We start from the raw sequence: 72,089 nt of genomic DNA, 5'->3' as shown, positions 1-72,089 counted from the left end.
CCCGGGAAGATTACACACCTGGAAAAATCTTCGAAAAGGCAAAGATCACGATCTTGGTGGGCTTCAAAGTACACATTGACAGAACAACTTAACCGCAAGCACCAAACACTGCTACTATTGAAAAGGTGGAGACAGGGGGAGTGAACATCACTACATTGCTGAAAAAATGGGGACAGTCATAATATTGGCAATCCAAGACTTTGGAATAAAAAATAACTGATAGAATAGGAATAGGAATAGGAATAGGAATAGGAATAGGAATAGGAATAGGAATAGGAATGGAGTGGAGGAGTGGAGTGGAGTGGAGTGGAGTGGAGTGGAGTGGAGTGGAGTGGAGTAGAGTAGAGTAGAGTAGAGTAGAGTAGAGTAGAGTAGAGTAGAGTAGAGTAGAGTAGAGTAGAGTCAAACAGAGCAGAACAGAATGATGGGATGGGATGGGATGGGATGGGATGGAATAGAATAGAATATAGGAAATAGGAAATAGAAAAAGAATAGAATGTAGAATAGAATAGAATAGAATAGAGCAGAGTTTAAAGACAGGTAAGGACGATGGGTGGGTGGGTGGGCCCTCTGGAGCACCGTACTGGAACTGTATCCGGTATTCCGGGCAGGAGTATCGGGGCGTACTGCCTGCAACCCATCACTGGAATAAATACTGATGTTTGTGATCCTCCCCCTCCCCCTCCTCCCCCTCCTCCTCCTCCTCCCCCCCTCCTCCTCCATTCATGGCACAAATGCCACAACTGGGCACCTTATTATGATTACAGTACTACCAGATAGCTCTAAGTGCATCTACGATAGTTGCCAGACAATTAGGATTCAATAGCTACTAGCTGATGTAAGGTTGTAAGCTATAATCTGTAGGCTGATGCAATGAGGATGATTCAGCAATACATGTATCACTTTTTAAAGACTCTGATGGGTCCACATAAGTCACTCTTTAAGAGGTGTCTATACAGTATATATGTGATCATTAGAGGGCATTCCTCTCTCTCGTCATGTATTTCATTTCTCTCCTTGTGTCCATAGCTGAGTGGTAAGGGATTTATCTACCGTGTATATGTCTGTATATATTTGTATATAAACCACTATTAATTTTCTACAGGCTCTGTGTGCTGTGTTGTGCTCCTGGGTTTATTTCGTGATAATCGTCATGCTGCCCAAACTCTGGCAATAGTTAAAGATAACATGATAGAATATACTCTGTCCCGAGTAATGGAACTTTTTCCAAGTGGTGAATTAAAACGTTCTTCATTTTTATTATATTCAAGTGCTGTTCCAATCTTACAGGGTGGCATCTATTGTACAAAAACAACACCAATGTCTCAACTATGAATCTCAAAGTGTTGAAAATGTTGATTTACATTCTAGCTTATCGAAACGCAGCTGAGGTCATTCAGTACGGAGTCAAGAACAACACCACGTTCCTTGAGTGTACACCTAAATCTCCCCAAGCTTCTATCAAATGGCTTTTCCAAAAGGACAATGACCGAAGGAAAGAGGTGAGTGCAGTGGTGGGATTCAGCCGGTTCAGGCCAGTTCGGGCAAACTGGTTGTTTAATTGCTGGCTGGCCATGCCCCTTCCTACACCATCCCTTCCAGGAGTCCTCAGGTGGCCTGTTTTTGCTTCCAGAAGCCTGCAGGGAGACCTAATAGGCCCAAAATGGGGCATAGGGAGTTGTGAAACCCTCCATGGCCCATTTTTGCTCCCAGGAACCTGCAAAGAGGCCTACTAGGCCCAAAACGGGGCACAGGGGGTGGCACACACCCCCGCACTCTGTTTTTACAGCCAGGGGGTGTGAGAGGCAGCCTTCATCCTCCTGCCAGGGAGTACAGGAGGCTGAATGCTGCCTCTCACACCCCCTGGCCATGCCCATCATAGCCACGCCCACTCAGCCAGTCATTAAGGCAGAGACCCGATTCAAATGTTAAATCATTTGAATCCCACCACTGGTTGAGTGACCTTATTGAAAAGCAACAAGATACAATGTGTTATCATCAGGACTGGTTCAGCAGATCATAAACCTGTTTTTTGTTTTTTTCAAGATACACAAAACAACAGTGCGTTCTTTAACTCGCCAAGAATGCTCGCAATCGAGATGCCAGAATTAAAATTATTTTCACTGCTTCAAAGTGTCTTGAGTGAAATAAGAATCCGATGGCATGAAGCATCAGACATGATCCAGCAATTTCTTTATGGACAGTGTCTGTAGGAGAGAACCAGGCTAAATCTGATGGAGGGATTCATTTAGTGAAGTAGAATGAATCTTTTTTTAAATTATTATTATTTATAAACTAGCTGATAACCCGGCATTTTCTAAGTATTTATTTATAGGGGGAAAACGTCCGGACCAAATGTAATTTCTAATGTTGGATTTTCTCCCTTACTAGAGGGAGCCCCCTTGTGGAGGACTGTGAAGCCATTACCATGGCAACTCTACTGTGCTGTACAGTAGAAGCCATTTTACGGCAGTACGGTAAAAGCCATTTTAAGGCACAACAGACTGTATCTTAACGGAATGCATACACCGAGGGGTTTTAGGGATGTTTTACCCCCACTATATTTGTTTCCAGAGAGTGTACCAAGTTTGGTTGAAATTGATTGAGGCGCTCCAGAGTTATGCTAATACACACACACACACATACACACACACACACACACACACACACACACACACACACACACACACACACACACACTGTTTCTATGTGGACAAAAATATACTTTTATATTACTGATTATCAGCATCTGAATAACACCCGGATCACAAATGTGAAAGGGAGCACTAAGTGCACTGCTTTCATTAATTTAAATTTGTTTGTTTATATCTTAGATTAATAATTTATGGTAAGAGTTGAATTAAATTAAATGCTTCTTCAAACTGTACAGTCGAGGGGCCATCAGCGCAGGAAAACCAAAAGGAAACAAAAATTTAAAAAATCCAGTTTTTTTCTATTATAACAATGTCCGATGAAGAAAACCAAACAATTGGTTAATAATTTATTTATTAGTTTGATGGACTAAGTGGTGCATTAATAATTTATTTATTTTTTGGGGGGGGGAAACTGTTAATAAGTCAGATGATTCGATAGCAAGATAGATTAACCCAATGACCAAAAACTTTAACTTTTAACTTTAACTTTTAATAAATTTATATGCTGCCGAATCCCGTAGGACTCCGGGCGGCTTACAGAAACAAGTTAAAATAAGGAGTTAAAAATAAAAAGAAACAATTTAAAAAGAAACAATGTAAAAAAAAACGCACCATACACTCAATCTGGGTGGGGCTGGACCTCATTCATGAAGTCAACAGCCCCAGGTCTGCCGAAATAGCCAGGTTTTAGTGGCTTTTCGGAAGGCCGAGAGAGTGGGAAGGGTCCAGATCTCTACAGGTAGGTTGTTCCACAGTGTCGGAGCAGCTACAGAGAAGGCCCCCCTCTGAGGAGCCACCAACCGGCATTGTCCGGTCGACGGCACCCGGAGAAGGCCCAGCCTGTGAGTTCTTATCGGCCGTTGGGAGGTATGTGGCAGGAGGCGGCCTCTAAAAAGTAACATTTTGGACACAAGTCTCTTAAACTTTTGAACATAATATATTTTGGACTGTCCCTAGGTGAAACTCAGTGAAAGGATCCTAGCCACGCAGCAAGGTCTTCTCATCCGTTTGGTGCAGGAAGCTGACCGTGGGACGTACCACTGCATTGCCACGGAAAACGGCTTCAAGCAAACCATAGCCAAGGTGAACTTCAAGGTTTTGGATTCCGACACCGTGGCCTTCATGACGGACAAGTGGTCTCCGTGGACCTGGGCCAGTTCGCTCCACGCTTTGCAGTTCCACCCCAAGGACCTGGCTGGATCTTTCAGCCACTCCGAACTCCAGATGATTAATCAATATTGCAAAGACACGCGGCAGTTGGGTCAACAGGCTGACGGTTCCTCCAAGATGAGAGGGGACTACAACAAACTAAAGGCTCTTCTCAACAGCCGGAAAAGCAGGAACCGTAGGAACCAGTGGCCCGGATCGTAAGGGCCAAGATCCATCCATAAACTTCTTCTTCATCACCACTGCCATCTTGTACCCTCACTCAAGGAATTCATTTCTAATCAGGTGGTTTTCTTTCCCGGCTGAGAGTAGAGCGAAACAGTGACCAAGCTTGCTTGACAGAAGTTCAAGGACACTCGGGACACTCAAACTCTCTAAGCTGAAATCAGACCAATAAGACCAAGTCCGAAGAGATGTCCATCGTGACGTAACCTAGTGATCCCGTCTTGCTTCTGCTCTCTAAGCCTTCAGAGAGGGTGTTGTGCCATGTTTCCAGGTCATCTTTGTTGACCTGATGACGAAGCACTGAACGCCCAGCTTGGAATCATGGAAGTTTGGAAGGAAAGAGTGGTTAGGACAAAAAGTAACTTGAAGTGGTCTCCATCTACATGTATGGCTTTGTGTGTGTCTGTATGTGATTCTCTGTTTACGGTACGTTGTGTTGACAAATGAGCTCTTGTGGATGCACAGATTCCAAAGTCAATTTCTCATATTAATGTCACGGGAGGATTGTGCCGGTTAGGAATTATGGGGTTTGTGGTTACATCACGGCTAAAGGAGCCTCAGACTGGGGAAGGCTAATCTCACCACCGTTGTGGCATTTACCGTATTCGGTTAGCTGAGATCAAAAATATTCCACTTCCGTTGTGTATTTATATAAAATGGAACCTTAAAAATGATGCATATATGCAGTCCAAAACTACAGATAGTTCTTGACTTACAACAGTTCATTTAGGGACAGTTCAAAGTTACAACGGCAATGAAAAAAATGACTTATGACAGTTTTTCACAGTTAACAACATTTGCAGCATTTTTATAATCATCTGATCAAAATTCAGATACTTGGCAACTGGTTCCTATTTATGACGGTTGCAGTGTCCTGGGGTCACATGATCCCCTTTTGTGACCTTCTGACAAGCAAAGTCAAGGAGGAAACCAGATTCATTTAACAACCGGGCTGTTAACTTATCCACTGCAGGGATTCACTTAACAACGATGGCGAGAAAGTCCGTAAAATGGGGCAAAGCTCACTTAACACATGTCTCACTCAATGGCGTAAATTTTGGGCTCCATTGCTGTTGTAAGTCAATGACTACCTGTATTAAACCCCGGGGATCAAGTGAAGGAGAAATGTGGCGTGAGGATAAATATTCGTGGGAAGTTCCAATAATTTATTTTATGAATCATCTCACCTGTAATACAATAGTACACACAGAACCCACAAGACAATGAGCTACCTATATGTTGACAGATTGACAGTAGTGATTCGATCTAATTAGGAATTTGAAAATGTCTTAAACTGAACCTGAAAAAAGTTAATGAAATACCCAATTTCAACCCTCATGTAGTGTAGCCGACATAATGATGGGAAAGCTATTGGTAGAGTGTGTACACACACACACACACACACACACACACACACACACACACACAAATACAGATGACTGAATGCAGAGGTAGTATTCAGCCGGTTCGCACCAGTTCATACGAACTAATAGCGGAAATTTGGGCTGGTTCGCAAAACTGGTTGCGACCTCTGGCTGGCCATGCCCCCAATTGCTCCCTGTTTGCCACTGGTAAGGCCGCATGGAAGGCCGGCAAGCATGCTGGGGCCACCCGACCGTGGGGAAGGGAGCTAGCAGCCTACTCCCATCCCCGTGGCCGTGCCATCCTTGCCTTCCGCGTGGCCTTCCCAGTCCTGATTTCTTGCCTTCCAAGGTTGGGTCACACATTCAGCCGGTGAAGGGGGAGACACCGTTTCCAGGGCAGCCCAGCCAGCGGGTGGGCGGGGGAGACACAGGCACTACACTGGGGCTGAGAGAGGCAGTGGCAGTGCTCCAGGAGTGTGGATGGATGTCCCAGGGTTGCACGTGTGGTGCACATCTGCCCACCCTCCGGAGCACCGCCACAGCTCGCTTTCTTCCTTCTGCCGCTATGCTGCCAGCCTGCATGCCATTATATTGATAGCATTGGCTGACATCCTGTGTAGTGATATAATCCATTCGGGACATATGTTCATAACGCATGAATAAAAGATAGACCTGTATCTTCAGTGGTACCAACCATGAGGTCTTCTCCATTCACTTTGTTTCTATTTCTCGCACTGCAAAGCAAGTCAGAAAGGACATTCATCTCAAGAGGTTTTTGGAATCTTCCTGCTTGTTCAGGAATGCTGTGGTAGATAGCAATAGCAATAGCAGTTAGACTTATATACCGCTTCATAGGGCTTCAGCCCTCTCTAAGCGGTTTACAGACTCAGCATATCGCCCCCCAACAATCTGGGTCCTCATTTCACCCACCTCGGAAGGATGGAAGGCTGAGTCAACCTTGAGCCGGTGAGATTAGAACCGCCGAACTGCAGATAACAGTCAGCTGAAGTGGCCTGCAGTACTGCACCCTAACCACTGCGCCACCTCGGCTCTTCCAAGCAAAGTATCCCATTTTCCATGCTCCATGGGAGTTGGCCAAGAGTGAAGTTCAAGGGGGAAGCGCAGCTGGCACCAATGTCACCAGTTCCCTCCAATGATCGATCAAATGTTGATAGCGACGAAAGATCTGTGCTTTTCAACTCTTATCTTTTTCTGATTTAGCCTCATGTTCAGCTTAATTCAAATCAACTTCTTTTGAGGACGGTGCAACGATAGGGCTGTTTCGAATAATACATGCCTTTGATCAGTTTTTACCTAATCTGTGTGTACAACATTCCTTATTTACGGGTTTTTGACTTTTCAATAGGACAATTGCATTGCAGAATTCAAAGAAGTACCGTTAATGATGGCGACCCCATAAGGCAGAATATTCACTGGAGGAGCGCGAGTCAAATAGGAAGAGTGACGCGGTGGCCTAGAGGTGGCGCTCTCGCCCCACAATCAGGAAGGTGTGAGTTCAATCCTGGATAGAGGAAGATATTTCTCTCTCTGGACACACTGAGAGAATATCTGCTGCAGTGGTAGGTTGCAGGCGGTACGGCCTGGTATGGGCATACCGGAGCCTGCCCAGAGCACCGGATACCATTCCGGTACGGTGCTCCAGAGGGCTCACCCAACCGCCTGAGCTCCTTACTGGTCTTTTATGTCTTCAGTGCTTCTGCACACATGCACGGCGCATACAGTGCCTGCGCGACGCTCCGCTGAGCAGCTGGAGCATCGCAGAGGCTCACAGAGGCACTAAGACACATGTGTGTGCAGGAGCTGCCCACATTCATGTGCACGCCACTGGGCCCGTTCCAACTGTACCAGTGGAATGGGATCCGGAACCCACCACTAATCTGCTGAACAAAACTCCGCATTGGCAACAGGAAAGACATCTGGCCAGTAAAACTCTCTCTTAGATCCATTGAATTGAATGAATTTATAGGCCGCCCAATCCCGAAGGACTCCGGGCGACTTACAACAAATAAATTTTAAAAAATGGAAAGTTAAAAAACGAGGAAACACAGATTAAAAAACCACATCATGCACCCAGTCTAATCGGGGCTGTACCTCAGTCATGAGGTCAACAGCCCCAGGCCTGCCGGAATAGCCAGGTTTTAATAGCCTTTCAGAAGGCCATGAGAGTGGGTAGGGTCCGGATCTCTGGGGGTAGTTCGTTCCATAGGGTCGGAGCGGCTACAGAGAAGGCCCTCCTCCGGGGAGCCACCAGCCGACATTGTCTGGCTGACGGCACCCGGAGAAGGCCCTTCAGTTGTCCAGACTCCACCCCACAAGGGATTATGGGGTGATTAAATGACGAGGATGATGATGAAGCATGAGTCAAATAGGAACATTTTTTTTTTAAAAAAAAAGCTAATTCAGCCACTCGATTCCTTGTTTCTACTCTGGTTTGAAAAGTTCAGAGTCAACCAGTTCCCCCCCCCCCCCATGAGGCTTACTCAAGAAGCATCTATGCCAAGTGGCCTCCGATATCCCTTTGGTTGTGCGTGAATTGTACCTAAGCCATGTGGCTTTTTCAAGAACATTTCATGCAAAAGGAGAAGCAGCAAGCAAATCCATGGCGGTTGATCCTCCACCCTGGATTCAGTGCCTGCTTTCTCCAGGACATTTCCCAAACAGATGTTCCACTTCCCACACGAATAACTCCCCAGTTCTCCTATGTACTGCATCACCAGTTGTTTGCAATTTGCATTAACAGGCGTACTTCAAGACGGGGCTCTTGCGTGAGTCTTTCTTAAAACGCTCCACCTCGTTTCTTCTAACGTCGCGGAGTTTTCAACCTCCACTAGAGTAAAATCAGTCCTCGTAAGCATATGTTTCAGTTTCAGGAAGCAAACTCCTGGTCCTTAAAAAAAACAACCCTTTTATTAATTTACTGTGAATTCTGCTCATTCACATCCAGCAAAGTCTTTCAAAGGAGGATTCACAGTCACAGACCTTATCTGGCTTGGAGAGCTGACAGGCCGATATCTGCAAAACTTGGCAAGGAGTCTCGGAGAGTCACGAACCAATTAAGCGAACTACCGTAATTGTCCCTTGCAAATTCCCCTCCCCTTTCACTCCTCTTTTATTTCCTCTGGGAGGGGCAATTTACTCTCTGCCTTACTCCCAAGTTGACCCCTGTTTTTTTGCTGTTCCCTTCATCTGGCAACTCTGTGCATGCACCTCGTACCATGAAAATAAATGCCATCTTCAGTGTACGTTACACATTAAAAAAACCCACCTCCTTCACATTCTATACAATTGAACTGAAAACCCCTGATATTGCATTAATATTGCACAAGACAGTAGAATTCAAAATAGTTATTGCCCTGGGATAGAAGCTGTTTTTCAGAGTATTTGTCCTTGTCTTTATTACTCTGTACCGTCTGCCAGATGGTAATAGTTCAAAAAAAAAAAGGTTCCCAGGATGAGATAGATCTTTAAGGATGTTTTGAACTTTCTTAAAGTAACGGGAGCTCTAAAGCTCTTCCAAAGAGGGGAGAGGACAACCCAGGATCCTCTGGGCAATGGTGTTGACCCTCTGGAGCACTGTCCTAACCACCACTGTGCAATTGGCAAACCAGACACAGGTGCAGTAAGTTAAAATGCTCTCTATGGTGCAGCGGTAGAAGATCACCAGCAGTTTTTCTCTCAGTTGTTGTTTCCTGAGAAGTCTCAGGTAGTATAATCCAGGTGTCGACAACCTTAAACACTCAAAGAGCCACAAAGGTCCTAACCGGAAGCCTCGCGTTCAATTCTGGAGCTGACAGGAAGTCCAGTTTCCCTACCATAGAATCTCCTCCTAGCATGGCATCCTTTTTCCTCTGCCAACCACAAGTCCGGTTCCCCCCAGCATAGAGTCTCCTCCTAGCACGGCATCCTTTTTCCTCTATCTGTCCTAACTGAAAGCTCTATCAATTGTGGGGTCAACTGGCCACAGGGAGCCACAGCAGAGGGATGAAAGAACCACATGCGGCTCCAGAGCCACAGGTTGCTGACTTGCGATATAATCTCTGCTGGGCAACATGAGTAGCCCAAGTCAGCTCCTCTTTTATGACACCACCCAGAAACTTAAAACTTGCCGCTTGCTCCCCTCGGTCTCCATTGATAACCAAGGGCTGGATTTCTGATCTATTCCTAGTCTACTTTGCCTTCATTTTTTAATCTTTCTTGCCATGACTTCTAGTTATGGAAGGTGGTGTTTCTGCTTTTCTTAACCCTACTCCAACTGATCATAAAGAAAAGAATAAATCTGCCAACTGTTCACCAGTTCTCCGTCATGCTTCTCGGTGACGTTTAATGAAGTGTCGAGGCGGGGCCTCCACGCAAACGTTTGGGAGCAAAGCTCAATGTTCAGCGCAGTGTCGAGATATTTCCGTAAGCAAAATCAATCTGGAGAGGGAGCTGCACTGTAGCATGGCTTATTTAATTTCAAGGCATGGCATTCATCCCTCTTCAAAGCTACTGCTAGTAAATTTTATTCAAGCGTGACCTTCAAAAGAGGAAGATTGATCGCCAAGTGGAATCCATAATTGTTCTCAAACTCCTGGCTGATCCTAGAACTGGAAGTCATGCTGGAAGTGAGTTAAAGATTCTGATTTGTGAACAGGGATGATGATTGGAGTGGTGCAGTGGCCAAGCTCTCGCCTTACAATCAGAAGGCTGTGAGATCAATCCTAGGTAGAGGCAGAGATTTCTCTCTCTGGGCACGTTGAGATTACATCTGCTGAACAAAACTCTGCGTTGAGGACAGGAAGGGCATCCGGCCATTAAACACTCTGCTAGCACCATTCAGTTGCCCAGACTCCACCCCACAAGGGATTTGGGGGTCATTCAAACAAGATGTTTATGACAAAATCTAGAGCAGTGTTTCTCAACCTTGGCTACTTGAAGATGTCTGGACTTCAACTCCCAGAATTCCCCAGCCAGCATTCACTGGCTGGGGAATTCTGGGAGTTGAAGTCCAGACATCTTCAAGTGGCCAAGGTTGAGAAACACTGATCTAGAGAGTTGTTTGGGGAAAATTCCAGCAATTGTAAGGTCTATTAAAACCCAACTCAAGATGAATTCTTGGTGGCCTCTTGTGCTCTGGATGGTTCAACAAACTTGATACGTTCTGCTTTTCGTGGGGAAAGGAAGCATTTACCACCTGTCTCTTGTTAGTGTAATATATCAGTCTGGTATCAAGCTGTTTCCTCTGATCTTGCCAGGGTTAGCTTTCACAGTCACTTAACAGAAAATTGCTTTCCGTATATCGTAAATTCTTTCTACCCACCATGAGAACACAAGTAAAGAAGCCAAGAATTAGGTATAGTGGGGGAAAGAGAGAATGAATTATGTGGAGTCCGAGTCATGAAATTAGAACAGTCTTCTCCAGATGTTCTGGCTTGCAAACCCCTGGAATTCTCCAAACGGTCATCAGGGGTGCAAGAACTTAAATCCAACACGCCTTCTGGCTACTTTTGAGTAATTTCAAATTGTCATTGGCAAGGAGGGTTATAGATCAGTTCTCAAAATGGTCTTATGTAGTAGCATGAGACCGACATTAAGAAATCATGATACTAATAGAGCCTTCACAGACTAAAGCAACCTCGTGTTCTGATTTGATCTTCCCATGTAAGATATTTCTCAACATGGCAATTTCCAGCTGTCATCTCTCCCTCCCCCCCTCTCTCCCTCTCTTTCTCTCCTATCTATCTATCATCTATGTTCATCCATCTATCTGTATCACCTATCATCTATTATTATTTATTTATATTATCTGTCTTTTATCTATCATCTGTCTGTGTCTATCTTTTCTCACTATCCATCCGTCTATCCATCCGTCTATCCATCTATCTACCATCTGTCATCTATTATATATATATACACACACACACATTGTGTCACAATCCCTGGTATGCCCAAATATGGGAGGAAGCATACTGCTTCCTTTCTCTGTCTATCGGCTCATCACAAGAGATCATTCAGAGAGAAAGCCATTATTTTTACTGTTGCCTTTGTTACATTTGCACAAATGCAACACACACACACACACATCTATCTATCTATCTATCTATCTATCTATCTATCTATCTATCTATCTATCTATCTATCTATCTATCATCATCATCTACAGTATATCTAACATCTATCTATTAATCTATATCTATCATCTCTATCTATCATCTACATCTATCATCTATATCTATAATCTACATCTATATCTATCTATCTATCATCTATATCTATCTATCATCTATATCTTTCTATCATCTACAATATATCTATCATCTATCTATTAATCTATATCTAACATATCTATCTATCTATCTTTCATCTACATCTATCATTAATATCTATATTGATAATCAACATCTATCTATCATCTATCTATCTATCTATCTATCTATCTATCTATCTATCTATCTATTTATCTATCTAGCTATCTAGCTATCTATCTAATCTATCTATCTATCTATCTCCTCTTTCTTCTATCTATCTATCATCCATCCATCCATCCATCTATCTATCTATCATCTATCTATATCTCCATCTCCATATCTATCTATCTATCTATCTATCTATCTATCTATCTATTTATCTATCTATCTATCTATCTAATCTATTAACCATCACCTGTCTATCATCTATCGATCATCTGCCTGTCTGTCTATCTCTTTTCTCCCTTCTACCTCTCTTCTATAGGTCATCTCTCTAATGATCATCTATCTATCCATCTAGCTATCTAGCCCGCCATCATCTATCTCTTTCTGTTCACTCACCTTCCTCTAAATCATAAAAGTGAATCAATCCCAGACTAGCATTGAGCTTTCGAAGAGTGGGGTACCCAAAGTTTGGAGGGGGAAATCACGATAGCTAGACTTTGACCATTTCCCCGGTAGTACATTAAGAGAAATAAATGTTCTGATGTTAGACATTAATATTTAGATCCTTTAAAAATGAAAGTTGGAATTGTTTTTTCTTTAAAAAAAAAACAAACTTGTGGAATGGGAAGTGACCAGAGTGATTGATAGAAGATGGAGTAGACTTGTGTTCTTGAATTTGGATCCAACCTCAAAGTTCACTGGGTCATCCTTATCCAGTCTTCATCCATGACTGTTCCATCAGACCATCGTTCTAGGTGTGGTGTTTTCCGTATATGTTGGCCTTCAGTTCCATAACTCCAACCAGCAGATTTCTCCAGCTAGAACGATGGGCAACATCTGGAGAACCTCATTTTGTCAAAACCCAGAATTTGTTTTTAAAAAAATTCTGCCCATTAAAAAAAAAAAACATCCTCATTTTGATACCCCAAAGATTTATGTTGTAGTATTGGTTGTTAAGTTTGTTTGTATTTAATATCTTCCTATTTTGAGGATACCGAATAATGTATATAATTCTTTTTTTAAAAAAAACGAAAAAAACACATCTTTTAAACCTGGATTTGCCAAATGTAAAGATGGTCAACTCTATCTATCTATCTATCTATCTATCTATCTATCTATCTATCTATCTATCTATCTATCTATCTATCTATCTAATCTATCTATCTATCTATCTATCTATCTATCTATCTATCTATCTATCTATCTATCTATCTATCTATCTATCTATCTATCTATCTATCTATCTATCTTTCCATCCCTGTGTATTAAATCTGTTTTGTGACCGCTTTTGTCATTTGTAAAGTTGGATGAAAGTTTTTTTCTTCAACGCTGCTTTCTTTGTGGTGGTCAGTCCTGTAAATACATGTATCCCATCTTTACAAATTGAAATTGAAAATCATTTCTCTTTTGCCAGATACGAATGTGTATAGGTTTAGCACGATGAAGCCCATGAAGGTGAATATGTGGTAGATTTTGAATTAAAAATAAAATAACAGCATAGTGATATTTAATTGGGTATCCCAACTTATTATTTGCCTGAAAAAATAAAAAATAAAGGGTATTGAAATCATTTTCTCCTTTTAGTTGGTTGGATCATTTTTGTATGCATTGTCTACGGGGGTCAATCTGTAAAGATATGTAACCCAAAGGTGCTTTTTTCAAAAGGCAACTGGTCCTTGGTTGTCCTTCCAGATGTTTTGCTTCTCATCCAAAAGCTTCTTCAATCAGAATAGGGCTGGAAGGGACCTTGGAGGTCTTCTAGTCCATCCCCCTGCTCTGGCAGGAGGCTCTATACCATTTCAGACAAGTGGCTGTCCAGTCTCTTCTTTAAAACCTCCAGCGATGAAGCACCCACCACAACTGAAGGCAACTTCTGCTCCACTGGTTAATTGTCCTCACTGTTAGGAACTTAATTCCCAGTTGCTTCTCTCCTTCCTTAGTTCCCATGCATTCTTTCTTGCGCTGCCTTCTGGTGCTTTGGAAAATAAGTTGACCCCTTTGTGGCAGCCTCTCAAATACTGCGAGACTGCTATCATGTTAGCAATAGCACTTAGACTTATATATCGCTTCGTAGTGCTTTTTACAGCCCTCTCTAAGCGGTTTACAGAGTCAGCCTCTTGCCCCCAACAATCTAGGTCCTCATTTTACCCACCTCAGAAGGATGGAAGGCTGAGTCAACCTTGAGCCAGTCAGGAACGAACTCCTGGCAATTGGCAGAATTAGCCTACAATGCTGCATTCTAACCATGGTCCGTCCGTCCTTCCTTCCTTCCTTCCTTCCTTCCCTCCCTCCCTCCCTCCCTCCCTCCCTCCCTCCCTCCCTCCCTCCTTCCTTCCTTCCTTCCTTCCTTCCTTCCTTCCTTCCCCACTTAGCAATAGCACTTATATACCGCTTCACAGTGCTTAACAGCCCTCTCTAAGCAGTTTTACAGAGTCAGCCTCTTGCCCCCAACAATCTGGGTCCTCATTTTACCCACCTAGGAAGGATGGAAGGCTGAGTCAACCTTGAGCCCGGTGAGATTTGTGTGTGTGTTTGTGTGTGTGTGTGTGTGTGTGTGTGTGTGTGTGTGTGTGTGTGTTCCAGCATAACTCTGGAATGCCTGGGCCATTAAGGAGAGTGAGTGTGGTGTCCTAGAATGCCAATTATTTTTGGTTTTTTAGCAAAAGCCTCTTGTTTGAAGATGCTCTCCTGAGCATAAGCAGAGATGCTGAATCAATTCCAGGACATCCCATGTAGTGTGTGTGTGTGTGTGTGTGTGTGTGAGAGAGAGAGAGAGAGAGAGAGAGAGGGAGAGGGAGAGGGAGAGGGAGAGGGAGAGGGAGAGGGAGAGAGAGAGAGAGAGAGAACTGTATTGTGAATACCGTGTTCACAATAACATTGCCTTGCATGCCAAATGGAGAATTTACAAAGCTATCAATGCATGATAACAAACAGATATTTATCAGGCTTGGCTATCATAGCCCCATAGATGTAGCTGGAACCTCTTCACCTGTTGTTGTTTTTAAAGCCAGCTAGGAATTGCAGCCAAATAAGAATTCCCAATAGCAGAAAATTCTCAATTCTGGCAAGCTTGAATACCCTTCCAACAACCGTATTTCAGGGCAATCCGATTCTAACGATGACTATCTCTGTGACTGAACTCCTGACGCATTCCTCCATATTTCACTATATTGGCTTTTTATAAAAATGCCCCTGTTGCAGATCAAAATTCTCTGTCTTGTCCAAGTGATCTGGATTCATTTTATCTGCAGTCGTTACTATCTAAGTAATGCCAATTTATTTTTCTGAATAAATTGGTGAGTTTTGCTTGTATGTATGCATAGTATGTATGTATGTATGTATGTATGTATGTATGTATGTATGTATGTATGTATGTATGTATGTTCGTTCCAGCATAACTCTGGAGAGCCTCGAGCAATTTCAGCCAAGCTTGGTACACAGATACCTTGACCTCTGGAAACAAATACTGTGGGGGCGGGAGACACGCCTGGAGGGGTGTCTCTCTGTGTGTGTGTGTTCTAGCATAACTCTGGAATGCCTGGGCCATTAAGGAGACAGAGTGGGATGTCCTAGCGTGGCAATTGTTTGTGATGTCAGTTCCTTAGCGGCTTCCTCAGGAAAGCCAGTCATGACGTTTGCCCTCTAGTGGACCAACGCGGAAGCTCCTGATGGATTTGGGGCAAAGTGCTAGGATTGTAGGCAAGGTAGGAAAGAGGAGTGCATGGGAGGGGGAGGGGAGAGGGCAGGGATGATGGGCATGGGAGTAGGGTGAAGAAAGGCCCCAACTGGTTAAAAGAGGTTCTACCAGTGGACCCAGAAAGCAGGCCACACCTACAGAAGAGGTTCCAATTTTTTTTAAAACCCACCACTGGGGTGTGTGTGTGTGTGTGTGTGTGTGTGTGTGTGTGTGTGTGTGTTTGAGTGTCTGCCACCCTTTTAGGGGAAATATCCTTTTAATATTCCCTAAAACATCTCATTTTCCTAGGAAGCAGCCTGCAGTACTGCAATCTAACCACTGCATCACCACAGCTCTTGGGTAGCTACGAATATTCTTAGTAGATGCCTGGGAAACTTATAATCTGGGTATAGTAGCTCTTTTTATTGAGAATTAATGCTAAAGATACCCCAGAATCACCTCACAATCTCCATTACTGTATTTTTTTCCCTTTCTTTCTAAGATACAGCTGTGAGAAACCAAGGTTAACAAGGAAGGAAGGAAGGGATGATTTCTCCACAGGAAATCGATTCAGGGGACAGTTAAATTTGTCCTTTTTTTTTCCTTCCAATATATTTTTATTATTTTTACATTTATAACAATGCAGTACTGTGAAGTCGAAGTGGCCATACATTCACATTATATACAGCTAGTCTCAACCATTAACTATTAGCCTGCTTAATACATTGTCTATCCTTCTGTCCAATCACAATATATACAATTTGTTCCAGTCTTGGCACCTTTTCTTATATTAATCATAAAATCTGTTCCAGACTTCAAAATATTCTGATTCTCCAATTCTATTCTATTCTGAATTCAATTCAATTCTATTCTATTCTGAATTCAACTCAATTCTATTCTATTCTGAATTCTATTCTATTCTATTTATTCTGAATTCTATTCTATTCTGAATTCTATTCTATTCTATTCTTCTTTTTGAATATTTTTATTATTATTTTTACATTTAAAACAATGCAGCGATAGTCAAAGTGACCATACATATATCACATTGTATACAGCTAGTCTCAACCATTAACTATTAGCCTACTTAATACACTGTCTATCCTTCTGTCCAATCACAATATATGCAGTTTGTTCCAGTCTTGACACCTGGTCTTATACCAGTCATAAAATCTGTTCCAGACTTCAAAATATTCTGATTCCCCTTTATTTTTAAGTTCAAGAGTGAGCCTATTCTGCTTCCGCACAGGCCAACACTTTTCTGATTATATCTAGCTCTGGTGGTGTGTTTTCTTTTTTCCAGTATTGTGCATAAGTTATGCGTGCCGCAGTTAGTACATGTATAATTAAATAAAGTGTATCTTTCTTAAACCCCTCCGGTATTAGGCCTAGGAGAAAAAAATTCAGTTTAAACAAGATTTGGTCTCCCACCATTTGTTCTAACCATGATTGAATCATTTTCCAAGATTTTTTTTTTTTGCCTCATTGCACGTCCACCACATATGATAAAAAGTGCCTGGTGGTTTTTTTTTAATCTTTATAAGATGTTCTACAGATGGCATCTCCCCCCCAAGCACAGCTCTCCAAAACGTAGATTTGTCCTTCTTGATTTCTCTTCAGTTGCATACCATTTGTAAGTCTCGTGCCAGTTACTCGTACCCATTTTGGACCAAGAGGCCACCCCGCTCATCTTAAAAGTTTCTCACAGAGGACCATCTGTTTCCCACCCAAGGTCAGCTTCCCTATTAGCAGCTGCTCAGCCGTGGAAATGGTGTGGGCAGGGCTTAGCGAATCCCGTTGTGCAGCTGTTGCCCTTGTGAAATGGACTTTTGCCAGTCCTTGGTCTTGACCACCCAAAGAAGATTCAACAGTGAAGGACATGAAGGACTTTGGACAGACACGTAGGTTGGTCCTAGGCATTGAATTTGGCCAGAAACTGCATTTAACAAATGGCAACAGCTGGGTTCTCACAACTCACTGATCCCAAACTAAACAAGCCACAGTGTGTTTGAAGGCACCGCGTTAACAAATGACGCATTCTTTGGGCCTTGGGTTTCATCTGGGGGTCTTTCAACTGAAGTGGAACACCCTCATCCAAGACATCATTAATGAGAACGTCCCTCAAGGGGAAGGCCTCTACATTGGCTTAAACCTCCGTGTCTATACTAACCAACATTGTCATACATTATATGGGTTCCAGGCCCTGTTTGGATGATGCAATCTAAGTTACTAGAAACATATGATCCACTCGCAGGTCACCACAACCGGTTCGTCCAAACTGGTCTGAACCAGCTGAATTCCACCACGACTCTTTTTCCAAGGCTGGATCTTCAGCTTGCCATCATCAACGGAGTACGGTAAGCAATATAGCAATAGCAATAGCAGTTAGACTTATATACCGCTTCATAGGGCTTTCAGCCCTCTCTAAGCGGTTTACAGAGTCAGCATATCGCCCCCAACAACAATCCGGGTCCTCATTTTACCCACCTCGGAAGGATGGAAGGCTGAGTCAACCCTGAGCCGGTGTGATTTGAACAGCCGAACTGCAGAACTGCAGTCAGCTGAAGTAGCCTGCAGTGCTGCATTTAACCACTGGGCCACCTCGGCTCTATCAAAAGCTCGCTTGAATTTACTGGTTAAACTAAAGAACCATAGTTTTCCAGGGTCCCTAGCCCCATTAATTAAAGCTAAGGTTGCCCCCCTATGCTCTTGTATGGAGAAGAGGTTTGGGGTATATACTCAACAGTCCCAGCATTTGAGAGGTATTTTGGTTGTGTATCTAAGAACATCTGCTGCAGCAGTTAGAGCTGAATAGAATTGAATAGAATTGAATAGAATTGAATAGAATTGAATAGAATTGAATAGAATTGAATAGAATTGAATAGAATTGAATTGAATAGAATTGAATAGAATTGAATAGAATTGAATAGAATTGAATAGAAGTAGGGTAGGGTAGAGTAGGGTAGGGTAGGGTAGAGTAGGGTAGGGTTGGGTTGGGTAGGGTAGGGTAGGGTAGAGTAGAGTAACCAATTGCGTTGTATTTATTTTGTACAATGACAATAAAGATTATACTTACTTACTTAGGGTAGAATAGAATAGAAAGAATAGAGTAGAGTAAAGTAGAGTAGAGTAGAGTAGAGTAGAATAGAACAGAACAGAATTGAACTTTTATTGGCCAAGTGTGATTGGACACACAAGAATTTTGTCTTTGGTGCCTATGCTCTCAATGTACATAAAAGAAAAGATACATTCATCACGAATCGTAAGATGCAACACTTAATGATAATGAATCGGGAATTCATTCAATTCATGCACACTCATGGCCATGTTCACATGCACGCTTAAAAAGGACTGCCCCTCCCCCTCCTCCGGGCTGCCAACCCAGAAAATATCGTAAAATATTGACATCCATTTCATATTTTAACTTTACAGGGTGGAAAACTATGAGGAATTGTCCACCAACCTTCAAAGAACCATTTCCTCAACCCATGGCCCCCCAGTTAACGATTTCATGGAGTTGGAGTGCTATCTTTGCAGATATCTATACCAGATTTCACATGCACATTTTCTATCGTATTGCGATGGGCCTCTAAAGAGCATTTCCCATCCATGCGAGTTTTTGTTTCAACTATACTGAGAATAAGTTTAGTTTTGGACTGGTTTCTAGAACACCGGTGTGCTTTGAACTGATTCGAAGGCCATCTGAATCCACTGATATTCCAGATCCAATGCTTGATCCAGGAATCTGGTTCTTCGATTACTGCTGGAAGTCAACCAGACAGCTATAATGGTTTCTCAATTGAACACAGAACAACAGCATAGCTTCTCTGCCCTTCCATGCTCATTTCATTGCCAGTATATTTGTTAGTTTGGAAAGCTAATCCAGGGAAAAGCCATTCACCTTGCTGGTTTTGAATTTTGCTGTCAGCAACACAAAATGGCTCTTCCAAAATGAATTAATCGGCTTGATAATGTGGGTGAGCAGAGAAAGCTAATGTACATTGAGCAGAAATGGGTTTCATGCAGCCAATTCTGAAGCCAGCCAACAAAATCCTTGGCTATTGTACAAGTCATGTCATGAGAAGGATTTCAAGCTGATGCCAAGAATTGTAGCAGTGTGTGTATGTGAGTGAGTGAGTGCGGGCACAAGCACCACTTGGACAAAACACACAACATTAGTTATGATTAACTGAGCTGATCCTTGTTGACAATATATCCATATAAGGTTGACACCTATTTCTTGCATTGTGTACAATTCTTGGAGGATAAGGAGGATGAAGAGGAGTTTAATCACTGGAAATAAGGATGGACATAATGTCTGTATTTAAACGAAGTGTTGTGGCATGCCACGTGCCAGTGGATATGGCGGCAGACTCAGATAGTGAGGAGGTTGGGGAGGAACCTGGGCCAGTCCCGGAATCTGGGGAAGGCTCGGATGAGGGCTCTGTGTCGGAGGCAGAGAGGGGGACAGGGCCATCTGACAGTTATCAGCTGCCTTCGGAGTCAGACATCAGTGGGGCAGAAGAACAGCTGGAGCCTGTTCCCAGTGTGCACATGCGCGGAGCTGCCAGGAGAAGGGAGCAGCTAAAGAACAGGGGTCGACTTGGAAGTAAGGCCACAGTTGGGCGGTGAATGGCCCCTCCCATAGGGAATAAAGAGGAGCGAAAGGGGAGTGGAGTTTGCAGGAGTTCAATTCATTAGGGTGAAGATCTGATGCAAATAAATCCTGGCCATAACCATGTTGATGTAAAAACCCATAAGGGGTCCCATATTATTGTGGTGGCCTCCTCCTTCCAAAATAATCAGTCTGTATTAATAATACCCAATAGTGCTGCCACTTAGACTTATATACCGCTTCAGTCTGACTCTGTAAACCGCTTAGAGAGGGCCTCGAAGCACTGTAAAGCGACATATAAGTCTAAGTGCTGATGCTATTCAGATGAAACTGCTCATTCAAAGAGTGAGCACGTATATTTGCAACACATCTGCTATCTTCAGCTTTCCTCTTCTGAATTTGGCAAGTACAGATCAATGTTCACTAACTTCCTAGACCGTTGCACCAAGAAGTCAGCTGACCCTTCCAAGTCCTTGGACTTCAGCCCCCAATCAACTTAATTTACATAGCAGAGGGCAAAATAAAATTTTAAAAAAAATCAAAAGCACCTTATGGCATACATGCACACAATTACAGTGGGGGATAAATTAATTTCACTTGCACATGATGTGTGTGTGTGTGTGAAAGAAGGAGCGCTTCACAGGGTAGATCTTGGTAACCCGGTGTGAACATTTCCAAAGAAGCCACTGAGTTTTACGCTTCCACGGAAAGGTGTGGCAGGAGAAACAAGCAGGAGTAACTCAGCTGTCCAAACATACCACCTCGTAGGGAAAAGAGAGTAAATACTGCTTACAAGGCTATGAAAGGTTGGGGGAAGACATTTCTTCTCTCTTTTATACATTATTCTAGATGAATTGTCAGTGGGTTTCTTTTCTTTCTTTTTCTCTTTTTCATTCCCTCTTTCTTTCTTTGTAAAATGAAGACCCAAATTGTTGGGGGCAATATGCTGCCTCTGTAAACCACTTAGAGAGGGCTGTAAAAGCATGGAAAATCAGTCTGTAATTCTAAGTGCTATCGCTATTTCTTTCCTTCTCTTCTTCCTTCCTTCCTCCCTTCTTCCTTCTCTTTCTCTCTCTCTCTCTCCCTCCCTCCCTCCCTCTCCCTCCCTCCCTCCCTCCCTCTCTCTCTCTCTCTTAATTTGCTACAGGAAGATTCTGTTTTCTGTTAGTGCTATCTGATTCCTTCTAAGAAGAGCTTTCTGAGCATGGCTTATGGAAAGCAGAGATGAACTCAAAATGCCAGATGTTAAACCCAGCAGAATCACATTTTCTCTCTCTTCGGATGATTCACAGAGTTGTCCTTAGAGAGAAAATACTAATAGATTGATCTATGAGCAGCAGGCAACAATATTCTCCTTTTAGACAGCAAAACAGCCATCCATTGACAATGAAAGGATTCTGGATAAAGCAATTCTGGATAAAAGAGGGACCTTGGACGAGAACTTAAACATGAGCCAGCAGTCAAAAAAGCCAATACAATCCTTGGTTGTATAAACAGAGGCATGGAATCAAAATCACGTGAAGTATTCATAAAGACAAAGGCTCCCCTCACACATATGTACTAGCCGTTCCTGACTCTAGGGGGCAGTGCTCATCTCCGTTTCAAAGCAGAAAAGCCAGCGCTGTCCGAAGACATCTCCGTGGTCATGTGGCCGGCATGATTCAATGCCAAAGGCGCACGGAACGCTGTTACCTTCCCACCAAAGGTGGTCCCTATTTTTCTACTTGCATTTTTGACATGCTTCCGAACTGCTAGGTTGGCAGAAGCTGGGACAAGCTGGGACAAGTAAACAAGACCTGCTCAATTGGGCTTTTGAGCACATGCGCTAAAATTAAATCCTCCCCCGAAAATAAGCCCTCCCTGAAAATATTGCAACACAGCAGTAGCCATGAGGTGACCACGCTCGCCGCCTCCTGCAAATCAAAAATAATAAGATCTCCCAAGCCTTATTTTGAGGTGTCAAAAGAATATAAGACCCTGTCTTATTTTCGGGGAAATACGGTACTATAATTTTGACTTTTGCTTTCTGGTAAAAATAATTTCCACTCTGGTTGAAAATGCAGCATTGCCACCTGCTGGGAAATACCTGAACTGCACCAGATCTTGCCACCCAGTCGGTCTGAAAGCTAAACAAAACAACTGAATTCATCTTTCTTTTTAAATAAAAAAAGGCCAAAATATCTGTTTTCATTTGAAGAATATACCTTTCCAATGATGAGGCACACAGAATTGAACTGAACTGCATTCAACCTTCAGCTGAAGAATCCCTTAAGGTTTCCCAGCTTCCCGTTCTCCAAATGTATGAAGTGAAAACTTGAGGGTTTAACTATAAAAAGTCCCTCGGTTAACAACAAAACTTCTGAATAATGGGTACAGATAATCCTCGACTTGCAGCAGTTCATTTAATGACTGCTCAAAGTTACAACGGAACTGAAAAAAAAAGACTTATGGCACTTAGAACCATTTCAGCATCCCTATGGTTACATGATCAAAATTCAGATTCTTGGCAACCTGGCTCACATTTATGACCGTCGTAGTGACCCGAGGTCACGTGACCCGAGGTCACGTGACACCCTCTTTTGCGGCCTTCTGACAAGCAAAGTCAACAGGGAAGACAGATTCACTTAATGACAAGGTTATTAATTTACCCACTGCAGTCATTCACTTAACAAATGCAGGAAGAAAAATCGTAAAACTCCCTTAACCAATTTCTCACTTAACAAACATACATTTGGAGTTCGATTGTGGTCATAAGTTGAGGACTGCCTGCCAACTGCAATGGCAACCTCTGGAGAGGTTTCCGGATGTCCTTGAACATCTACATCAAATGTTTCATAGCTGGCATTTTGCACCCACAACATTGGCCAAAATGTAGATCTGTTAAATGGTTAGGTTAGGTTAGGTTTATTGGTTTTGTATGCCGCCCACTCCCGAAGGACTCCGGGCAGCTCACAATAAACAGGGGAGGGAATAAATAAGACAATACAAACAATTTAAAAATCCACAACAGTCACAATTAAGACGGGGCTGGGTGCTTTAACAGCCCCCAGCCTGCTGGAACAGCCAGGACTTAGTAGCTTTACGGAAGGCCGGGAGGGTAGTAAGGGTCCGGATCTCTACGGGGAGATCGTTCCAGAGGGCCGGAGCAGCAACAGAGAAGGCTCTCCCCCGGGGGGTGGCCAGCCAGCATTGGCTGGCAGATGGAAACCGGAGAAGCCTGTGCGATCGAATTGGTCTTTGGGAGGTAATTGGCAGGAGGCGGTCTCTCAGGTACCCAGGTCCGATGCCATGTAGGGCTTTATAAGTAACAACTAGCACCTTGAAGCGAGTCCGGAGACCAATGGGCAGCCAATGCAGCTCGCGGAGGATAGGTGTAACGTGGGTGTACCTAGGTGCACCCACAATCGCTCGCGCGGCTGCGTTCTGGACTAGCTGAAGTCTTCGAACACTTTTCAAGGGCAGCCCCATGTAAAGTGCATTACAGTAGTAATGTTGGAACTGCAATCAACTGTTGGTTTCATACTATCATATGTGGTGGAGTTGCCCAAAAGCTAAAAAATATTGGATGAAAATGCATATTTGGTTGGGAAAAAAAATGATAAAGCAGCATATAGACTTGAAACCAGAGACATTTTTGTTGTACATCCTACTGGAAAAATACGATAAAAGGACCAATTATCTGGTTTTAAGTATACTAACTGCAGCCAGAATTGTATTTGCACAACAATGGGAAAAGGATGAGATTCCGTCAGATGAGATAGTAATTAAAAAAAAACATTGGACAGACATTGGTGAGCTCCCGTAACTTGTCCCAGCTTCTGCCAACATAGCAGCTCGAAAGCACTGAAAAAGTGCAAGTAGATAAATAGGAACCACCTTTGGTGGGAAGCTTTCTGTGAGCCTTCGGGCGTTGAGTCATGCCGGCCACATGACCACCAAGACGTCTTCGGACAGCGCTGGCTCTTCGGCTTTGAAACAGAGATGAGCACCGCCCCCTAGAGTCAGGAACAACTAGCACATGTGCGTGAGGGAAACCTTTTTAACGCTTATTATTAAGGATAAAAAAGGACTGAATATTTTGTGATGTGGGATGTATTTTTTCAATGGTTAGACAATAGAAACAGAAGTTAGAAAGGGGAAGACATAAAAAGAGGAAATGTTATTGTGGAGAGAATTAAAAGATGATGAAGTTATGTGTTATTGCTATTATATTATTATATAGTTATATTATTAATATTATTGTGATGAATATAACAACGAATACGTGGATTATGACTGTTCAAATAACTATACCCAGATCACACACTGTTTGACGGAAATGGAAAATAATATAAATAAAACAAACGAAAATGAAATGTTTAGGATGTCCTTGGAAAAATGGGCAGTTCACCAATTTTATCTGTTGGAATATTTTTTGTGCAGATTCATTTTTCTGTTTGTTTTTTTTAATTGATTGACGCTGGTTTTATTTTAATGTTGAACGCCAACCAGAATCCGGTGGAGCCAAATTAATTCATCCGGATTCAAAATTCTGCTTTTTCTATTACTTATTTGGGATCCTTCTTCCTGCAAGCACAGACGGCGATGAGGAATCCCAGGAACATCACGGAGCCAAGGGTTATGAGCACGATTTGGACAATGTTCAGCAACTTGATCTTGTTGGTCACGTTTGATCGGAAAAATTCTGCTTTCTCATCATCGATAATAGCCGTCTGGAGAAAAGGAGGGAAAAAATGCAGCATCATTCCAGCAGAAGAATACTTCTTCAATAAAATAGGAATAGGAATAGAATAGAATAGAATAGAATAGAATAGAATAGAATAGAATACAAATAGAATACAAATAGAATAGAATAGAATAGAACAGAGTAGAGTAGAGTAGAGAAGAGTAGAATAGAATAGAATAGAATAGAATAGAATAGAAAGAATAGAATAGAATAGAATAGAATAGAAATAGAAATAGAAATAGAATACAAATAGAAATAGAATACAAATAGAATAGAATACAAATAGAATACAAATAGAATAGAATAGAACAGAGTAGAGAAGAGAAGAGAAGAGTAGAATAGAATAGAATAGAAAGAATAGAATAGAATAGAATAGAATAGAATAGAATAGAAATAGAATAGAATAGAATAGAGTAGAAATAGAATACAAATAGAATACAAATGGAATAGAATAGAATAGAACAGAGTAGAGAAGAGAAGAGTAGAATAGAATAGAATAGAAAGAATAGAATAGAATAGAAATAGAATACAAATAGAATAGAATAGAATAGAATAGAGTAGAATACAAATAGAATACAAATAGAATACAAATAGAATAGAATAGAACAGAACAGAACAGAACAGAACAGAACAGAACAGAGTAGAGTAGAGTAGAGTAGAGTAGAGTAGAGTAGAGTAGAGTAGAATAGAATAGAATAGAATAGAATAGAATAACAAAGATGAAAGGGACCTTGGAGGTCTTCTGGTCCAACCCCCTGCTTAGGCAGAAAAGTCTACATCGCTTCAGATTTGTCTAAAGTGACAACATCTTCTTAAAATCTTCCAGTGTTGGAGCATTGACAACTTCTGGAGGCAACTTCTGTTCCACTGATTAATTGTCCTCACTGTCAGGAAATTTCTCCTCTGTTCTAAGTTGCTTCTCTCCTTGATTAGTTTCCACCCATTGCTTCTTGTCCTGCCCTCAAGTGCCTTGGAGAATAGTTTGACTCCCTCTTCTTTGGGGCAGCCCCTGAGATATCGGAGCACTGCTATCATGTCTCCCTTGGTCCTTCTTTTCATTAAACTAGACAGACCCAGTTCCTGCAACCGTTCTTCCTATGTTTTTGTCTCCAGTCCCCTAATCATCTTCGTTGCTCTTCTCTGCACTCTTTCCGGAGTCTCCACATCTTTTCTACATCGTGGCGACCAAAACTGGATGCAGTATTCCAAGTGTGGCCTTCCCAAGGCCTTATAAAGTGGTATTAACCCTTGACGTGATCTTGATTTTATCCCTCTGTTGATGCAACCTAGAACTGTGTTGGCTTCTTTGGCAGCTGCTGCCCACGGCTGGCTCCTATTTAAATGGTTGTCCACTAGGAATCCCAAGATCCCTCTCACAGTTACTACTATTGAGCAAGGCACCACCTATACGGTACCTGTGCATTTTGTTTTTCTTGGCTAAATGTAGAACCTGACTCTTTTCACCATTGAATTTCATTTTGTTAGCTAGTGCCCAATGTTCAAGTGTGTCTTCTGTATCTTAAGCCTATCTTCTGGATAGTTGGCCATTCCTGCCAGCTCGGTGTCATCTGCTGATCATATACAGATGATCATATAAAAACAGGGGTATCAAACTCAAGGCCCATGGGGTGCTTAGAAGGTGGCCCGTGGGGCCGGCCTGGAAACAGCGAAGGACCCACCCATGGTCTGCGGTGCCTCTGCCAGTGTGTGGCCCACACGAGCTCCGTTTTCACTAGCAGAGGGTTGCAAGAAGCTGGCGCAGCCGAAAACGTAACTCAGGAGCCCGTTTTCACTGGCACAGGCGCCCCCAACCCAAGTGACGTTGAACTGGCCCCTCCCAAGGTCAAACGCAACCCTGATGTGTCCTTCACTGAAATCATGTCTGACACCCCAGATATAGAATCTCCTTTCTGGAGATTCCCCATTTTTAGTTGGTTCAATCCACGGGGATCCCAGATTGGTCACGCCTACAAGGAAGGATGGCAGCAATTGAGAAATAAACCTACTAACCTCATTCAGCCATAAAACAGGAAAGAAAAAATTATTCTTGATGTTTTTTAGTGCTCTGCGGGAAACAAAAATAAGGAAAAAAGCAACATTAGAACATTAGTTTAGGCCTCCTGTTTTCTGAGAGAAATGTTTCATAGATGGCATTTGCCCCCAAGCGCAATTGGCACAAAATGTATCCAAATCTATCCCCCAAATGTTGGAGATGTAGCCACATGTCTGGAATATTCTACCATAAGTGAAGAAGAAAGAGGTAAGGGAAGGTGGGTGGAAGGGAGAGAAAAAGAAGAAGAGGAGGGAGGAAGAGAAAGAAAGAGAAGGAGAGAAGGGAGGAAGGAGAAGAAAAAGGGTAGGAGTAGGGAAGAGGTAAGGGAAGGAAGAAGGGGATGGAGAGGAGGAAGGAAGGAAGGAGAGAAGGAAGGGAGGGAGAAAAGAAAAGAAAGAGAAAACAAGATGGTGTCTTTAGCAGGTGCGAAGGATGGTAAACAAAGCATTTCAAACTATACCTTATAACCTTTCAAATGGAATAATAATAATATAAGAATGGCAAAGAAAAAGAATAATTATGCGAATGTATATCTATAACTGTATGTAAGAGAATAAATGACAGTAAAAATATAAAGCATAATATAGGTAAATAATATTTGGTCATAAGTAGCTAAGTTTAAATAAATAAAGAAATGTACATAAAAATGGATAACAAATAAGGAGATTATGAACGCAAGATAGAAATGTATAGTAGGGAAAACACTAACTGCAAAGAAACCGATTCGGAACTGCGGTATGATATACGATGGAACTTATTGTTCCTATGTTGTTTTTAAGTTATGTGTTTGTTTTTGTTGATGTGCTTATGTGTTTAAAATAAAAATTTATTAAATCCATAAGTGGTGGATGTGCCCCATCAACAAGGAAATACTGGTGCAAAATTCAGAAATGGTTGGAAGAAATTACAGAACAAAAGATAGAATCGAAATCGGAAGCGTTCTTATTAGAAATATTAGATCCTCAATGCATAATATTACACATACTCACTGCAGCTGGGATTGCTTTAAAAAAACAAATCTGGAAACAAATCAATACCCCCGCAGATGAACAAACAATCCGCTTTATCCCAATAGAAAAGAATAACCCTCAAGACTTACGTGATTTTCGAGTTTTGTTTCGCAAATAAATTAATCTGAAGCCTTTTGGCAAAGTGCAAGGTAAATCCTGTGGTCTAAAGCAAAACAGAAACAGTGAATATTGTGGGTGGGTGGGGAATATTTAAATGTTAGCGGCATTGAAGAGAAAAAACAAATAATGCATTCAGATGCTCAGTTTGGAAAGGTTTTAACCAGCATTGGACAAGCCTGACCTTCAATAGCCAGGAAGTCTGTCACAGTTCCGGCAGTGTGGTTAGTATTATGAAATAAATCCAGGAGCAAAACACAGCACACAACACACAACACATAGCACACAGCACGCAGCACGCAGCACACAGCACACAGCACACAGCACACAGCACACAGCACACAGCACACAGCACACAGCACACAGCACACAGAGCTTTTATACAATTAATAGTGGTTTATATACAAATATATACAGACATATACATAGTAGATACATTCCTTACCATTCAGCTACAGACACAAGGAGAGAAATAAGATACACGATGAGAGAGAAACCCTCTCTAATGGCCACCTGTTGTGGCCCAGCAGGAGCCGTTGGAGCTGCCATCGGACTCCGACAGCGAGGGGCCCTATGAGTCAGCTTTGGAGGATGTGGAGGGTTCCAACTCGGAGCAGGGCTCAGAGAGTCTGGTTGGCCACCAGGAGGCACCTGAGCCTTGGACCAGTGGGGAGGAGACAAGGGAGTGTGATCCAGACGTCAGCAGTGGGGAGGAACCAAGGGAGTTGTTTCTAGATGCCTGGCACTGGAGAGCTAATAGGCGTCAGGAACAATTGAGCAAGTACAGGAGGTAATTGCACTCAACTGGTGGTCATTAGGCTCCTCTCCAGACTATAAAAGGACTGCTTGTGCACACGCCCCTTTTGCAGAAGTCAACGCAGGAACTAATGTCGGAGAACATTATTGTGAGCTTGGCAGGCTGGATTGCTGCCAAGCCTTATCTGTGCTGGATTGGTGCCAAGCCTTATCTGTGTCGGTTTGCTGCCAAGGACCTGTCTGTCTGTTCATTAAATGCCGTAACTTATCTTTGGCTCAGAGAGTGTGTTGGTGTGGGACGAGGGGGGTCAGAACAGCCACCTATATATAAACACCTCTTAAAAAGGTAAATGACGTGTGGACCCCTCAGAGTCTTAAAGAGGCGATATCATATATTGCTGAATCATTCTCATTGCACCAGCTTACAGTTTTGCAGCATACCACCTTACATCAGCTGGCAGCTCTTAAATCCTCATTACCTGACAAAGCGATAGCCGTCTTGCTTGTTTCAATGGTTTTCTTGCAGTTAATTTAAACCGGATATTCATCCATTTTGAAATGGATGTTTGCTTTTAAGGTCGCTGCTGACTTTTGAAATGTGCTTAGAACCATCATCATTCGAGTGGCTGAATTTGCTTTTTTTTTAATGTTCCTATTTGACTCATGCTTCATCATCATCCTGGTCATTTAATAACCTCATAATCTCTTGTGGGGTGGAGTCTGGGCAACTGGATGGAGCTGGGTGTTTATTGGCCGGATGCCCTTCCTGTTGCCAATGCAGAGTTTTGTTCAGCCGATATATTCTCATTGTGCCCAGAGCGAGAAATATCTGCCTCTACCAAAGATCGAACCCACAACCTCCTGATTGTGAGGCGAGAGCTCCCCCTCTAGGCCACTGCAACATTCTTTTAATGTACTTAGACTAAGCAGCAAAATTTCAACTCGTAAACCTTTCTTGAAGTACAGGTTGATGGGCCCTTGGAAAATCTACATCCCACCTTCAGACCAAATGAACTACTAGGAGGAAACAATCCCGCTTCACTGAACAAACTCCAAAATTAACTTTCTAGATGCCCGGCACTGGAGAGCTAATAGGCGTAAGGAACAATTACGCAATTACAGGAGATAATTGCACTCAACTGGTGGTCATTAGGCTCCTCTCCAGACTATAAAAGGACTGCTTGTGCACACGCCCCTTTTGCAGAAGTCAACTTTCACGACAGAGAAGGCCTGGCTATGGATCTAATTTGCAGTCACTTACTGGTTCTACATCCAGAAAGGTTTTGTGTTCTTCCACATCGGGCTTCAACCCCTCAACAAAGTTAAAAAGTTCCTCACTCGCTTGCAGGAAATGGGGCAACGTAATGTAGACTGGTTTACCTATAGAAATAAAAAGGAAAATGAAGACAGTTGACAGGTTGGGTTGTGAAGTTCCATTCTAGTAGCAAAGATCATGGAGATGATCTTTGGGACAGTAGCAAGCCATGGTTGAACGTATTCCCCAAGTACAAGCACTAGTAAGCTTGGCAGATTGGAGATCATCTAAATCAAAACTTCAAACTGCATTACTCACATTCAGGAAACGATTGGAGTGGACTTGTTCACTACAGCTGTCACAATAACTGGAAGTGAAAGTCATAAGGAATAGAATCCTTACATAGAATAACAGAGTTGGAAGGGACCTTGGAGGTCTTCTAGTTCAACCCCCTGCCTAGGCAGGAAACCCTACACCACTTCAGACAAAAAGTTATCCAACATTTTCTTGAAAACTTCCATTGTTGGAGCATTCACAACTTCTGGAGGCAAGTTGTTCCACTCGTTAATTGTTCTAACTGTCAGGAAATTTCTCCTTAGTTCTCCCCCCCCCCCTTTTTAAAAATTAACAAACATGTAAAATACACACACACATACAAAACCTAGACGTACACCACATTTACACAATACAATACGAACAGGGGCTTCCTGGATATAAATTGCATCCTGGACATAAAGAGCCGAGGTGGTGTAGTGGTTAGGGTGCAGTACTGCAGGCCACTTCAGCTGACTGTTATCTGCAGTTCAGCGGTTCTAATCTCACCGGCTCAAGGTTGACTCAGCCTTCCATCCTTCCGAGGTGGGTGAAATGAGGACCCAGACTGTGGGGGCAATTTGCTGACTCAATTTGCTAAAAAATCTGTAAACCACTTAGAGAGGGCTGAAAGCTCTATGAAGCGGTATATAAGTCTAATAAATAAATAAATAAATAAATAATGGCAATTATCAATCGATACCGCTCACCTTATATTATTTCCCTTTCTATTGTAGTTCATTTGGATTTCACCATTCTTAACCCTCTTATTTTACTCATAACTATTATTATTTTTTTGAGTTTTGTTATATTCCTTCACTTTTTTCTTGCTTATCAAGAAGTAGGCTGTGGTCTACTTTGTTGAAATTGCCTTGCTGAAGCCCAAGTCTAAGATTCCAGCTTCTGATACAATTTCAGTTCGATTTAACTCCATCCCACCCTTCCACTTTTTTTCTTCCGTTACCTTCTTTGCAGGAGCCGAGTCCCAGAATCCCATTTAATGTGCAGTTCTTACTCGTCTCCATGTCAGTGCAGAAGCAAAAGTTGTCAGGATTGGTAACGGGTGACCCAAACGCCAACGGATCGATAACAAAGTGATAAAGTGGAATGTCTTTCACTGTCTTCTCGCTATCAAATATTGCGGAGACTGACCTGTTTCATAAAAAAGAGAAAGTCATGATCATGATGTGCTCTACATGGGTCTGCCCTTGAAAAGTGTTCGGAGACTACAATTGGTCCAGAATGCAGCCACGCGAGCGATACTGGGTGTACCTAGATACACCCATGTTACACCTATCCTCCGTGAGCTGCATTGGCTCCCTATTGGTCTCCGAACGCGCATCAAGGTGCTGGTTATTACCTTTAAAGCCCTACATGGCCTAGGACCTGGATATCTCAGTGACCGCCTCCTGCAACATACCTCCCAGCGCCCAATAATATCGCACAGGGTGGGCCTTCTCCGGGTACCATCGACTGCACAATGTCGTCTGGTGGCTCCTCGGAACAGGGCCTTCTCTGTAGCTGCCCCGGCCTTCTGGAACGAACTGCCCCCTGAAATCCGGACCCTCCCCACTCTCCCGGCCTTCCGAAAGTCTGTTAAGACCTGGCTGTTCCGGCAGGCCTGGGGCTGCTGATCTTGATTGACCTTCAGCCCCACTAAGATCGAGTGCATGTTGTGTCCTGTTTTAATTTGTTCTGTCTTATATTTAAAATTTTTAATATCTTCTTTTTTAAACTGTCTTTTATGTAAGCCGCCCGGAGTCCTCCGGGATTGGGCGGCATACAAATCTGTTAAAATTGACCAAAATTAAATAAATCATATGCCATGATAAAAAAAACCAACAACAACGATGCACCAATCAGCCAATGCAGGTCATGGTTGCCCCCAAAATGTGTTTTTTTTTTCCCCAAAACTCAACTGGACTTTGTTGTTCCTTGAAATGTTTTGTTTCTCATCCAAGAAGAAGTTCTGCAGAACTCTAGAACTGGAAAGTTTTCTTAGATGAGAAGGGAAACATCTTTAAAGAAAAATAAGGAAGTCCAGATGCCTGGTTCCACCACAAAACTGTGTTCGACTAAAGGGCGCTCGACGAAACCGCGTAGCTGACGTCATCACAGCGCGACAACAGCGCGGAGACAGAAGCACGCTGTAAATGCTAAACCTAAAATTAACCCCTAAACCTAAACCTAACCCCCTGATCTGGATTCTACCCACACCGGCAGCAAACAGCACCAGTTCGACTGGAGCAACACAAAAATCATTGGTCACGCCACCACCTGCCATGCACATCAGTTCATCGAAGACTGGCACTCCGCAAGCAATTCCATCAGCAGTCATATTGACCTACAACTAGCCTACAAACCCCTCAGAATCCAAATCAGCCAACCAGAGATGGCATCGATCCTCAACCAACTCATGCCGTTTCACCCCACTGTTCTGACCTAGGCTTCCTGAGACAGTGAAAACCACACGCTTAGTCCCCAAAAACCCTCTTTTTATTTCAACAGCTGTGAATTGTGTTCCTTCACAGCCTGTAATGAGTCCCAAATAGTTTGTAAAGAGTCCTACAGTAGTCTGCCAAAGTCTTTCGGGATAAGGCTAATAAGCAGCCACCTTTATCCCCCTTGAAACGCTGCCAAAGACCTAATTGGCAATTAGCTTTGCAAGGCCACACGGAGCACAGAGTCAAAACAGAGTTTCAGAGTTTAAACTGACCAAAACGAACCAAGTTGCTTCCTGCAAAGGCTCATCTGCCTTTGCTCCTCCTTTATGTCTCATGGGAGGGGCCAATCACCTCCAAGCCTTACTCCTGAGTCAGCCCTTTTGTCTTAACTGTTCTTCCTTCTGGTAGCTCTGCGCATGCGCACAATGGGAACAGGCTCCCCCCTCTTCCTCTGCCTCACTGATGTCTGACTCCGCAGGCTTCAGAGGCAGGACATAACTTCCAGATGGCCCTCTTTGTCTCCAACGAAGAGCCTTCATCCGAGCCTTCTCCAGACTCCAGGACTGGCCCATGTTCCTCCCCAACCTCCTCGCTGTCCGATTCTGCTGCTAGTTCTTCAGGCCACTGGTGGACCACCACAACTACATGTATTTCTGAATTAAAGGAATTCCCCCCCTCCCTCTTTGTTCAAGACCATTTACCTGCAAATATCTGAGGAAAAGAAATGGAGCACTTCACTCTTGTTGATGAAAGGGTGGAACGAAGCCGCATCTGTGAGTTACAACCAGAACATCTTGTGAATTTTGAGCCTCGCCACTCATACAAAAATCCTGCATCTGAATTCAAAGCACGGTTTTGAAACTGCAGTTGGGTTGGGTTGATACCCCGTTCATCCTACTCAAGCGTTCTGTTTGGGTTAGGAGAAGCCCCAGAAGGATGTTCAGAATTTAAGAAATGAAGAATATTTTCTCCTTTTTAGAACATGCAGGTCAACACTTTTCTGGAGTTCACACATCCCGAAGGCAAATTTGGACTTATAAAGAGCTTCAAGCTGGAAGCCTATTTATCAAGCATTAAGCCATGGCTTAGGAAGCTGCCCAAGATTGTGAAGTTTCTTTTAACCTTAACAATGAATATTTGTTTTAAAAAAATAAGTTTTTTTTTCATTTTTCTCTAATATAAACATACATATTTTATGAACTGTACATAGACTGGCTCAACTCTTTTTCAAACCATAATAAACAATAATCATATGAATAAATATGTATACTTCAAATCTTCCAACTTCTGCAATATTGGTCTCTTTCCATAATCCTTCATCCTTTTTCTCATAATTCATTTAAACATAAATAGAATTTCTTCATGCCCTACATTTATTATCCCCAGCTAAGTAATATCCTTTGATATTTTAAAAAATTACTCATTATTCCATCCTGGTTCACCTCCTTGCTTATAGAGAAGAAGGTAAAAGGGACAAATTAAAGGTTTGGAAATGGACACATATTTAGATAAAGAGATAAGGCCCCTAGCTAGAGTAGAATCTTATTTGATTAACTCACTTGGTTTTAACATAGTTTGAAATCCTGCAAGTAATAAATTAATTGAGATTAGGAATGATGCACAAGGAATGTCTGAGGGGGAGGGGAAGTAGAAGAGGGGAATGCTGGAGGGGAGAAATGAAAGTTGGAGGGGGAGAAGAAAGGGTGTATGGAGGATAGAAGTGTTATGAGTTGTGTTTATTGCTTTCTTAATTGCACAGTATTTAAGTGATTGTATAAAAATGAAAATGAAATAAAACAGTTTTCAACACATCCTGGTTCAATGTTTCGAATGTGTAGGGTTACTAATGATGCCAAATGTTAACAATATTTAATCGAGCCCGGGAGTGATGAACATTGATGGAGCAAGAGACCAAAATAGTACCTTTTAAAAAAAAAATGTGGCAAGCTAAGAAAACAGAATAGTTGTCAAAGCAATATACTAACAGTGAACAAGCTTAGAATTCCTCAGTAGATGTTCTGTCTCTAAATTTTGGCAGAGGTGGGCTGCAGCCAGTTTGGGCTGGTTCGGGGGAATCGGTAGTTTTGACCAGCGGTTGGCCCCCCGCCCACCCGCTGCGGTGCCATCCCATCCTCTATAAGCAGTGTTTCTCAACCTTGGCAACTTGAAGATGTCTGGACTTCAAGTCCCTGAATTCCCCAGCCAGCGAATGCTGGCTGGGGAATTCTGGGAGTTGAAGTCCAGACATCTTCAAGTTATCAAGGTTGAGAAACACTGCTCTATAAGTATGTTTTTGATGCTGCGTGCATGCACATTTTTGTGGCCTCACATTTACTGGGTGAACCTGGGCACCTCTGAGGTTGCATGGTGGTTTTTGGTCCCCATTTCGAAAACCTTGTTAGGTGTCCTTAGTGCATTTGCTGGAAGCCCTGATGAGACCAAATGAAGACATTTGAATGGTGAAGTCACCACGCAAATCCCATCCATATCTTGTGGCCCACCAGCAGCCAGCAGATTCGGACAGTGAGGAGATTGTGGAGGAAGATGGGCCAGTCCTGGAGTCTGGGGAAAGCTCCAATGAGGGCTCTGTGTCAGAGGCAGAGAGGAAGCCAGGGCCATCTGGAAGTTATCAGCTGCCTTCAGAGTCAGACATCAGTGAAGCAGAAGAACAGCTGGAGCCTGTTCCCAGTGTGCGCATACGCAGAGTTGCCAGACGAAGGGAACAGCTAAAGAACAGGGATTGACTTGGGAGTAAGGCCACAGGTGGACAATGAAGGGCCCCTCCCAGAGGAAATAAAAGAGGAGCGAAAGGGGAGGGGAGTTTGCAGGAGACAATTAGTTCGCTTAATTGGTTCGTGACTCTCCGAGACTCCTTGCCAAGTTCTGCAGATATTGGCCTGGCAGCTCTCCAAGCCAGATAAGGTCTGTGACTGTAAATCCTCCCTCGAAAGACTTTGCTGGATGTGAAGGAGCAGAATTCACTGTCAATTAATAAAAGAGGTGTTTGGTCGGGACCAGGAAGTCGGCTTCATGCTCTTGGGAAGCCTCGGTCAGAACAACTTGAACTCCAGCTGCGTACGCAAAACACAACATGTGTCCCCTTTCTAGATCCTTACACTTTCTTAATCATTTAGCCAGCTAGATGTTACTTATGTGAAGACTCATAAATTTATATCTTAGCTCACTTTCTCCTCCTCCTCTTTTTTCCCTTTGGGATCTTATCTTGCCAAGTAGACTTGAGTTCCAACCTTGAATATTTTAAGGCATGCCAAAATGTGTGCTGTCTGTTCTTTCCAGAAATAAATATTCAATATATTCCATTGACGGACTTACCAGTGCCATTGACCATACCGCAATAACTTTCCCAGTATTCAACAGTCCTTAAAAAAAGAAAAGAAAAAGAATATGCAGTTCAGAGGATGCCATCCGTGCAGTTTTCTTAGCTGAACATTTGTCTTCTGAATCTAAGGAAAGGGTGGGAATTCAAGGGCAGGGATGCATGTTCTGTTGTCGAGGTCTTTTATAAATATACGAGCTGATAACCCAGCTTTGACCAGGTATTGATTATCTGGGGGGAAATGTCCGGATCAAACGTAATTTCTAATGTTGGATTTTCCCCCTTACCAGAAGGAACCCCGTTGTGGAGTACTATGAAACCATTACCCTGGCAACTCCAGTGTGCTGCACAGTTGAAGACATTTTACACCAGTACAGTAGAAGCCATTTTAAGGCACAACAGGCTGTATCATAACAGAACACACACTCCAAAGGGGGGGGGGGGTTAGGGGTGTCTTACCCCCACAGCATTTGTCTCCAGAGAGTAAGTCATCTGTGTACCAAGTTTGGTTGAAATTGTTCCAGGAGTTCCACATTCCAGAGTTATGCTGGAACACACACACACACACACACACAAACAAACACGTATGTATGTATGTATGTATGTATGTATGTATGTATGTATGTATGTATGTGTATCTGTGTGTGTATATAGGTGTGTGTACATACATGCATATACATATACACATATATACACATATATATGTATATGTGTGTATGTATGTATGTATATATGTGTCTGTGTGTATGTATATGCATAGCGATAGATAGAGAGATAGATACATACATACACACACATACACACACAAACACACACAGACACACACAGACACACACACACACAGAGACACACACAGACACACACACACAGACACACACATATGTACACACACACACACACACAGACAGACACACACATACACACACACACACACACACACACACACACACACACACACACACACACACACACACACATATATATATATATATATATATATATATATATATATATATATATATATATATATATATATATATATCTTCCGTACAAGAAGGAGTTGGGGGAAAAAAGCATTTATGTTAGGATACAAGGTGTAAAGGAATAAACAGCCTCCTGGAAAAGACAATCTCAGGATAGTATTTGTATAGAATACATAAATCTGATTAACTAATTTCACATGATTCTCTTAAGTGGATTGGATGCTAAAACATATGAGGAACGGTTGCATGAACTGGGTATATCTAGTTTAAGCAAAAGAAGGATGAGGGGAGACATGATAGCAGTCTTCCGATATCTCAGGGGTTGCCACAAAGAAGAGGGAGTCAAGCTATTCTCCAAAGCACCTGAGGGCAGAACAAGAAGCAATGGGTGGAAACTAATCAAGGAGAAGTAGCTTAGAACTAAGGAGAAATTTCACAAAACAAACAAACTCACTAAACTGAACTGTTGTAAAGTTTGGGAAAAAAAGTGAACAAATACAGTTGTATCTTCCCGAATGTGGTATACCTGTTGTTTTTATAACTGTGTATAGTTCCCACCTTCCTTATATCATCTTTCCCGCTGTAAATTCGGTAAGGACCATCGAGTGTGTCATTGTCCTTGAGAGAAAGAGAGAGAGAGAACAGGAAGTTATCTTTCTCACCTTGTTTATCAAGATGAACTTTTTAGTCAAAAATCTGCCGTCCAAGACCTAAATTAGGTCTACCGTTCTTAATTTTCTGTTTGTAGCAGGTGCTTTCCCACCTTATGCTTAGGACATGGAGATCTTAACTTTGGAAGTAGGGAGATAAAGGTGGGTGCTTATCAGCCTTATCCCGAAGGACTGTGGCAGACTATTGTAGGACTCTTCACAAACTATTTGTGACTCATTACGGGCTTTGATTGAATCTAATTCACAGCTATTTTAAATAAAAAGAGGGTTTTGGGGACTAAGCGTGTGTCAGGCCTGCATTTATATTCCTTTTAGAATTTTGGCCTGCCACACTTTCTCTTATTTCAATATGCTGTTTCATTAGTATAGTCGATTGGGAGGGGGGAATAGAAGGGAGTAGGATTGTGGAATGTATTGTTTTCATTCTTTACTAGAAGCCAAGGTCATCCTTTGTCTCCTCACCAGGACACCTGACCGGAAGCAGATGGGTGTGGATGCCAGCGTGGACGAAGAAGATTGGACCATGCGATGGATTTGTGGGTGTGGGGACAAGATCCCCACAAGATCATGAACTTTTAATTGGGTGGGATTCTGATGTCATTTCCAGTATTGGGATTAACACAGATGTGCTAAGATGTCTGCTTTATTAAATTGGAACTTTAAGGATAGTTTTGCCTTTGATTCTGATTTAATTCTACATGATACTTGGAACGCTGACAACTAAGAGCCAAGGTGGCGCAGTGGTTAAATGCAGCACTGCAGGCTACTGCTAGATCAGCAGTTCAGCGGTTCAAATCTCACCGGCTCAGGGTTGACTCAGCCTTCCATCCTTCCGAGGTGGGTAAAATGAGGACCCAGATTGTTGGGGGCAATATGCTGACTCTCTGTAAACCGCTTAGAGAGGCCTGAAAGCCCTATGAAGCAGTATATAAGTCTACTGCTATTGCTATTGCTATTGCTAGTTAATTTAGATCTCCAAGCTCCCAGGGGAAAAAGTGAAAAAAAAAATTCAAACACCCATAAAAGACACTTTTTGCAGACCAAAAATAACTTGTCTGTTGTGAAGTGACTCAAGTCACCTTGGTAACAAGCTGGTGACTTATACAGACACGTCAGAATTTAATTGTTTTATTTTTTTTCACCTATAGAGGACATTTTTCCAGTTTGTTTCCCCCATCCAATGGTGATCCAGGACTGACCCTGCTTAGCTTTCTAGCTCTAGTCAGATAGACTGCTATTACCCCATGAAAGGGAACAAGATAAGAAAATTACTTTATACCCCTATCAAAACCAAATTTGTTGCTATGATTTCATGGAAGCGACTGATACCAGCAATGCTTTTGTATCTACAATAAAAATCAGTTGACTTTTGATAAGTCATGCTAAGATAGAAATTATTGTTCTAATTTCAATTTGCTAACAGATTGCTTTTGGGTTAGGAAGTCTTGTTGATATTCAGGCAACATCTGTCAACTTCTTCACAGTGAGTTTTATTCTCATTTTCCCATAATAAGCTGTGGTAGACGAGATTTATCCTTTTTTTCTTATTTTTTTGCACTAAAACCACCATCTCATATTTCTTCTTCCTTCCTAGCAATAGCAATAGCAATAGCAATAGCCATTAGACTTATATACCACTTCATAGGGCTTTCAGCCCTCTCTAAGCGGTTTACAGAGTCAGCATATTGCCCCCAACAATCCGGGTCCTCATTTCACCCACCTCGGAAGGATGGAAGGCTGAGTCAACCCTGAGCCGGTGAGATTTGAACAGCCGAACTGCAGAACTGCAGTCAGCTGAAGTAGCCTGCAGTGCTGCATTTAACCACTGCGCCACCTCGGCTCTTCCTACCCTGTTTTCCTGAAAATAAGACTTCCCCGGATAATAAGCCCAATTGGTCTTTTGAGCACATGCGCTAAAATAAGCCCTCCCTTGAAAATAAGCCCTCCCTGAGAATATTGCAACACAGCAGCAGCTATGAGATGACCACACTCACCGCCTCCTGCACCTCGAAAATAATAAGACCTCCCAGAAAATAAGGCCAAGCGCTTATTTTGGGGGTCAAAAGACCCTGTCTTATTTTCAGGGAAACACAGTATATAGAAAAGCACAGATGTCTTTCTTAGAGTCAATAATTTTCCCTTTGAGTTAATACTTACAGGATAGAATACACCAACAACTTTATCAATGTTTAAAATTGGAATTAATTGCAGGAAAGGATCTTTATAGCCCCAAAGTATTTCTTTTACGGTTCTTGTTTGGAGAAATTTTGATTTTGATTGTTGTATAAATGTATTCAGGAGTGGAGCTAACTTTGGATACAAAACAGGGGCAGTCTAGGGGAAACACAAATATGTGAACAAACTTTTGAAACTGAGATGAAAACAGATGAAAGCAGAACATTTTCTAGTTTCAATGCTTAATACGTGCTAAAGAATTTGATATATGTCAATGCAACAGACAAGCATCACCGTTAAGTAATCAATATTTTTTCCAGTTAAGTACCGCATATTTCAGACTATAAGACACACCGGAGTATAAGACGCACCATAATTTTGAAGAGGTAAATTTTTAGAAAAAGGTTTTGCACTCTGCAAGCCTCCCAAAGCCTCTGCATACATTGGTGTTTTTTTTTTGCAAGAAAGGGCAAACAGAACTTCAGGAGGCTTGTAGGGTGCTCTTGGGGGCTGCCCCCCCCCAAAAAACAAGCAAAAAACGGTCCATTTCTTTTTGCAAAAAGAGGCTTTGGGAGGCTTGTAAAGTGCCTCTCAAACCCTCTGCGCGTCCATTTTTGCAAAGGGGGTAGGCCAAAAATGCTGTATTCAATGTATAAGACGCACCCAGATTTTCACCCTCTTTTTTGGGGGGAAAGGGTGTGTCTTATACTCCGAAAAAGACAGTAATCAGTACTTTTGTGTATCTTCACCATCATTTTTAGGTAGAACATTCATTTTCACTGCTGCTATTCTTCCCAACAAGGATAATTGTAATTTTTCCCAATTTTTCATCTCTGTCTGAATGCTGCGCCATAGTGGCTCATAATTATACTTATATAACTTCCCATTTGGGGTTGAGATATAGACTCCTAGATATTTAACCTTTTTAACTATTTCACATCCTGTCATTCCTTCTAATTCTTCCCTTTGCTTAGTGGACATATTTTTAACTAGCATCTTTGTTTTCCCTAAATTTATTTTAAATCCGGACACTTGGCCGTATTGATTAATCGTATTCATTAAAAGCTTGGTAGATTCCTGTGGTTGAGTTAATGTTATCACCAAATCATCCGCAAAGGGACGTATTCTATATTCTTGATGCCTAATCTTGATTCCCTGCAAATCACCTTCATTTCTGACTGATACTTACACAGGAGATAGAAGATAAAATTAATTTTAAAAGTTTCTGGGAATAAAAAAAAATAATTTCTGGTAAAAATTCAGAAGGCGGGAAAGAAAACACCAATAATAATGAAAGCCAGAAATATTTTTGTTAGGTACAGTAAATTTCATTTCTGTAAAATGAAATGCCCAGACAATACACTGTCTTCAAAATATTTATATATAAATTAAAAAAACTTGACTTAAAAAAATAAATAACATAAGCCTGGTGGCTCAGTGGCTAAGACACTGAGCTTGCTGATCAGAAATGTTGGCAGTTCAGCGGTTCGAATCCCCAACGCTGCGTAATGGAGTGAGCTCCCATTCCTTATCCCAGCTTTTGCCAACCTAGCAGTTTGAAAGCACGTAAAAAATGCAAGTAGAAAAATAGGAACCACCTTTGGCGGGAAGGGAACAGCGTTCTGTGTGCCTTTGGCATTTAGTCATGCCGGCCACCTGACCACGGAGACGTCTTCGGACAGCGCTGGCTCTTGGGCTTTGAAATGGAGATGACTGCCCTCTAGAGTCAGGAACAACTAGCACATATGTGCGAGGGGAACCTTTACCTTTACCTGTAATATCACTTTGACTGATAGATAATATGTCCATCATTTTGATGAAAAGTTAAGATAAAGAAAGAATACCATAAGAATTAGACAGATACGATTTCCCAATTTTGCTGAGCTACCTAGTCCCCTTTACTATTAACAAATTACCAACAGCGGGTAACGCTGTATTTCTGGATCGCCCAATTCATTCATCCCCAACACCCCCCCCCCCAAAAATGAATAAGGGAGAGGATCATTGTAGAATATGGAGAATGTCCAAGTTCTAATTTGCATTGATTTATTATTACGTTATTCAGATGAATCTTATGACAGAGTTTACTTACCACAACAGCCAGGTTAACAGTGGTAATCGTGTCATTTTCCCAGCCAGAAGACATATTACGTTGAAAAAGAGCAATATTTGGCAAGAAGTAAGACAGAGTAGCATCGTCATGTTCAGTGATGTTTTGTTTGGGCTTATATCGCACCCTTGTGGAAAAAGAGATTTTACTTCAGTCATTCAATGCTGGCCAAATCAGAAATAAATAGGGTTGTGTTCTGAGCCCCTCCTCCGTCCAGTAATGAAAGCCGAGACAAGCTTAAATGGAATGTCCTTTAATAACAAGACCAGAATCTCGGTGGCTGAAAGCTAAGTAAACAAACAGATAAGGACCTTGGCAGCAAATCCTACAAACCTTGGCAGCAATGCAAACAAACTTTGGCAGCAATTCAGCCTGCCAAGTTAGTTTCCCTTTAGTCAAAGCGTTGACTTCTGCAAGAAGGGCGTGGCACAAGCAGTCTCTTTTATAGTCTGGGGAGGAGCCTAATGACCATCAGCTGAGCGTAATTACCTCCTGTAATTATGTAATTGCTCCTGATGCCGAGTAGCTCTTTGATGGCGTGCATCCAGGAACAACTCACTGTTGGTTTCTGGATCACTCTCCCTTGTCTCCTCCCCACTGATCCAAGGCTCAGGCGCCTCCTGGTGGCCAACCAGCCTCTCTGCACCCCGCTCAGAGTCGGAACCCTGTCCAGGGTCTTCCACATCCTCCAGGGCCGACACATAGGGCCCCTCGCTGTCGGAGTGTGGTGGCAGCTCCAACGGCTCCTGCTGGGCCACAACAGGTTGCCACTCTCATTGCCAGAAGATGAATGGATATCTGGCCATCCAATACTTTTCTTTCTTTTCCTGTCTTTCATCTCTACAACACACATACATACAACATGCGCACATAAATACAATTCAAAACGGTAAGGCCACACTTGGGATACTGCATCCAGTTTTGGTCATGATGTGGAAAAGATGCTGAGGCTCTAGAAAGAGTGCAGAGAAGAGCAACAAAGAGGATGAGGGGCAGTGATGGGATTCAATTTTTTTTTGCTACCGGTGCTGTGGGCATGAATTTGTGGGCGTGGCAGGGGAAGGATGCTGCAAAATCCCCATTCTCTCCCCACCCCACTAAACTGCTTCCCAGCTCCATTCTCCTGTTCAGGGCAACAAAAGAAGATCAGCCGGAAGACTGGGAGGCAGCAGGGGCGGGGCCAGCCTGTTTGCCAGTTCTCCAAACTACTCAAAATTTCTGCTACCGGTTCTCCAGAACCTGTCAGAACTGGCTGAATACCACCACTGATTAGGCGACCGAAGGCTAAAACATATGAAGAACGGTTGCTGGAATTGGGTATGTCTTGTTGGATGAAAAGAAGGACTAGGGGACAAGAAGCAATGGGTGGAAACTAATCAAGGAGAGAAGGAACTTAGAACTAAGGAGAAATTTCCTGACAGTTAGAATAATTAATCAGTGGAACAACTTGCCTCCAGAAGTTGTGAATGCTCCAACACTGGAAGTCTTTAAGAAGATGTTGGACAGCCATTTGTCTGAAACAGTATAGGGTTTCCTGCCTAGGCAGGGGGTTGGACTAGGAGACCTCCAAGGTCCCTTCCCTTCGATTCAATTTCAAATTCTATTCTATTCTATTCTATTCTATTCTATTCTATTCTATTCTACTCTACTCTACTCTACTCTACTCTACTCTACTCTACTCTACTCTACTCCATTCCATTCCATTCCAAATTCTATTCTATTCTATTCTATTCTATTCCATTCCATTCCATTCCAAATTCTACTATTCTATTCCATTCCAAATTATATTCTATTCCATTCCAAATTATATTCTATTCCATTCCATTCCATTCCAAATTCTATTCTATTCTATTCTATTCCATTCCAAATTCTATTCTATTCCATTCCATTCCATTCCAAATTCTATTCTATTCCATTCCATTCCAAATTCTATTCTATTCCATTCCATTCCAAATTCTATTCCATTCCATTCCAAATTCCATTCTATTCTATTCTATTCTATTCCATTCCAAATTCTATTCTATTCTATTCCATTCCAAATTCTATTCCATTCCATTCCAAATTCTATTCTATTCCATTTCATTCCAAATTCTATTCTATTCTATTCTATTCCATTCCAAATTCTATTCTATTCCATTCCATTCCGTTCCATTCCAAATGTATTCTATTCTATTCTATTCTATTCCAGTTGACATTTGGAAAAAGCACCTTTGGGACAACCATGATCTGGATGACTGAAAATATCCATACATACACAAAGCTGAGGTACGCCACAATTTGTTCTCCAGCAGAGAAACATGGGGCATCAGCTTTAAAAGGCAAATTTTGTTTGTCCTTTTAGAAAATCTTCATTCCTGAAAGACGTGGTCAAGGTCTTCCATAAATGTGTTCAAAGAATTATGGATCTTCTGTCTTGGTTCCTTGCATGCAAAGAATAGTAGGTTGAACTATCCCATCTCTGCTCTCTAATCCCATGTCTTCATGACATCCTCAGGTCTTCTACCTACCTGTAAGTGTAAGGACCTTTCTGCTTGAGGATTGGATTAGAACCGTTCTTCATCACCTCCTCTGGGTTCTGGACATCAAAGAGCCAAAACTGCCGGTAGATGGGACTCCCTGGGATGACCCAATTCTCATAGGCAGTTGTGCCTTCTTCAATGACAGCTTCCTGCAAGGAATAACAGCAAGCAGGATACATAAAGACATCTCATTTAGACTTATATACCACTTCACAGTGCTTTACAGGTCTCTCTAAGCGGTTTACAGAGTCAACATAGTGTCCCAACAATCTGGATTGGATTGGATTGGATTTATTACATTTATATGCCGCCCTTTTCCCCGAAGGGGACTCAGGGCGGCTCACAATTCAGTCAGGGAAGGGGGTACAGACAGGGGATAAAAAGACGAACATAACAATACACAATTTAAAAACACACAACAACCATACCATTCGAGGAGGGGGGCAAAAGCTCTTTATCTGGGTCCTCATTTTACTGACTTCGAAAGGATGGAAGGCTGAGTCAACCTTGAGCTGCTCAGGATCAAACGGATGGCTTTGAGCAGTGAGTAAGTCAACCTTGAGCTGGTCAGGATCGAACTGATGGTTGTGAGCAGTGAGTAGCTTGCAATACTGCAGTCGAACCACTGTGCTATGATAGTTCTTAGCAATAGCAACTTAGACTTACGGTATATACCATTTCCACTGAGCCATGGTGGCGCAGTGGTTAGAGTGCAGTACTGCAGGCTACTTCTGCTGACTGACTGCTGCCAGCAATTTGGCAGTTCGGATCTCACCAGGTTCAAGAGTGACTCAGCCTTCCATCCTTCTGAGGTGGGTCAAATGAGGACCCAGATTGTTGGGGGCAAGGGGGCTGACTGTAAAAGTGCTTAGAGAGGGCTGTAAAGCACTGTGAAGCGGTATATAAGTCTAAGTGCTATTGCTATTGCTTCATAGTGTTTTACAGTCCTCTCTAAGCGGTTTTGCAGGGTCAACCTATTGCCCCAGCAATCTGGGTCCTCATTTTACCAACTTCAGAAGGACGGAAGGCTGAGTCAACCTTCAGCCAGTCAGGATCAAACTCCTGGCAGTGGGCAGAGTCAACCTGCCATGCTGCATTCTAACCATGTTGCTATAAACCATTCATATATATTTTTTCTAAGTGTTTGATGCAGTGCACTGGCCACATGACCCTGGCCCATGAACGCTACAACTTTTGGCATAAAAATTAAAATATGCTGATGTTTATTGAGAAAAGTTATCTCTGCACTTGCTAAGACTCAACATTGACTTGTGGGCATATAATCAATCATTGATCAATGCCATCGTTCTGTCTTCTGATTACAACACCATAGCCTTAGATTATCTCTCCAATCACTTCTTGCAACAGCAAATGTTCTTAAATCAGAGATAATGTCCTTCCATATGTTGTTTTATCAGAACTTATGAGAGTTGAACTTCAATCTTTATAAAGAAGAGAGTTGGACGTGATTATCTGCAAGGCCATAATAATCCAAAGGAAATCGTTTTAGAAGATGATTCATGAACTGCTTGACTTCTCCTAGGCTGATTTTGCCAAGTAGTTTTGCAAGAGGTTTAAAGAACTGATATTCATCATTACCCAAAAATAAAGATGACCTTAATTATTATTCAGAAATCAACAAGCTAAGAACCCTTCCACATTTTTCTTCACAACGAACAAGAACCAGACATAGGATGGAATGGAATGGAACGGAACGGAACGGAACGGAATGGAACAGAACAGAACAGAACAGAACAGAGCAGAACAAAACAGAATTAGAACAGTAATAGAATAGAAAATATAGGATAGGATAGGATAGGATAGGATAGGATAGGATAGGATAGGATAGGATGGAATGGAATGGAATGGAATGGAATGGAATGGAATGGAATGGAATGGAATGGAATGGAACGGAATGGAATAGAATAGATTTAGAACAGGAATAGAATAGAAAATATAGAATAGAATAGAATAGAATAGAATAGAATAGATAAAAGAAGAGAAGAGAATAGTGAATAGAACAGAGTAGAATAGAATAATGAACAAGAATAGAGAATAGAATAGAATAGAATGGAATGGAATGAAATAGAATAGAATAGATTTAGAACAGGAATAGAATAGAAAATATAGAATATAATAGAATAGAGAAGGGAAGGGAAGAGAAGAGAAGAGTGAATAGAGCAGAGTAGAATAGAATAATGAACAAGAATAGAGAATAGAATAGAATGGAACGGAATGGAACGGAATGGAATGGAATAGAATAGATTTAGAACGGGAATAGAATAGAAAATATAGAATATAATAGAATAGAGAAGGGAAGGGAAGAGAAGAGAAGAGTGAATAGAGCAGAGTAGAATAGAATAATGAACAAGAATAGAGAATAGAATAGAATGGAACGGAATGGAACGGAATGGAACGGAATGGAACGGAATGGAACGGAATGGAACGGAATGGAACGGAATGGAATGGAATAGAATAGATTTAGAACGGGAATAGAATAGAAAATATAGAATAGAATAGAATAGAATAGGGAGGGGAGGGGAAGAGAAGGGAAGGGAATAGTGAATAGAGCAGAGTAGAATAGAATAATGAACAAGAATAGAGAATAGAATAGAATAGAATAGATAAAAGAAGAGAAGAGAATAGTGAATAGAACAGAGTAGAATAGAATAATGAACAAGAATAGAGAATAGAATAGAATAGAATGGAATGGAATGAAATAGAATAGAATAGATTTAGAACAGGAATAGAATAGAAAATATAGAATATAATAGAATAGAGAAGGGAAGGGAAGAGAAGAGAAGAGTGAATAGAGCAGAGTAGAATAGAATAATGAACAAGAATAGAGAATAGAATAGAATGGAACGGAATGGAACGGAATGGAACGGAATGGAACGGAATGGAACGGAATGGAATGGAATAGAATAGATTTAGAACGGGAATAGAATAGAAAATATAGAATAGAATAGAATAGAATAGGGAGGGGAGGGGAAGAGAAGGGAAGGGAATAGTGAATAGAGCAGAGTAGAATAGAATAATGAACAAGAATAGAGAATAGAATAGAATAGAATAGAATCTTGGATGAGAACCAAACTGTCTTCAAAAGGAAAAAAAAAAAAAAGTCCAGTTGCCTCCTGAAAAACCACCTTTCGGACTCCGAACTTCTGGATTTGAATAAAAGCATGTCCACGTTGTATTTCCACAGGTGTGGGAATAACTGGTGAGGACTTCTGATCCAGAAAGGTGATCGTTATTGACGAGACACACTTGGATCATGGCAACTGATATAATTCGGAAGATAAAGAGAATAAAGATAAATCCTTATCATAGCGAATTATGCTCAGCTGTCAACATTTACTGAACTCTGCTCTCAGCGTGCCTCCTCCTTCTTTTTCGGCTGTTTCAGGCAGATCATTCTTTCTGAAGAATTGTGCAAGAAAATGCTAGGAAAACCTGAGGGACTCTTTACCTTCCTTGACACAACGATGCTGGCATAGAAAAGAACTGGTTTTCTTTCTCTTTCTCTCTCTCTTTCTCCTTTCCTGTTTTTTGTCTTTCTTGTTTAGAAAAAAAAAAGAAGGCCAGTTCCTGACTCAGTTGCATTTAGGGCAATGTTGAAGCTGTAAAACCCTCAAATGCAACAATGATGATACAGCTAGTAGACTATACAGAGAGGAGGAAGAGGAGGAGGAGGAGGAAGAGGAAGAGGAAGAGGAGGAAGAAGAAGAAGAGGAAGAGGAGGAGGAAGAAGAAGGAGAAGGAGGAGGAGGAGAAGGAGGAGAAGAAAAAGAAGAAGAAGAAAAAGAAGAAGAAGAATTGAATTGAATTTGAATTTATTTAGCTTATGCCGCCCTTCTCTCGGAAGACTCAAGGCGGAAGAAGAAGAAGAAGAAGAAGAAGAAGAAGAAGAAGAAGAAGAAGAAGAAGAAGAAGAAGAAGAAGAAGAAGAGGAGGAGGAGGAGGAGGAGGAGGAGGAGGAGGAGGAGGAGGAGGAAGAAGAAGAAGACGACGACTGTAATATTAATACATTCCGTGCATGGATTTGATCTCAGTAAAGATTTAACTATTAAATTAATTTCTTTCTCAAAGCTGGACTCATTTTTCTCGGGCTGTTATTCTTGCACTCTTCCTGCTCTTCATCTGCACAGAATATCAGGGCCATCTTGCTAAGCAAGAGAGACAGAGACCAGGAAGAGAGAAAGAAAAGAAAGGGGATTAAAAAAAACCCCACTATTATCTTTTTGAGACTTAGCTACAAAAGTAAGGAGGAAATTTGTTGATATTCATCAGTCCTATACCTTCATGGCTTCTGAAGCTCAAATGAGTTGCTAATTGAATTGAATAGATGTCTTCTGAGAAGCCAAGATGTTGGCAAGCAAGTGACAGTGTGTGTCTCCACCATTTCCTTGGAAACTAAGAAGCCATGCCAGGAGACACCTTGGCGCTTGCCATCCAGTCCCTATCTTCAAAACAAGGAGTTGAAAAAGAGAGCCTCACCATCACGAACTGGCAAGCAATGCAATTTCATCAAAACAAGAGCTGAAACTCGGGCTCAGAACTTGAGGCTTTAAGCATGGATTCAAGATGACTCAAGATTTCCTCAGGAAGCAAGGGGAGGGGAATCCAGAAAGTGACTGAGATTCAACAAGAGATTGAAAATGGCTGTTTAAACAATGACTCGGATGATAACAATCAATGGTGATTGCAAGAAAAGTTCAGAAAATCCCTAGGCCCCAACCTGACACCTCCAGCTCTTTGAAATCTAAAGAGCTGCTCAGTTATTTCTCCAGAATAAATTGTGGTAACAACAAGTATGTTGGAATACATGTTAGAATGCATTTTGTATTGCAGTAGCTACAGAATTATTCAGCCAGTAGATGTCAGTGTTTAGTGCGCACCTATGTTTATAATCTATGGTTTCTTTATGTTCTGATGAATGTTTCCAGTTTCCTGTTACAGCAGGGGCCAGCAACTTGCAGCTCTGGAGCCGCATGTGGCTCTTTCATCCCTCTGCTTCAGTTCCCTGTTGCCAGTCAGCTCCACAATTGATAGGGCTTTTGGTTAGGACAGGTAGAGGAAAAAGGATGCTGCACTAGGAGGAGACTCTATGGTGAGGGAACCAGACTTCCAGTTGGCTCCAGAATTGAACGGGAAGCTTCTGGTTAGGACTTTTGTGGTTCTTTGAGTTTTTAAGGTTGCTGACCCCTGTGTTACAGTATTATAGTTGGGCAGTAAAGCACATGGTGACTCTGCTTTTTATTTGATCTGTGGTGCTTTTTATAATGCAGGATTTCTAAGGAAATATCTTTGTGAAATCAGAAGACTCACTGAAAAGAAACACATGTTAACAGACTGGTTGCCATATGAGCAAAATACTTGCAGGATAATGCAACACCCTAGTGGTCTAACTCAGATTAGGCAAGAGAAGGACACCAGTGAAATCAGAAGCAACTTAGTTTACTTTTTGATGAAGCTCTTGATTGGCATCAATGCCGGAGCTCCCCATAAAAAAATGATATCCTAAAAGATTATCAGCAACTAAAGTTGCTCTTTTATTACATGCTGGATTTTGGCCAAGAGAATGCCTGTAGCATTCTCAGCTGTGTCTTAAAAATACTATACATTTTAGAACTTTAAGGTTGTGAAGCCATAGGCATCACATCATGCTTAGATATGTACAAATGTTCTTAACACCGTATAAAGAAAACTTATATAAAATGTTGCATAGGTGGCTTCTCCCACCTGAGAGAATAGCCAAAATGTTTAGAAATTTAGTACCAAATTGTGGGAAATGTGATTATGAATCAGGCACGTATGTGGTGGTTGTGCCAAAAAACAAAAGGATATTGGTGAAAAATTCAAAGATGGCTGATAGAGATAATCGAAGAGGAAATAGAATTCAAACCAGAACTATTTCTTTTGGGAATCATAAACGATAAACATTACAAGGTGGTAATCTACTTAATAATACATATTACTACGGCAGCAAGAACGGTCTTTGCCCAAAACTGGAAAAACAGAGAAATTCCACAAGAAGAGGAAATAATTAGGAAAATTCTGATTTGTGCTGAAATGGATAAATTGACGTGGGAATTGAAGAATAAAAATGAATCAGAATATTATAAGATCTGGGATAAATTTTATCGATGGTTGGAACAAAAAAGAAAAATACAAACTAAGCCATGACTAAGATATATAGAGTGGAGATTAGAATTATGTATGAAATCACAACAGTAAAAATGTATAAGATAAAAACAAAGCAACGTGGTTGGAAATAATGGATATTTTTATATTTGTAAATAATGAATAGACCAAATGTAAATAAGCATGGTGGTTATAATATTTAACTTTATATCTTAGTATGTATAGCAAAATCTTTGCCAGATTGGTTACACTGCGACCAATGTTTTAATTTGTGCTCAATAAAAAAAACTTTTAAAATAAAAGAAATGTACACATGTTCCAAGCTCAAACCAGCTCTTTTGCAGCTAAAAATTAAACTCTTTATTGTTCTGGAGTTTTATCTTGCGTCCTGGGTGAAATTGCCATATTTCTTTCTATGTTGTTCTGAGTGTCTTGATCAATTGCAATTGATTGCTTAGAACATACAAGGTTGTGAGGGATCTTGGAGATCTTCTAGACCAACCCCCTATTTGAGCAGGACAGCCTATACCATTCTGGGACCAAATCATTGTCCAATCTCTTCTTTAAAACCTCCACTGTTGGAGCATTCACAATTTTGGGAGGTAAGTTGCTGTATTAGTTAATTGCTCTAACTGTCAGGAAATTTCTCCTTAGTTCTATGTTGCTTCTCTCCTTGATGGGTTTTCACCCATTGTGTCTTGTCCTGCCTTCAGCTGCTTTGGAAAATAGTTTGACCCCCCCTCTTCTTCATGGCAGCCCCTGAGATATTGGAACACTGCTATCCTGTAGTATCTAGTCCTTCTTTTCATTAAATTAGACATGATTCCTAATTCTGCTCTGCCCGGCTGCAAATGGATGGTCAAAGACCATCTCAACACCTCAATTATTTGTTTACATTTCTTTTTTTTTTATTAAAAAGTTTTAATAAATTTTACAATTGTATACCTTTCTCCTTCCCTCCCTCCCCCACAATCCCACATCCCCTCCCCCCCAACCTCCCAGAGCAAAATACAGGGTATAAACATTTAACAATCATACACTAAAATAAACTAACTTTAACATTGTACCTTCACTTATACTTTAACTCCCCTTTTATAAAACTAACTTTATATAAATTGTAACATTCCTTGTTCATTCATTCATAAGCTAACTGAAATTTCTTAGTCCCATATATTTATCCTCCCAGAGCAAAATACAGGCTATAAACATTTAACAATCATACACTAAAATGAACTAACTAACTTTAGCATCGTACCTTCACTTATACTTTAACTCCCCTTTTATAAAACTAACTGTAGATAAATTGTAGCATTCCTTGTTCATTCATTCATAAGCTAGCTGAAATTTCTTAGTCCCATATTTATTTTGAATGAAATCAGTCCATCTTCTCCATTCCAACTTGTATTTCTCATCTGAATGGTCCTTCAAGTATGCTGATATTTTAGCCATCTCTGCTAAGTTTGTTATTTTTAATGTCCATTCTTGAATAGTAGGCAATTCTTCCTTCTTCCAGTACTGTGCCACCAACAATCTTGCTTCCGTTGTTAAGTTCTGAATCAAATTAGTCTCTATAACTGTACAATCTGCAATTATACTTAACAAGAATAACTGAGGAGTAAACCTTATCCTCTTTTTAAGAATATTTCGAATAATCCACCATATTTTTATCCAAAATGCTTTGACTTTTTTACAAGTCCACCATATATGATAACACGCAGCATCAGCACAATCACATCTCTTGTTTGTTTAGTTTTCATCCACCACCACCCCAAAATCCCCCCTCCCTCCATTTGGAGAATGAATCAGCCGGAAAATCAGCAGATGTCGTAGTTGAATAGCAGATAGATGGAGAAACAATTAAGGTTGCTGGTGGCAGCAGTGGTTGACATCGTAAGCAAAGGTTGAGAAGGAAGCCGTGAAAACATAAAAGAAAAATGCAGGAACGAGAGGCTGTCCTTACCTTTTCTACTGTGTCCTCAATGAGATTATTTCCAACTGGGATTAAAATTCCCCCGAGGATGGCTAACGCTGCCCCAATGATTGCTCCCGTCAGCAAGCCACACTTCTTATTACACCCCATGCTTCTCCACACCGTTGCAGCTCCTTGCTGCGGCTTCTTCTGTTCCTTTGGCCGGCTGTTGTGTGATGTTGGCTCAAAATATGTATCAGAGAGATCTATTCCCGTTTTGCAAAGAGGTTAAAGTACAAGGTTCGTTATCAACGCTCAGTGGAAGATCATTGAGAAACACATTAGGGGGGGGGAGCAATTAAGAGTTAGAATAGCAAACACCGAGTCAACATCATTGAACCCTCGGCAAATTGAGATTGACAAAGCATTTTCGGTTTAATATCAGAGTTACTGTAACTTTTCTTCTTTCTTATCAGTTGATTCAGAAGTAAAGATGAGTAAGCAATAATTTCAGACGGAATTGTCCCTATCTTTCTAAAATAACTCCACGCTTTGATTCAGAAGCTGTGTGGGTGGTATGAATAGAATAGAATAGAAGAAAATAGAAAATAGAATAGAATATAGAATAGACTAGAATAGATATTGGAATGAAGATAATAATAGAATAGAAAATAGAATAGAATATAGAATATAGAATATAGAATATAGAATATAGAATATAGAATATAGAATATAGAATATAGAATATAGAATATAGAATATAGAATATAGAATATAGAATATAGAATATAGAATATAGAATATAGAATATAGGGTGGGGTGGGGTGGGGTGGGGTGGAATGGGATGGGATGGGATGAGAGAGAAAATAGAATAGAATAGAAGAAAATAGAAAATAGAATAGAAAATAGAATAGAATAGATACTGGAATGAAGATAAGAATAGAATAGAAAACAGAATAGAATAGATACTGGAATGAAGATAAGAATAGAATAGAAAATAGAATAGAATAGAATATAGAATAAATATAGAATATAGAATATAGAATGGGGTGGGGTGGGGTGGAATGGGATGGGATGAGAGAGAATAGAACAGAATAGAATAGAATAGAAGAAAATAGAAAAAAATAGAAAATAGAATAGAAAATAGAATAGAATAGATATTGGAATGAAGATAATAATTAGAATAGAATAGAATAGAATAGAATATAGAATAAATATAGTATATAGAATATAGAATGGGGTGGGGTGGGGTGGGATGCTGTTTCATTAGTATAGTCATTGGGAGTGGGGAATAGACAGGAGTGAGATTGTGGAATGTATTGTTTTCATTCTTTACTTGAAGCCAAGGTCATCCTTTGTCTCCGCACCAGGACACCTGACCGGAAGCAGCTGGGTGTGGATGCCAGCGTGGAAGAGGAAGATTGGACCATGTGATGGATTTTTGGGTGTGGGGACAAGATCATGAACTTTTAACTGGGTGGGATTCTGATGTCATTTCCATTATTGGGATTAACACAGATGTGCCTAAGATGGCTGCTTTATTAAATTGGAACCAAAAGGATTGTGTTGCCTTGGACTCTGATTTAATTCTACATGATACTAGGAACGCTGAGAGCGTGCACTTTTTACTGTATCAGGAAGCCTAGGTCAGAACAATAGGCTCCAGCATTAGGCCAAAAGTTTAGAAGAATAAATCTTTGCTCCTGGCAGCCAACACAGATTGGATCGTGGCACAGGTATATGTACCTTCATTCGAGAAATGAATTAATTTCAATGATAGCGTTGTGACCTGTTGGCCACTGGTCCCTCCAGCAGCCAAATTGGAGGAGGAGGAGGAGGCGTAGGAGTCAGGGTGAACATCAAGGCAACCTGAGAGCTCCGAGGAGGAAGAGGGTATGGAGCTGGCAGAGAGAGAGAGAGAGAGAGAGAGACAGAGAGACAGAGAGAGACAGAGAGAGACAGTGAGACAGAGACAGAGACAGAGAGAGTGGGGGAGAGGGGTGGCCTGGCCATCCATCAGCCCTCAGATGGAGTCAACAACCCCCAGGTCTGGAGGTGGCTGATGAAGAAGAGGAGGAACAGCTGAGTCCAAAAATTGACACGTGGATGCACAGAAGGCAGAGGAGAGGAGAGCAGTGGAAATCTATGGGCTGGTCCTTGGGACGGAAGAGCCACTGCTGCTAGCAAAGCTCCACCATAACTCTGGGTAAAGGCAGGGGGCGGAGATGAATAGATGTGGCAGACAATTATTCATCTCCCTGCTGGACCAACTTGTTAGCCTGCGGTGAGAGAGAAATGTTTTGCCAGGGCTGCCAGCGTTCCAAATAAAGGAATCTTTGAATTCACTTCAGAGGGTTTGTTGTGTCTGGGGAGCTGGCTCAGAACAGACAGCAAAACCCAAGTCATTAAACTCCATCTAGCCCATATTTATGCTGATTTGCTAATTTCATACCGTACTTCTAATTTACAAGGTCAGGGTGACATAATAGCACTCCTACTATATATATATATATATATATATATATATATATATATATATATATATATATATATATATATATATGTGTGTGTGTGTGTGTGTGTGTGTGTGTGTGTGTGTGTGTGTGTGTGTGTGTGTGTGTGTGTGTGTCCGTCCGTCCGTCCAAAGTCACCCATTGGAAACTCTGTGGCTGAAGAAAGATTAGAAGCTGGATTCCCCTTGGTTGTGACTCAACACTGGCTTTAGAATAGAATAGAATAGCAGAGTTGAAAGGGACCTTAGAGGTCTTCTAGTCCAACCCCCTGCTTAGGCAGGAAACCCTATATCACTCCACCCAAATGGTTATCCAACATCTTCTTAAAAGCTTCCAATGTTGGAGCATTCACAACTTCTGGAGGCAAGCTGTTCCACTGGTTAATTGTTTTCACTGTTAGGAAATTTCTCCTTAGTTCTAAGTTGCTTCTCTCCTTGATGAGTTTCCACCCATTGTTTCTTGTCCTAAGCTCAGGTGCTTTGGGGAATAGCTTGACTCCCTTTTCTTTGTGGCAACCCCTGAGATATCGGAAGACTGCTATCATGTCTCCCCAGGTCCTTCTCTTCACTAGACTAGACATACCCAGTTCCTGCAACCGTTCTTCATATGTTTTTGCCTCCAGTCCCCTAATCCTCTTCGTTGCTCTTCTCTGCGCTCTTTCTAGAGTCTCTGCATCTTTTCTACATCGTGGCAACCAAAACTGAATGCAGTATTCCAAGTGTGGACTTACCAAGGCCTTATAAAGTGGTATTAACACTTCTATCCCTCTGTTTATACAGCCTAGAACTGCTTTCCATGTTGCTGTTAGAATGCCAAATTGCACAGTTTCTTGCTCCTTGTGATACTGGGAAATTCCATGTCACAAACTGAAGGAAGCTCATATTTCATCTCCCAAATGACACCACCCATGCATGAGACAGAACCTTTGATGGAGCCACAATCATTGCCTGTTTGAAGGCCCTGCCAAAAATATTGAGGTTTGCCTATTTAAGATGCTTATCGTTAGGTTATCCCCAAGATCTTTCCACAACAGTCTCCCAGAAAACTACTTTGCAAGTTTGCAAAAGGCAGAGAGGGAAGGTTATGTTGTGGCCCGCTGGCAGCCAGCAGAGCTGGTGCAGAGTCAAATAGGGAAGCAGTTGGGGAGGAACATGGGCCGGTCCTGGGGGCCGAGGAAAGCTCAGACGAGGGCTCTGCATCAGGGGACAGAGAGGGAGCTAGACAGCAGTGAAGCAGAAGAACAGCTGGAGCCTGTTCCCAGTGTGCGCATGCGCAGAGCTGCCAGAAGACAAGAACAACTAAGAAAGCAGGGTCGACTTATGACTAAAGCCACACCTTGGAGGTGATAAAAAGAGCCGAGGTGGCGCAGTGGTTAAATGCAGCACTGCAGGCTACTTCAGCTGACTGCAGTTCTGCAGTTCGGCTGTTCAAATCTCACCGGCTCAAGGTTGACTCAGCCTTCCATCCTTCCGAGGTGGGTGAAATGAGGATCCAGACTGTGGGGCAATATGCTGACTCTGTAAACCGCTTAGAGAGGGCTGAAAGCCCTATGAAGCGGTATATAAGTCTAACTGCTATTGCTATTGCTATTGCTATTGCCATTGGCCCCTCCCATAGGAAACAAAAGAGGAACGAACAGGGAGGGGGCATTTGCAGGAAACCATTTGTTCCTTCGGTCATTTCAAGAGTGGAAAGTTCTGGTTGTGACTATGAGAAACTCTGTGCCAAGTTTTGCTTTGCCCTGACTTTGGACACTAGTTATCTGGCAGCTCTCTGAATGAGATGAGGTTCGTGTGGATAAATACTCCTCTGAAAGACTGTTTTCTAAGCCTTGCTGACTGTGCTGCCCCAGCTAGTGTAGGAATTAAGAACTGTCTCCTTTAAGAAACTACCTCATGGGAAATGCAGGCAGAGACTGCCTTATGGGAAACGTAGTTCCATGACATGTGATCTCATCTCTGTTTATGGTTGGCCACCGGGGCATCTTGCCCACATGCAAAGTTTATAGCCGGGGTAGTTTAATTGCTTTTGTGAACCGGAATAGTAGCATTCTACATCTCCACTCAGCATGGGGATAAAAACAATCATCTTTTTACACTACGTGATGGGGACAGATCATGGGAAGTCAGAAGAATCTTAACACTGAACTGTAAGTTTTGCTATTAAGGATGCCTGATAATAAACGTGGTCTGAAAGATATTCCTAAGCGTGGAGTTAACTGGCTGCCCGAGCAGAACCTCATTGCCCGGGGCAGAACACGGACTGTGAATGAAAGGAATTCACCGTCGTATCAGTAAAAGGGGTTTTGACGAGGATCCTGACTCTCCCTTTTTGGGTCAGAACAGGTTAGGGAAACTCGGGGTTGACAGAAACCCAAATAACCAAACGAGCCTTTTTGGTAAGTCCTTTACTAGCAATTAATATTCTACAGTTGTTGGCTCTTCCTTCCTCTCCTTCGAAACCAATCAAAAAGTCACAGCTTTTGAAGGCAAACACAACTCGGGCTCTTCTCGTCAGAGGGGTGGGAGCCCAATAATAATAATATTTTTCTAGCCCAGCCACTCCGTGGTGCAACTTCAGTTCGCCCTCCTTAGACTCCTAAAGTGCGGAAACTCAGAGGAAATGCCAGCCGAGCTGCAGGATTGGCAGAACAAATTCAGATCCAAAGTGAAGTTGCATTCTGAAGGAGGGGCAAAATGGAATTTTTTTCCTTTCGAGGGACCCAGAAGTTCAGGTTTCATGCCAGTCTTTCCGATGGGAGGTGGGGGAGGAAACAGAACCTTTGAATGTCCGTGGAGTTCAGGTTGCAAAAAATGATTTATCTGTCCCCCCCTGTATGTCCGGCATCTTTCCCCCAAGGTATTTTACATATATGGATCACAACCAACAACACCAGGAAGGCAGGTCTATTCTCTGCTTGAAATTGGGGGAAATAATGGATGCTTTCACCAGCAGCATCTTCCTGCAGGCTGAGAAAAGAAAAGAAAGCAAAAATGAGTCCAATAAAATCCAGAAATGTTAGATGAGGGACTGGGACTTCATTTCTATTTGAATGCATCTCAGAGCACTTCCACCCGAGATTAAGTTGGCTCCCACTCTAACATTCTTTCAGAAGGCCCCGGAGCCGTGGTTTTGCCAGTGGGACTGGGGAACCCAGCATGGTATGTATGTGTGTTGTCGCCAGGATGGGGGATTCTGATTTTATGTTTTTTTTAAAATGATTTTTCCTTCTTGCACACGCTGCTTTTGTATCCTTGTAAGCCGCCTTGAGTTGCCATGTGTGAGTAGTGGGCAATATAAATTTTGTAAATGAATAAAGAGAAAGAGAGAGAGAGAGAGAGGGAGTGGGAGGGAGGGAGAGGGACAGGCAGGCAGGCAGGCAGGCAGAGACAGAGAGGGACAGACAGAGCCAGAGAGAGACAGAGCCAGAGAGAGAGAAAGAAAGAGAGGAAGAGAGAGAGGAAGAAAGAGAGGAAGAGAGAGAGAGAAAGAAGGAAAGAGAGAGAGAGAGAGAGAGAAAGGAAGGATGGAAGAAAGAAAGAAATGAAGGAATAAAGGAAGGAAGGAAGGAAGGAAGGAAGGAAGGGAAAGAGAGAGAGAAAGACAGACAGAGAGAAAGAAAGAGAGAGAGAGGAAGTGAGAGAAAGAAAGAAAGAAGGAAAGAGAGAGAGAGGGAGGGAGGGAGGAAGGAAGGAAGGAAGGAAGTCCTATGGCACCCAGAATCTGGTGGCACCAAGAGCCCTTCCAAATTAATTAATCAATTAATGCATTAATTGCAGATCTCAGTTTCGAGTTTCACTTACTTATTTAGGGCTCTTCCCTTTGCATAGGAAAAAAGCAATTAGGAATCCCAGAAAGATCACAGATCCGATGACCATTAGCGCCAGCTGAAGGAAGTGCAGAAGTTTGATCTTGTTGGTCACTTTGGATCGGAAAACATCTGCTTTCTCATCAGTGATAGTAGCCGTCTGGAGAAAGAGAGAGAGAGCATTTTTCAGCATCCTTCCAGCAGAAGAATACAGCAGCAGGAATCATCATCTTCTTTTAACCACCCCATAATCCCTTGCAGGGGGTGGAGTCTGGGCAATGAATGGAGCCGAGTATTTACTGGCCAGATGTCCTTCCTGTTGCCAATGCGGAGTTTTGTTCAGCAGATCAGTGGTGGGATTCAAAAAAACTTTACTACCGGACCAGATCTGTGGGCGTGGCGTGATGGGCGTGGCAGGGGAAGGATACTGCAAAATCCCCATTCCCTCCCCATCAGCTGGGACTTGGGGGAGGGCAGAGAATAGACGGGGGCAGGGCCAGTCAGAGCTGGTATTTACCAGTTCTCCGAACTACTCAAAATTTCCACTAGTGATTCTCTAGAACCTAGTGAATACCACCTCTGTAGCAGATATATTCTCAGTGTGCCCAGAGCGAGAAATATCTGCCTCTACCTAGGATTGAACTCACGGTCTCCTGATTGTGAGGTGAGAGCTCCACCTCTGGGCCACTGTATCACTCTTCCTATTTGGCACATGCTTCATCCTCATCCTCGTCATTTAATGACCCCATAATCCCTTGAGGGGTGGAGTCTGGGCAACTGAAAAGTTCTAGCAGAGTGTTTCAATGGCCCGATGCCCTTCCTGTCACCAGGACGGAGTTTTGTTTCAGCAGATATATTCTCAGTGTGCCCAGGGAGAGAAATATCTGCTTCTACCTAGGATCGAACTCACAGTCACAGAAAACAGGGTAGATGATCACGTAGACGCAGATTTTTGGGGGGATTTCCACCTCCCCTTTTTTTGTTGTTGGTTCAATCAACAGTGATCTGAGATTGGTCAATGAGACAAACTATAAAGGAAGGATTTGGAGCAATTGAAAAAGGCATCCACTCACCTCATTCAGCCACAAAACAGGAAAGATAAAGTGATGTTTGATTTGTTTTAGTGCTCTGCAGGAAACAAAAAAGGGGAAAAAAGCAACATTAGAAGAACTCAGTTCTTTTCTGAGATTACAAGAAATGGTGACCACATTACTTTGGTAAAGGTTCCCCTCGCACATATGTGCCAGTCGTTCCCAACTCTAGGGGGCAGTGCTCATCTCTGTTTCTAAGCCAAAGAGCCAGCGCTGTCCGAAGACATCTCCGTGGTCATGTGGCCAGCATGACTAAACAGCAAAGGCGCATGGAACGCTGTTACCTTCCCACCAAATGCGGTTCCTATTTTTTTACTTGCATTTTTACATGCTTTCAAACTGTTAGGTTGGCAGAAGCTGGGACAAGTAACGGGAGCTCACTCCGTTACGTGGCGCTAGGGATTCAAACCGCTGAGCTGCCGACCTTTCTGATTGACCAGCTCAGCATCTTAGCCACTGAGCCACCAAGTCTCTTTACCTTACTTTGAGTTATATACTATTTTTCTTGGGGCCACCTGAAATTGCCTGGTGGAGAAAGTGCCTGTGTTACTTGGTTCTTCTTCCAACTGGTTGGAAATGTCTACATTCATTTAGATCAGGAGTGTCAAACTCAATTTCCTTGAGGGCTGCATCAGGGCTGTGGTTGACCTTGGGGGGGGGGCATGGCCAACTGGGTGGGTATGGTCAACTGGTTGGGCATGGCCAGCTTGACACCACTCACTGGGCTGGCTGATTGAGTGGGTATGACCGACTGGGTGGGCGTGGCTGACTGAGTGGGCATGGCCATCTTGATGCCACTCATTGGGTTGGCTGATTGAGTGGGCATAACCAACTGGGCGGGCGTGGTTGACCAGGTGGGCATGGCCAGCTTGATGCCACTCACTGGGATGGCTGACTGGGTGGGCATGCTGACTGGGTTGGCATGGCCAACTTGATGTCACTCCCCAAACAGCTGACATGTTTCCTCTTTGCATTGGGCAGACCGGGATGAAGCGACGCAGACCGACCCTTTACATTTTCCACAATGGCCCCACAGGCCAGATCCGACCACAGCTTGTGTTTGGCACTCCTGGTTTAGATTGTTACCTTTGAGAAAAAAAGGCTAAATTTCAACTCATAAAGTTGCCTTGGTGACAAAAGGTGGGGAGTGCATTCCACGTATATCTTCAGATTACTACAGCAGGCTTGGGAGGAGTGCACCTCATTGGAGAATGTGATTTATGACACAGACTGAGCAGGGAGGGAGGGGGAAACAGGGGCACAAAGTTCAGCCATAATTAAAATGAGGTCAGATCTGACTGCAATGGGATATTGCCGAAGTGGTGCTCCTAATAAATGACTGGATTTTCTTTTGAAACTTGGCTCGAGGCTCATGAATTAATTGGGGCATCTTTCGGAAACCTGACACAAATGGCATTTTCAAAATAAGCAAAACACAGCAAGGTAAACTCTCTATTTGATGGCTGAGCACACAAATTTATGGAAGGGCAGAAGAGTTCAAGAGAGCATAAGATAAGGCCTTAGCTAGAACGTGAATGGATATGTCTCAGATAATTGAGACGGGTTGATATCTTGTCATCGTCCCTCCGTTGATTTTAAAGCCTACAACCAACCGTTCTCCATCTGTCCTATCAGATTGTTTCAAAAGAGGCTTCCAGGAGATGTGAAGGCCACAGTTGACCTCTATGGTCTGCCCATCTAAAGGGGGCGGAGCTTCAGTGAGGATGTCAGACCTGCCATCTTGAATCCCTCCTTGAGATGCTGTTGCCCGTAAGCCAGTTCTCCTGACAAGCATACATGAAGAACAAACCCCCCCCACCGTCCCCCCCCCCAATAGAAGAGAACAACCGTCAAGACTTACGTGATTTTTGTGTTCGGTTTCACCAATAGATTAATCTGCAACTTTTTTGCAAACTGCATGGTAAATCCCGTGTTCTAAAAAATAATAATAACAATACAGTGAATTTTGTGGGTGGGGTGGGGGATTATTTAAATGTGAGTGGCATTAAATAGAAAAAAAAATAATGCATTCAGATGCGGAGTTTGGAAAGGTTTTATCAGCATTGGACAGGCTGAATCTCAATAGCTAGGAAGCCATGTCAACCATCATTGTGTCAATGATTTCATTGTAATTAATTGAAACCGGATATTCATCCATTTTGAAATGGGTGTTTGCTTTCAAAGTTGGTTCTGCATTTTTTAATGTGCTTAGAATCATCATCCTCTTTGAACAACCCCATAATCCCCGGGCAACTGAATGAAGCTGAATTTACAGGCTGATGGGCCCTTGGAAAATCTACATCCCATCTGCACAGCAAATGAATTACTAGGAGAAAACAATCCCATTTAATTGAACAAACTCCAAAATTAACTTCAAGGGTCAACTTTCACGACAGAGAAGGCCTGGCTATGGATTTAATCTACAAGTCACTTACTGGTTCTACATCCAGAAAGGTTTTGTGTTCTTCCACATCGGGCTTCAATCCGTCAACAAAATAAAAAAATTCCCTACTTGCATGCAGGAAATGGGGCAACGAGATGTAGACTGGTTTACCTATAGAAATAAAAGGGAAAATGAAGATGAGGTACAAGTTTTACGAGAGCCGAGGTGGCACAGTGGTTAAATGCAGCACTGCAGGCTACTTCAGCTGACTGTAGTTCTGCAGTTCGGCTGTTCAAATCTCACCGACTCAAGGTTGACTCAGCCTTCCATTCTTCCGAGGTGGGTAAAATGAGGACCCAGACTGTGGGGGCGATATGCTGACTCTGTAAACCGCTTAGAGAGGGCTGAAAGCCCTATGAAGCAGTATATAAGTCTAACTGCTATTGCTATTGCTATTGTATCATCCAGTTCTGTTCTACTAGAGAAGCTGAATGGAAGAATGGAGACATTTCTATCTTTGGGGAAACAGCCAACTAGTCAGTGAAGCTTACTCACCAAGTACAACTCCTAGTAAGCTTGGTGCCAGGCCTGCAGCCATTTTTTTCCTTTGGGTCTTGGCCTGACACACTTTCTATTATTCTACTATGCATTTTCTATTGTGGGAAAATGGGAGGGGGGATGATATGTAGCCATAACAACATTCTTTCTAGAAAGCCAAGGTCATCCTTTGTCTCTTCAACTCTGCACCTGACTGGAACTGGATGGGTGGAACTGCCAGCATGGCAGTGGGAGATTGGACCATGGGATGGACTTGTGGGCGTGGGGGCAAGATTTTGAACTTTGAACTGGGTGGGGAAACCGGGAAGCTTTCAGATTTGGGTTTTTCCAGATGTGCCAACATGGCTCTCTTCATAAATTGTGTGTGGCCCTCCCGAGCTCTATTTTCACTGGCAAACGGCTGCAAGATGCAATTCCAGCCAAAAATGGAGCCCTTGAGGACTGTGCGGGGCCCTTCCGAGCTCCATTTTCACTGGCAGAAGCACCGTGGGCCGGTCCTTCGCTGTTTCCAGGGTGGGCCCGTGGGCCAGATCTAAGCACCGAGGGCTGGATTCGGCCCGCGGGCCTTGAGTTTGACACCCTTGCTTTATTGACTTGATGTTTATGAGCCGAGGTGGCGCAGTGGTTAGGGTGCAGTACTGCAGGCCACTTTAGCTGACTGCGATCTGCAGTTCAGCGGTTCAAATCTCACCGGCTCAAGGTCAACTCAGCCTTCCATCCTTCCAAGGTGGGTGAAATGAGAACCCGGACTGTGGGGGCAAGTTGCTGACTCAATTTGCTAAAAAGAATTTGTAAACCGCTTAGAGAGGGCTGGAAGCCTTATGAAGCGGTATAAAAGTCTAATTAATAATAAATAAATAAATAAATAAATGTTTAAAACCGTTGCCCTTTTTATTCACCTCTAGATTGCAACGAAAGACACAAGTTTTGAGGAATGTCCACTGGTGCATAACATTCTAGTCACCTCTATCATTAAGAAGGGTTTGTTTTTTTTAAAGTGCATTTTTACTCCGTTACCTGCTTTGCAAGAGCTGATATCCAGAACTCCACCTAAGGTACAATTATTGCTTACAGTCATATCAGTGCAGAAGCAAACATTATCCGGATTGGATTGGGGCGACGCAAAAGCCGACGGAGGGATAATGAAGCGATAAAGTGGGATGCCTTTCACCATCTGCTCGCTTTCAAATGTGGCGAAGATTGACCTGTTTCGTAAAAAATAATATGATCACGGCAGGATCAAAACGGATCCAGCAATATTTTCTACGGAAATTCTCAACCATTGTCCCAAAAATGGGCTTTCACAAAAGGCAACTGGACTTTGGTTCTTCCTTGAAGACGTTTTGATTCTCATCCAAGAAGCTTCTTCAGTTCTTCGGTTGGAACAGAAGAAGCATCCTGGATGTGCTGGAGATGGGATTGTGCTGCGCATTATCATATATGGTGGACTTGTAAAAAAGTCAAAGCATTTTGGATAAAAAGATGGTGGATTACTCCAAATATTCTTAAAAAGAGGTTAAAGTTTACTCCTCCGTTATTCTCGTTAGGTATAATTACAGATTGTACAGCTATAGAGACTAATTTGATTCTGAACTTAACAACGGCAGCAAGATTGTTGGTGGCGCAGTACTGGAAGAAGGAAGAATTGCCTACTATTCCAGAATGGACGTTAAAAGTAACAAACCTAGCAGAGATGGCTAAAATATCAGCATACTTGAAGGACCATTCAGATGAGAAATATAAACTGGAATGGAGAAGATGGACTGATTACATTCAAAATAAATATGGGACTAAGAAATTTCAGCTAGATTATGAATGAATGAACAAGGAATGTTACAATTTATCTACAGTTAGCTTTACAAAAGGGGAGTTAAAGTATAAGTGAAGGTACGATGCTAAAGTTAGTTTATTTTAGTGTATGATTGTTAAAGTTTATACCCTGTATTTTGCTCTGGGAGGTTGGGGGGGGGGAGTGGATGTGGGATTGGGGCTGAGGGAGGGAAGGGGAAGGGTATACAATTGTAAAACTTATTAAAACTCTTTAATATATAAAAAAGAGAAGCTTCCTGGATGAGAAGCAAAACGTCCTCAAAAAAATAAATAAATCCAATTGCCTTTTGAAAAATATCCCCTATGGGACATCCACTAATCTTGTAGTTGTCGATCAACCAACTACAGTTAATTGCTTAACCACCATAACAGAAAATAATAATAATCTATATATAAATGGGTGTGTGCATATGTGTGGGTTCCAGCATAACTCTGGAACGCCTCAAACAATTTCAACCAAACTTGGTACACAGCTGACTTACCCTCTGGAAGCAAATACTGTGGGGGGTAAGAGACCCCTAACACTCCTCGGTGGAGGGGGTGGTGTTCTGTTAAAATACAGCCTGTTGTGCCCTCCAATGGCTTCTACTGTACTGCCGCAAAATGGCTTCTATTATGCAGCATAGTGAAGTTGCCATGGTAACAGCTTCACAGTACTCTACAAGGGGGCTCTCCCTCTGGTAAGGGGGAAAATCCCGGGCAACTCCGGCTTATCAGCTACTAATAATTCATAAAATCGGGCACTTAACCACCCCCCTTGCTTAGAACCAGCAATCCGCTGTTGTGGTGATAAGCTCTGGTTTACTAGTATTTGGGAATGAAAGGAAGGGCCCCGTTTGTTTGAGATCATTTACCTGCAAATATCGGCGGAGAAGAAACGCAGGTCTTCCTCCTTGGTTATAAATGGGCGGAACGAAGCCGCATCTGTGAGTTACAATCAGAACATCTTGTAAATGGCGAACCTCACAGTGCATACAAATATCCTGCCTCTGAATTCAAAGCACGCCTTTACAACAGAGTTTCTTTCCCTGTTCATCCAACTCAGCTGTTCGGTTCTAACCGAGAGCCGAGGTGGCGCAGTGGTTAGGGTGCAGTACTGCAGGCCACTTCAGCTGACTGTTATCTGCAGTTCAGCGGTTCTAATCTCACCGGCTCAGGGTTGACTCAGCCTTCCATCCTTCCGAGGTGGGTGAAATGAGGACCCGGATTGTTGTTGGGGGCAATATGCTGACTCTGTAAACCGCTTAGAGAGGGCTTAAAGCCCTATGAAGCGGTATATAAGTCTAACTGCTATTGCTATTGCTAATGGTTGGATTATCGGAGGAAGAGGTAGGCCATCCAGAACTAAAGAATTAAAGAGTATTTTCTTCTTTGGACAACATCCTTCTGGAGTTGGCCAATGTGGCAGCTCAAAGCAAAATGGGACTTAAAACCTGGAAAAACCATTGATCGAACAGTAGGTGCCAAAAAAATTAGAATACAGAGAATTCCATGCAGTTTTCCAACATTTTGGTTTGTCAACATGCTTTTCTGAAGCTGAGATATATTTGTTTAATTGTGTGTGTGTGTGTGTGTGTGTGTGTGTGTGTGTGTGTGTGTGTAAAGGCAAAATGACCTATGACCTATGATTTGTTGTTTGTATTACACTGAGAGCATCTGTACCAAAGACAAATTCCTTGTGCGTCCAATCACACTTGGTCAATAAAGAATTCTGTTCTATAAAGAATTGTATTCTAAGAACGAATGATCTCACATTTAAATGAGGAGAATAAGTTTAAACAGGACCTTAAATTGATCTTGCTTTCTGTAAAAAAAGAACAGAAACCTTTAAACCTTTTTCTCCAAACATGCCACTTCATTTTTAGTGTAGCATTTGCAACCAATTCCTCCCCCCCCCCAACATACAACCTTTATTTTCTAACTTTAGGGGACAAGTCCTTGATATCTATCCGTCGTTCTGTTTTCATAAAGTTCAAAGTTTCTTCTTGATTTTGATAGGGTAAAGAACAAAAGCAGGGGCACTGCTTTACAAAACAGAACAGAACAGAACAGAATAGATTTCTTTATTGGAAACACAAGGAATTTGTCTTTGGTGCAGATGCTCTCAGTGTCCATAAAAAGACAAGATACATTCGTCAAGAATCATCAGGTACAATATTGAACGATAGTCATAGGGTACAAATAAACAATCAGGAAACAATCAATATCAATATAAATTGTAAGGATACAAGCCACAAAGTTACAGTCCTACAGTCATAAGTGGGAGGAGATGGGTGATAGGAACGATGAGAAGACTAATAGTAATAGTAGCGCAGCCTTATTGAATGGTTTGGCAGTGTTGGGGGAATTATTTGTTCAGCACAGTCGTGGAGTTCGGGAACAAAACTGTTTTTGTGTCCAGTTGTCTTGGTGTGCAGTGCTCTATAGAATCATTGTGAGGGTAGGATTTTCATTTATTGGATTTTATTGTATTTTTTATTTTATCTGTTGAAGTGGGATCTTTAGGAGCTTTGCCCCTTGACTTCAGTTTCCAACCTTTTCCTATTTTAAGGCAGGTCAAAATGTTTATTGTGTGTTCTACACAATAATGAACATTTAATTGCTGCTCCCATTGACACACTTACCTGTCCCATTCACCATACCGCAATAACTTTTCCAGTATTTGACGGTCCTTTGAAAAGAAAGAAAAGAAAAATAATATATAATTTAGATACCAGGCAATTTTCTTAGCTAAACAATTGTCTTCTGATTCGAAGGAAAAGTGTGAAAATTAAACAAAGGCGGGGACAGATATTCTATCTCAAAGTCTCTCATAATCATATTCTTCACAAGAAGGAATTGAAAAAGGTAGAAGGATTTAGGATAGGATAAGAGGAGTGTATATAACTAATCAGTGTCAAGCCTGTCCCAACCTGAGCATTCAGGAAAGAAAGACTCTCAATTCCATTTTGTATTCTTTCAGTGTATTCTTTTACTAAGGCTAGTTGACTAAAGTGTAGCAAAGCCAGTTCTAAGGGCTTCCCATTCAAACTTGGAATTTCTCTCTTCTCCTACCAGGGTCAATTTGGTGATGTCCAGTAAGGTTCAAATTTGGTGTTTTGGTAACATTCAAGCTTTGGGGGCCTCTTTGGGGGCTGTTTGCATTCCATTCTCAAGGTTGTGTCCTTGGCTCTCTCAACTGTTGTCTCTGGATGGTACACACACACATAAACATACACATACATATGCACCAGTGGTGGGTTTCAAAAAAGTTTGGAACCTCTTCTGTAGGTGTGGCCTGCTTTCCGGGTCCACTGGTGGAACCTCTTCTAACCGGTTCGGTAGATTTGATGAACCGGTTCTACCGAATAGGTGTGAACTGGTAGGAACCCACCTCTGATATGCACACACTTGTATACAAAAGAAAACTACCATTGAAGAGATATCTGCCTTTATACACTATTAATCAATTTGGCCATTACGCGCATAGTTTTTACACTCTGACAATGTTACAAAGCCCAATGACAGCTAAGTGAGAAATATATTTTAAGTTCCAGAGATCGCAATATCGGTTTCTTCTTTTATAACTGGAACTCGTACTTTTAGGATAATTCGCAACACACACACACGCACACACATACATATAAACATACATACATACAGTTAAATATTCCCCAATGTAAAAATGTATGTGTGTATATGTGTTTATATATGCATGTGTGTATATTGTAGATGTGTGTGTGTTTGTGTATATGTATGTGTACGTGTGTATATGTGTTTATATGCATATGTGCGTATGTTTATGTATGTATATGTATGTAGATATGTGTGTCTATGTATATATGTGTATGTATGTGGGTAAATATATTCATGTGTTTGTAGGTGTGCATATATGCATATTTGTGTATATGTGTACGTATATAAACATACACACACAATGTGCATGTATGTGCAGTATATACACGTATATATGAAATTTGTTTTCGTAGATTTTCACAGGTATAGGTATGCACGTCTTGGTGTATTCAACATATTCAAGTCTTTTCCTGTGTGACAGTATTTTGGTGACGTTTCGATACTGCCAAGATACTGTCAATCTTACACGGGAAAAGACCCGAATACATCAAGACCTGCATATATATGAAAGCTATCTATCTATCTATCTATCTATCTATCTATCTATCTATCTATCTATCTATCTATCTATCTATCTATCTATCTCTATCTATCTATCTATCTATCTATCTATCTCTATCTATCTATCTATCTATCTATCTATCTCTATCTATCTATCTATCTATCTATCTATCTATCTCTATCTATCTATCTATCTCTATCTATCTATCTATCTATCTATCTATCTATCTATCTATCTATCTATCATCTATCTATCTATATACAAATACATCAAGCATTCACAAAACAGAACAGATTACTAAACTGTTGTAATTGTTTTTTAAAATAACAGCTATATTTTCCCCAAAGATATTATACCTGCTATTGTTAAAAGTGAGGATAGTTCCTTTCTTGCTTAAATCATCTCTCCCACTGTAAATTTGGTAAGGGCCATCCAATGTTTCATTGTACTTGAATGGAAGAAAGAGAGAAGAGAAAATTATTTTTTGGAACAAACAGGCTCCATCGTCAAGGTAAATGGGCTAGCTTTTAAAAGCCTGATCTACAAAATCTAAGATATGAACAATGTTCTTTATTTTCTGTTTTTAGTACAACACTGGCGTTCTATCCACCCACCCCGGTACCTAGGACATGGAGATCTTAACTTTTGAAGAAGGCTAAATTTGGGCTAAAAATTCAAACAAGGAAATAGTCACAATTCAGGAAAGAAAATATATCTGAAGTTGTCCTGAGTCAGATTTACACAAAGCATTCACATCTTTTAAAAATAACCCAATATAATGATCATCATTATCATTATCATTATCATTATCATTATCATTATCAATCATTATCATTATCATTATCATTATCATTATCATTATCATTATCATTATCATTATCATTATCATTATCATTATCATCATCACCTCCTCCTCCTCCTCCTCCTCCTCCTCCTCCTCCTCCTCCTCCTCCTCCTCCTCCTCCTCCTCCCTATATAAAAATGGCTGTATATGTGTATGTTCCAGCATAACTCTGGAATGCCTCGAGCAATTTCAACCAAACTTGGTACACAGATGACTTACTCTCTGGAAACAAATACTGTGGGGGTAAGACACCCCCAAATCACCTCAGGGTGTGTGTTCTGTGGATACAGCCTGTTGTGCCTTAAAATGGCTTCTACTCTACTGCCGTAAAATGGCTTCTACTGTCCAGCGCAGTGGAGTTGCCATGGTAACGGCTTCACAGTACTCCACAAGGGGGCTCCCTCTGATAAGGGGGAAAATCCAACATTAGAAAGTACGTTTGGTTCTGACATTCCCCCCACTGCCGGGTTATTGGCTAGTATAAGATAAACTCCCAGGAATTTCAACTTGGTGATATGAAATTAACCAACATTTTAAACTCTCTTGTATGACTAAGATGCAAATGGTTTGTGAACACTAATGCTAATCTTTCCACCTCTGTGATTATCCAATTTTCTTTCCGCCTGACTTTGAATTAGCCATGTCATTTTTTTTAATTAATCAAAATTGCTAACGTTGCATTCTGAATGTAGTTCATGTAAAAATTGCCACGGCTTCCACCTTCCCATTTTTCCTGCAGGGTCAAAAATAATGTAAAAGTGATGATGCCAAAAATCCTATCAGTGCATTTACAGCCCAGTCATTGATATGATTAGCAATTACGGATGGACTAGATATATATTGCAATAGCAATAGCAGTTAGACTTATATACTGCTTCATAGGGCTTTCAGCCCTCTCTAAGCGGTTTACAGAGTCAGCATATCGCCCCCACAGTCTGGGTCCTCATTTCACCCACCTCGGAAGGATGAGTCAACCCTGAGCCGGTGAGATTTGAACCGCTGAACTGCAGATTGCAGTCAGCTGAAGTGGCCTGCAGTACTGCACTCTACCCACTGCGCCACCTCGGCTCTCTCTCTCTATATATATATATGGAAAATTGAAAAGCGAATCCTTTCACTTTTGAAAGGATATCTATAATTCAGTTATCCAAGTTCCCCCAAAGGGGCAAAAAAGGGTAGATTTTCATATTCATTCCCCCCCATCCAACTACGATCCAGGACTGACCATGCTTAGCTTTCTAGATAAGCCCCAGGCCGATTGGTGCTGCTATCACGCTAAAAGGAGATAAGCTAAGGAAATTACTTGATACCACTATGAAAATCCCATTTGTCATTTGTTGCTTTATTTCTAATATCTGATGAAGTAGACTGAGGTCAGGAATGCTTTTGTATCTAGAATTAAAAAAAAAACCTGTTGACTTTTGATCAGCTATGCTAACTCAGAAAGCATAATTCTAATTTCAATTTCCTGAATTTTAAGGAGGTATCCTTCCTTCCTTCCTTCCTTCCTTCCTTCCTTCCTTCCTTCCTTCCTTCCTTCCCTCCCTCCCTCCTTCCTTCCTTCCTTCCTTCCTTCCTTCCTTCCTTCCAGCATAGTGGTTAGAAAGCAGCATTGCAGGCTAACTCTGCCAACTGCCTGGAGTTCAATTCTGTCTGGCTCAAGGTTGACTCAGCCTTCCATCCTTCCAAGGTGGGTAAAATGAGGACCAGATTATTGGGGTCAATACGCTAACATTGTAAACTGCTTAGAGAGGGCTATAAAGCCGTCTGAAGCAGTATATAAGTCTAAGTGCTATTGCTATCCTTCCTTCCTTCTTTCACTATCCTTCCTTCCCTCTTCCCTCGCTCCTTCCCTTGTTCCCTCTCTCATTCCCCATCTCATTCTTTTTCCTGATGGCACAATGGTTAGAATGCAGTATTGCAGGCTAATTTGTGCTCACTGCCAGCAGTTTGATTGTCTCCAGGTTCAAGATTTGACTCAGCCTTCCATCTTTCTGAGGTCGGTAGAATTAAGACCCAGATTGTTGGGGAAAATATGCTAATATTTGTAAACCGCTTAGAGAGGGATGTAAAGCATTCTGAAGTGGTATATAAGTTTAAATGCTATTTCTATTCCTCCCTCCCTCCCTTAATTCTTTCCTTCCTTCCTTTCCTCTCTTATTCCCTTTCTCATTTTTCTTCCTGGTAGCCCAGTGGTCAGATTGCAGTACTGCAAGCTAATTTGTGCACACTGCCAGCAGTTTGATTCTCACCAGGCTCAAGGTTGACTCAGCCTTCCATCCTTCCAAGGTTGCTAAAGCGAAGACCCAG

General features: G+C 41.9%; 3 protein-coding genes across 3 annotated transcripts in view; 1 reads left to right on the top strand and 2 right to left on the bottom strand.

The window, feature by feature from the left end:
* The window catches only part of SEMA3C (semaphorin 3C), a 157,179-nt gene extending 151,075 nt beyond the window's left edge, over positions 1 to 6,104 (top strand). Inside the window, exons 17-18 of the mRNA XM_087722358.1 lie at positions 1,372 to 1,502; positions 3,612 to 6,104. Coding sequence (XP_087578484.1) covers positions 1,372 to 1,502; positions 3,612 to 4,025 — 545 coding nt within the window. The 3' untranslated portion in view covers positions 4,026 to 6,104. The remainder of the gene's footprint in view (positions 1 to 1,371; positions 1,503 to 3,611) is intronic.
* Positions 6,105 to 24,542: 18,438 nt separating this feature from the next.
* Positions 24,543 to 52,827, bottom strand: LOC106554623 (platelet glycoprotein 4-like). The gene is made up of 12 exons (XM_087722357.1): positions 52,687 to 52,827; positions 44,571 to 44,731; positions 42,046 to 42,190; positions 39,936 to 40,112; positions 37,634 to 37,725; positions 36,121 to 36,167; positions 33,489 to 33,558; positions 31,308 to 31,495; positions 30,038 to 30,156; positions 27,993 to 28,066; positions 26,851 to 26,905; positions 24,543 to 24,826 (listed from the first exon to the last, which is right to left on the bottom strand). The coding sequence occupies exons 1-12, from the start codon at positions 52,804 to 52,806 to the stop codon at positions 24,662 to 24,664; spliced, it is 1,413 nt and encodes a 470-aa protein (XP_087578483.1). The 5' UTR covers positions 52,807 to 52,827; the 3' UTR covers positions 24,543 to 24,661.
* A 4,711-nt stretch (positions 52,828 to 57,538) lies between these two features.
* Positions 57,539 to 72,089, bottom strand: part of LOC106556247 (platelet glycoprotein 4) — a gene marked incomplete at its 5' end in the record, with an annotated part of 19,216 nt that continues 4,665 nt past the window's right edge. Inside the window, 9 exon segments of the mRNA XM_087722355.1 lie at positions 57,539 to 58,117; positions 58,952 to 59,116; positions 60,030 to 60,084; positions 61,909 to 61,982; positions 62,483 to 62,601; positions 64,006 to 64,193; positions 65,673 to 65,742; positions 67,443 to 67,489; positions 69,292 to 69,383. Of these exon segments, the coding sequence (XP_087578481.1) occupies positions 58,952 to 59,116; positions 60,030 to 60,084; positions 61,909 to 61,982; positions 62,483 to 62,601; positions 64,006 to 64,193; positions 65,673 to 65,742; positions 67,443 to 67,489; positions 69,292 to 69,383 (810 nt within the window).

The sequence above is a fragment of the Thamnophis sirtalis genome, unplaced genomic scaffold (assembly GCF_051295495.1).
Source record: "Thamnophis sirtalis isolate CommonGarterSnake01/CBP01778 unplaced genomic scaffold, rThaSir2_p1.2 scaffold_9, whole genome shotgun sequence".
NCBI lineage: Eukaryota > Metazoa > Chordata > Lepidosauria > Squamata > Natricidae > Thamnophis > Thamnophis sirtalis.
The sequence above is the reverse complement of the archived record's forward strand: the minus strand, read 5'-3'. Positions and strand labels throughout refer to the sequence as shown.

Coding starts and splice junctions, on each gene's coding strand:
- LOC106554623 (XM_087722357.1), bottom strand. CDS start 52,806: ATGGGGTGTAATAAGAAGTGTGGCTTGCTGACGGGAGCAATCATTGGG. Junction 44,732..52,686: donor TTGAGGACACAGTAGAAAAG/GTAAGGACAGCC, acceptor TATTCCTTGCAG/GAAGCTGTCATTGAAGAAGG. Junction 37,726..39,935: donor TTGTTGGTGTATTCTATCCT/GTAAGTATTAAC, acceptor CTTTCTCTCAAG/GACAATGACACACTCGATGG.